This window comes from Labeo rohita, chromosome 8 (genome assembly GCF_022985175.1).
Source record: "Labeo rohita strain BAU-BD-2019 chromosome 8, IGBB_LRoh.1.0, whole genome shotgun sequence".
Lineage (NCBI taxonomy): Eukaryota > Metazoa > Chordata > Actinopteri > Cypriniformes > Cyprinidae > Labeo > Labeo rohita.
The window spans coordinates 37,220,233-37,282,464 of NC_066876.1; the positions used below are offsets into that span (position 1 = coordinate 37,220,233).

Here is a 62,232-nt window from a genome sequence, read left to right on the forward strand (position 1 = left end):
AAATGCATTTTTAGTTTATTTACATTTGTAACTTAAATAAAACTTTTTTTTCTGCATTACAGTAGTAAACAAGATCTTCTTGTAATGAGACCAGGGGAAGAAAATGTGCTTAATTGTTGTTGGGGGAAAAAACTAAACTGCAAAAATGCAAAAAGTCTTCATTTTCATTATGTAAAATATATTTTTTTATTTTGATTTAGAGTGAAATATGACCCACACATGCACTGTAAGAAAATGGAAAAAGTGTGAAAATTTACATGGACAAATCTTTTATTTTATTTTATTTTATTTTATTTATTTTTATTTTTATTTTTATTTTTTTATTGGAATTCACCTAATATCACCTGTACAGGGTTTTATTTAACCCTATTTTTGAGTTGCTCATTGCAGGTGTTTGTCCAGCAGAGGTCAGTAATAACTCACGTCTTTCTGTGTCACTTATGGCACCACATTTCAATAAACTCGTGTCTTTATAAACTTGCCAAGTAGGTTAATTAGTTTGGTCTTGTTAGTAAAACTACAGGGAATGTTATTTAATTGTCAAACGCTCTGCGCCTTCCTGTTGTGTGTGGGTTGTGCGTGCCATTGTTTGTGAAACGGGGCGCTGAATGTGTGTTGTTTTAGTCTGACCACAGTATAACAGCATATTATTGTTATTCCAGCTCTCCTCCTCCTCCTCCTCCTCCCTGCTATAAAATGTGTTTCTGTTTCTTCTGAAATCTCACTTGCCCATATTAACTGTTGTTAGTTTTGGACGGAGCTTCGCGCCCACCCGCAGGCCTGCCCGGGCCGCACTGCATTCTGGGTAGATTTTCTCGATTGTGTGTTTTAATAGTTCACTTGATCCTTCATCAGGGAGCGGGAGTGGCGTTTTTTTTTATCACAGATAGGATATAAAACACTCGGACGGGAAGTGTCCGCTTTGTTCTGAGACGAGATGCCAACTGGGCTGTTTTTATTAGCACTTTGTGGCAGGCCAAAATAATTCTCCAAGTGTGAAAATAATCAGATTCCCAGAGTAACTGAACCATAAATCATAAATGAATCACCGGTAATAAAATTGAGGCCAAGCGGTATAATTAAAACCAAGCAAATGACTTATGACTTTTAATTAATATCTAATTAAGTTATGTTTTTGTTATTGTGATATTTTAATGTCAAATATCATAATATATTTATATATTTATTTATATATTTAAAGTAATATTTTTTATTTCTATCTATCTATCTATCTATCTATCTATCTATCTATCTATCTATCTATTTTAATTATTTATTGTTAATGTGTTAATTATACATATGTTAATGGTAATATTTAAATAATATTTAATATTTTGTTTGAATTAATATTTTAATTAATTTGTAATATAGTTAATTGTTATATATATATATATATATATATATATATATATATATATATATATATATATATATGTTAATATTTAAATTCATATTTAGTTTTAATTATAATTTAATTTTTAATATGTTTTTTATTTTATTATATAAATGACAAAACATTTTCAAATAATAAAATGTAACATCAAATATCATAATATATTTATTTATTTAAAATAATATTATTTTTTAATATTAAGTTGAAATGTTACATTAATACTATACTTGTTAATTACTGTAAATATGTTGTTAATGTGTTTATTATAAATAATTTAATATATGATATATTTAATACATTTTAATATATTTATATTTTTATATTACTTATATATTTAAATATATGTATCATTTATATTTCTATATTAATGAATATAATATTTATTTATATACAAACTTATATTTTGGAATAAAAGTAATATTTATGTAATATTAAAATAAAAATAATAATAATGACTAGTAATAATAATTTAAAATAATATTTTGTTTTAATTAATATTTTAATTCTATTTTTATAAAGTTAATATTTTAATTATTTACTGTAAATCTGTTAATTATACATGTTAATATTTAAATGACGTAATACATATTCAAATAAAAAAAATATTTATTTAAAGAAAAAATTATTTTTTAATTTTCACTTGTAATGTAACGATCATTTTCTTAACTTTAAATATGTTTAAATATATTGTATATGTAATATATTAAAATATATTTTATTTATATTTATATATTTAAATATGCTTTATATGTTTACTAATTTTTAACTAATTTTTATATTTATGAATATAATATTTCTTTAGTTATATAAACATTTTAGAATAAAAGTTATATTTATGTCATATTAATGTTGATAATAATAATAATAATAATAATAATACTGTTATAATAAAATAATATTTTAATTTAATATGTTGCTGTTTATTTATATATAATATTTTATATTTATTTATATATATATATATATATATATAATATTATATATAAATAAACAGCAACATATTAAATATATTTATATATATATATATATATGCAGTTAAAATAATATTTAGATGAATTTTATTTTTATTCGAAAGGTTGTTCTTCATTTGGTCTATGTAGCATTGCTCAAACAGGAGAAACAGCATTAACGTAAAGGACAGAAGTATTAAATGTCTTATAAGTGTGGTTTTCAACCTTGAAGGGCCGAATAAAGGAAGTTGTGATTATTTCTTCACCCCGTTTGAATGTTGCGGTGCTCCTCAGCCATGAAGAATCTGCAGAGTTTGTTGTTCTTCATGGGTGAAAGTCTGCACGACGTCAGCACTCTTTCTTCTCCAAAACCTTGAATGAACAAAAGGAGGATTGTGGTCAGTCGTCTACCGAACCCTTCACGCAGCCCCTGACAAAAAGACGTCACAGACTACAGGAGACTCGCCAGATGCTCTCTTACATTACATGTGCACTTCTTCATTTGTAAGCACTAAAACAAAAGCATCTCCTAAATGTAAAATAAGAACTAAGCAGAGCAGACCCACTGTCCTACTGACTCGTTCGTGTCTGGCGTGGCATTCGGCCTTTGATGTATGAAACCGTGTTTTGTCTTTTTTCGTGCAGTGATGCTGAAAGCTGCTTCCTGTCCCTGCGGCGGCTCTTTGAAACAGCGGGCAGGAGCGCTGGGTCAGAACCGGGCCTGGATTAGGGCTGTGTGGCCTATCCTGTCGCCCCAGCACTGTCATTTCAGTCACTTCCTCCACTTCCTGTTGACGCCACTTGGCACATCTGTACAATAAACACTGCCTTCCTGTCTCCCTCAGCCTACAGTCCTGGAGGTAAAACTCATCTCATTTCCCAAAATCATTGCTTTAAAGTATATGGGTCAAAGATGGGTGTCTGATTCACATTCCATTTACAAAGGGATTTTATATACTGAGCGTGTAGAATTTAATAGGACACTAGTGACATGTGCCTACCAACATCCAGCGATTACTAAATTGTCCCTAGCAATAATTTTGATCAAACAATTAAATATATGTGTGTTGTACACAAATGCATTGAACTGTCACCAACTGAACTGCAGCTCAAAACTATTTCAAATATAGTGAGTTAAGCTACAAACTGTCCTGTAAACATGACTGAAAACGAGAAAAGAAGAACCGACGAATCGAATCAATGGAGTGAGTCATTTACACTGGAACCGCTCCGACTGATTCAAACTAGTGACTTTGATCATTCAGTTCAAGCGATTCACTAGCAAACACCTAGTTAGAGCCATTCGTTTTCAAATTTCGACATCGCTAATTACTTTAAAAAGCACGTACACTGTTTTGAAGCGCTCCAGTCGGATTCGGATCAAAAGATTCACGATAAGTACTAATCTGAATCAAATGATTAGTGAGCCACGCTGCGAAGTTCCGGAGTCCGAAACTTCGGATCGCGAATCATTTGGTTCAGATCGGAAACTTTAAAGCGCGGATCGCGAATCATTTAATTCAGATTGAAATCGTTTAGCATACTGAATAATTTGCGATCCGCGCTCCGAACTCCGGAACTTCGACCACAAATTATTTGATTCAGATCGGAGCGCGGATCACGAATCATTTGATTTCGATTGAAACTTCGGAATCGCGAATCATTTAGCGAACTGAATAATTCGCGATCCTCACTCTGAACTCCGGAACTTCAGATCACGAATCATTTGATTCAGACCGCGACTTCGGAGCGCGAATCGTGAATCTTTTGATCTGAATCAAAAGACCTGAATTCGCGATCTGACTCGATCCCAATCTGAAATGATGATTTGCGAATCATTTTCGCGAATCATTTGATTTAGTCTGAAATCATTTAATTCAGATCGGAACTTTGGAGCGGGTTCTGAATGATTTGCGATCCGCGCTCCGAACTCCGGAACTTCAGATCACGAATCATTTGGTTCTGAATCTGAATCTTTTGATCTGAATCAAAAGATTTGCGATCCCCCGATCTGAAATGATGACTTGAGAATCATTGTTCAGGCAGGGACTACGTGAGCGCGGATCGCGAATCATTTGATTTAGATCGGACCTTTAAAGCGTGGATCGCGAATCATTTAAATCGGAACTTCCGTAAACTCCGGAACTTCGGATCGCGAATCATTTGATTCAGAATGGAAATGAATCTTTTCATCTGAATCCAAAGATTCGCCATCCGACTTGATCCCGATCTGAAATGATGATTTGCGAATCATTGCTCAGGTAGGGACCGGAACGGAATTTCGCTGCGGGTTGATTCAAATCGGAACTTTAAAGCGCGGTTCGTGAATCATTTGATTCAGATCGCTCCGAACTTCGGATCGCGAATCATTTGATTCAGATCGCGACTGAATCTTTTCATCTGAATCAAAACTTCGATTCGACTCTGTCCCTATCTGAAATGATGATTTGCGAATCATTGTTCAGGTAGGGACTACGTGAGCGCGGATCGCGAATCATTTGATTTAGTTCGGAAATTCGGAGCGCATATCGTGCTCATTTGATTTAGATTGGAACTTCAAAACGGGTTCGCGAATCATTTGATTCAGATCGAAACTTTGGAGCGGGTTTGCGAATCACTTTGTGAATTGAATGATTCGTGATTCGCGATCCGCGCTCCGAACTCCGAAACCTCGGATCGCGAATCATTTGATTCAGATCGCGACTTCGGATCGAGAATCCTGAATCTTTTGATCTGAATCAAAACTTCGATCCGACTCTGTCCCTATCTGAAATGATGATTTGAGAATCATTGTTCAGGTAGGGACTACGTGAGCGCGGATCGCGAATCATAGTTAGGAACTTCGCAGCGGTTCACGAATCATTTGATTCAAATCGGAACTTTAAAGCGCGGATCGCGAATCATTTAGCGAATTGAATGATTTGCGATTCGCGCTCCGAACTCCGGATCTTCGGATCGCGAATCATTTTATTCAGATCGCGACTTCGGATCGCGAATCCTGAATCTTTTTATCTGAATCAAAAGATTACGATCCGACTCGGTCCCGATCTGAAATGATGATTTGCGAATCATTGTTCAGGCAGGGACTACGTGAGCGCGGATCGCGAATCATTTGATTCAGATCGGACCTTTAAAGCGCGGTTCCCGAATCATTTAGCGAATTGAATGATTTGCGATCCGTATTCCGAACTCCGGAACTTCGGATCGCGAATCATTTGATTCAGATCGCGACTTCGGAGCGCAAATCCTGAATCTTTTCATCTGAATCCAAAGATTCGCCATCCGGCTCGATCCTGATCTGAAATGATGATTTGCGAATCATTGCTCAGGTAGGGACTACGTGAGCGCGGATCGCGAATCATTTGATTTAGTTCGGAATTTCGCTGCGGGTTGATTCAAATCGGAACTTTAAAGCGCGGTTCGTGAATCATTTAGCGAATGGAATGAATCATTTGATTCAGATCGGAACTTGAAGCGTGGATCGCGAATCGTTTGATTCAGATCGGAAACTTTAAAGCGCGGATCGCGAATCATTTAATTTAGATTGAAACTTCTGAGCGGAATCACGAATCGTTTAGCATACTGAATAATTCGCGATCCGCGCTCCGAACTCCGGAACTTCGACCAAAAATTATTTGATTCAGATCGGAGCGCGGATCACGAATCATTTGATTTCAATTGAAACTTCGGAGCGAGATCGCGAATCATTTAGCGAATTGAATAATTCGCGATCCACGCTCTGAACTCCGGAACTTCGGATCACGAATCATTTGATTCAGACCGCGACTTCGGAGCGCGAATCGTGAATCTTTTGACCTGAATCAAAAGACCTGAATTCGCGATCCGACTTAATCCCAATCTGAAATGATGATTTGCGAATCATTGTTCAGGTAGGGACTATATATATATATTCAGAAATATGCTAAAGAATTATTTTTTTATTATTATCAATGTTTAAATAAAGAGCAGCCTAATATTTATATACTATTTATATTAGGAAATATGCTCAAGAATCGTTTATTATTATTATTATTATTATTATTATTATTATTATTATCAATGTTCAAAAAAGTGCAGTGTAATATTTTATTGTCACAACTGATATCTGTTGTTTTTTATTTTTTATGATTAAATATGAAATATAATAGTATAGTTAATTATAAATATAGTTAATTATAGTTAAAACATTTTAATTTGAGCTTTTAAACAGATGAATGATCTGTTTATGGCTGGACAGACAGACATAGATAGATAGACAACTTACTTTATTTATCACTTTATTAATCCCACATAAAAATGATGCTTAAACAAAACATTTATTTAATCTAAACACATTTTCTAATATTACAAATCGTTAATTACTTGCTGACAATAATCAATAAATCAGTAAAGGAGGGCAGATGTGGTGTTTTTAGCTGATGTGTATAATGTGTAACCCACATCGGGATGAAGGAATGAAGGGAGGTGTATGTCAGGAGAGCTTCTGTGGCTTTTGTTGGTCTCACTGATCTTTGTCCCTCTGCCAGATTCAACATCAGCTCTCTCTAGAGCTGTGCCCGCTGTCTAAACACTGCGCAGAGTCATCTGGAGAAAGCCTGTGAAATTCAACAAGCCCAGAGGAATATGCGAGCGCTTTATAGTCATCCTGACTGGTTATTTTTGCATCGCCCAGCCTTCCTGTCACACACACTTTAGATAAGAGTGCTGAGAACGGACGCCTCAATCTCAGCTGTCACGCTAAACTCTTCAAAACAGAGGACGTATTGTGAAATGTTTCTTCAGAGCAAATTACTTTCTAGTTTTTTTCCTAAGCAGTATAAAATATCACAGTTGATGATGATGTTTAATTCAGGCATTTTAAGCATGCACATGTTTAATAATAAATGTTTCTTAAGCAGCAAATCAACATGTCAAAATGATTTCTGAAGGATCATGTGACACTGAAGACTGGAGTAATGATGCTGAAAATTCAGCTGTGCATCACAGAAATAAATTACATTTTAAAATATATTCAGATAGAAAACAGTTATTTGAAACTATAATAATATTTCACAATATTACTGTTTTTATTGTATTTTTTGATCAAATAAATGCAACTTTATTGTCAAAAACATAACATACCCTTCAACAACAACAAAAAATTTGTCTTCAATTACAAATTCTTAAATAATGTTATATTTTCTTGAGAAACAACCTAAGATATTAAGTCTTGCTTTCTGAAATATATATATATATATATGCCAGTAAGAGGAAAACTAGGCTTTTTTTTACCCCACTGAAAGATTTTTTTTTTATTGTTTTGTGCATAAACTCACTTAATTTAGATTTTTTCCCCCCAGAAAACAAGACCTAATATTTTAAGTAATTTTCCTTTTCAAATAAATGTATCTTGATTTAACAAATTTTTAGATGTTTGTACTGAAAAAGACAGAAATCATGTTTTGCAGCACAGTTTTAGCAGTCTTAGAGTGTTCATGTAAGTGTAAGTGCTCTGTAAACTCAATCTTTTGCTCTTCACCGTTAAAGATGAAGCGTGTCAACGGAACTGCGATAATGAAAAAGACATCCTGTATCCAGATTCTCCAATAAACAAAGCAATGTTTCACATTCAAACATAGATTTTGTGTGTATTTCAACATACAAAAAAAAGGTAACATTTTTTAGGCCTGTCTGAATTCAGAGAGTAGCCTCGTACAGAACAGCCCAACTTTGACTGATGTAACAAATTCATTCTTTATACTAAATAAATACAAAATGCGGGTCAACAGTATAATATATACCCCACGCTTACAGTCTTTTGAGCACTTGATATCATTCCGTTGAGAATCCCGTTTAGGTAGGGAAACAGATGGAGCAGCATTCCAAACAGATCTCAAGACAGTCTGAAGACTGGCAACAGTCCTCCAGTATCCCACAGTCTAGCAGGGCAGAGCAGGTGTCCTCAGTGCAGCACGCCAGACCGCCGGTGGCCGCTTCCCCGCAGCAGCAGAGAGCGTCACACTCCAGACCGCAGGCCAGACACTGAGCCACGGCCGAACACCACGACTGCATCTCACAGAACAGACAGGCTAGTATGCAGTGTGCACAGCAGTCTGAAACAACCACAAACACAGTGTTTATGACAGTATTTGAAACAATTTGTGCCCTTATGACATGTAATGATACAATTAATGAACCTGGAGCACAAAACCAGTCTTATGTTGCTGGGGTGTATTTGTAGCAATAGCCAAAAATACATTGTATGGGTCAAAATGATCGATTTTTCTTTTATGCCAAAAATCGTTAGGATATTAAGATCATGCTCCATGAAGATATTTTGTAAATTTCCTACCATAAATATATCAAAACTTAATTTTTGATTAGTAATATGCATTGCTAAGAGCTTCAATTGGACACTTTAAAGGTGATTTTCTCAATATTTAGATTTTTTTGCACCCTCAGATTCCAGATTTTCAAATAGTTGAATCTCGGTTAAATATAAAATATAAAAGCCTATCTATTCAGCTTTCAAATTATGTATAAATCTTGACCTATGACTGGTTTTGTGATCCATGGTCACGTATTATTTGCAAGATTTAAACCCTGACTTACAAGTAATGCAAAGGATTTTAAAATGCTTTTGAAAGAAGACTCTTCTGCTCCCCAAGGGTGCATTTATTTGATAAAAAATGCAGTAAAATCAGTTATATTATGAAATATTATTACAATTTCAAATAACTTTTCTCTATTTGAATATGTTTTAAAATTTAATTTATTTCTGTGATCAAAGCTGAATTTTCAGCATCATTACTCCAGTCTTCAGTGTCACATGATCTTTCAGAAATCATTCTAATATGCTGATTTGCTGCTCAAGAAACATTTCTTAATCATTATTAATGTTGAAAACAGTTGTGCTACTTAATATTTTTGTGGAAACAGTGATACCGTTTTTCATGATTCTTAATTAGACAAAAACAGCATTTATTTGAAATAAAATTATTTTTGTAACATTAAAAATGTCTTTACTGTCACTTTTGATCAATTTAATGTGAGAAACATTTACTTTTTAAGCACAAAAGCTTGTGTAGCACAGGCTCTGGGATGCGCGTTCACGGGTTCATTTTGAACGAATCTTTAATTTGACTCGGGAAGAACGAGTCGTCTCAGGGAGTGATTCGTTCAGTCGCGCATGCGCAACATCCTATTAGGTTCTGCACTGGAATTAGTTCACCTGTTTCAAGTCTTCGGCTTTTTCGAGTCATTCATTCATCTTATGGGGCGTCACGTGACACTGATTTGCTAAAATGAACGAAATTACACAAAAAAAGATTCGTTCATTTTGTTGAACGAGACTCAAAGGTCCAAGTTGGTAAAATGATCCAAACTTCCCATCACTACTACGAATCACGTGTAAGTTCATCGTCTGTGTACTGAGTATGGAGAAAAACTCCATCTTATTTTCTCCTACAACTTCAGAATCGTCCGACATCGTTGTAGCTTTTTGTTTGACTTACTTGCACTTTCTTAGTCTTTGTGAGTTCGCTTTGTAAACAGTCTGTAGATCCGCCTACATTCGTTGTGACCTTTCGATGAGATTCAATAGTACATTGTGAACGCGCATCCCAGAGCCTGTGCTACACCAGCTTTTGTGCTTAAAAAGTATACACATTTTTATTTTTAGAAAAAAATGACTAATCGTTTCGAGACTAAACGTTTCTAGATAAGACTCTTCTTCCTCAGCTGGGATCGTTCAGAGCCTTTGAAGCTGCATTTAAACTACATTTTGGAAGTTCAAACTCACCAATGAAGTCCATTATATGGAGAAAAATCCTGAAATGTTTTCCTCAAAAACCATAATTTCTTTACAACTGAAGACAGAAAGACATGAACATCTTGGATGACAAGGGGGTGACTACATTATTTGTGAATTGTTGTTCTGGAAGTGGACTTCTCCTTTAAAAGTATAAAATAATAGCTTTATTTTAGAATACAATAAAAATTTTTTTATTACAATTACAATATCCACTGTGTTATCTCGTTCTGAAATGTTTTACACACAGAAAAATATTGGTTAAAAATTTAACCTTTTGGGGTACCATAGTTTGTCACTGCAGTACCTTTAAAAGGACATCTTTGTACCATGTTTACCTCTTATAGGCACATATTAGTACCTTAGAGTAGTAATACATACTTTTAAGGTACTAATATGTACTGTAACTATTAGGGGTTAAAAAAAAAAAAAGGTACAAATATGTCTTTTTAAGGGTCCTGCTCCAGCGACAAGGTACAATTTTAAACCCTTATTTTTCTGTGTGTATGCATTTTCTGAGAAAATACTAATTTTGTATTAATCTCTGCACTTTATTATTTTTTCTTTTTTTGTGATAGTTTTAACTTGTTTTTTTAATAATATTACATTATTATTTTTATCACAGTATTCAAACTTAAGTCTCTACTGGCCTTTATTAGCATTTAGTTATGTTTACACTTATATTACATTTTATTAAAACTCACAGCAATTCTCTGTTTTCTACATTCAAAAACATTGACTATAAATAATGTGGTAAATAAGGTCATTTTTATTAGTCATTTTTCTTTTAAGCACACAAAACATGGTGATAACACCAGAATGTGCTTATTTTATTTATTTAAATCATGTGAATTCCTTCACAACATGTCAAAAACTCACGATATTATCAAAACATCAAGCCCTGTGGGTATTTAAAGTCACTGATATCTAATGCAGAAGGATGTTTATCGGCTAATGTGAGTTAGTCATCAAACAGAGATGTTTGACCTAATGGAAAGAATTATCAAGCGCTGACGCGAAGAGCCCATTAAACACACGAAGATAAAACCACAGGCCCGTCCTAGTGTTGCTGAAAGATAAGACCAGACCCTGTATTTACGAACAGTCCTGTGGGTGGAGGCCTCTTTTCAAACAAGCCCCACGTGCTCTAAAAATACATAAAAATATTGACACTAAATGGCTGATAGTTTCACTATGGGTTGAAACAATAGATATATAGTTTTCTTACCGTCTCCAGCTACTCTCTGTATCTGCGAGGCATCGCCTTTGAAGCTCTGCTGGCTCTTGGAGGTGGAGGTGGAGGGTGTGTGTTTTTTGTGAGGGTGTTTGTGTCCGTTGCACTTTGCATGTCCGTTGCATTTCTGTTGTGCTGCCGGGCGAGGAGCCGATCCTCCTAACGAAGAAGCTGGAGGTGTACGGATGATAGCTGAGCCGTTGACCGGTGGAGAGGAGCCATTGGGAATACTGGGCTTCACTGAAATGTGTAAAATTCAGACAATAACGCATTACAGTTCATAAAATATATATTCATACAAATACATACGGTATAATGCAGTTGCAATCACTTTGTACACTGTATGGGTCAAAATTATTGTTTTTTATGCCAAAAATTATTAGGATTTTTAAGTGATCATGTTCCATGAAGATATTTTGTAAATTTCCTAACGTAAATATATCAATTTTTGGTTAGTAATATGCATTGCTAAGAACTTGATTTGGACACTTCAAAGGCGATTTTCTCAATTTTTAGATTTTTTGCACCCTCAGATTTCAGATCTTGGCCAAATATTGTCCTATCCTAACAAACCATACGTCAATGGAAGAAAACTGACCCTTACAACTGGTTTTGTGGTCCAGGGTCACATTTTGTAGAATTATGTGATGCATAAAAATGTAAATACCGTTGCCTTTCTCTATTTTGCGTGAAATTGTAGGTATGTGGTCAGGAAGCAGTAAAGCATCATCATTGGTTGTGACACCGTCTGTCAGGGACTCGTTGCTTCCGCTGTCAGCAATCTCAGCTGAGACAGGACCTGTCAGTCACAAACAATTGTGAACAGCAATTCACATATAATGTACTCACCCCCTTGTCATCCAAGATGTTCATGTCTTTCTGTCTTCAGTCGTAAAGAAATTATGGTTTTTGAGGAAAACATTTCAGGATTTTTCTTCATATAATGGACTTCATTGGTGCCCTGAATTTAAACTTCCAAAATGTAGTTTAAATGCAGCTTCAAAGGCTCTAAACGATCCCAGCCGAGGAAGAAGGGTCTTATCTAGCGAAACGATCGCTCAGTTTTTTCAAAAAATAAAAATTTGTTTACTAAGTACAAAAGCTGGTGTAGCACAGGCTCTGGGATGCGCATCCACGATGCTACGAATTAGTGATGGGTCGTTCTTGAACGATTCTTTCATTTTGAACGAATCTTTAATGTGACTCAGCAAGAACGAGTCGTCTCGGGGAGTGATTCGTTCAGTCGCACATGCGCAACATCCTATTAGGTTCTGTACTGGAATGAGTTCACCTGTTTCAAGTCTTCGGGTTTTTGGAGTGGTTCGTTCATCTTATGGGGCGTCACGTGATGAACGAACGACTCAAACCCGAAAACTTGTCAGATGAGAGGTGAGGTGAGCTAATCATAGACTAAAGACCCAGGTAAACAATGAATGAATCTTTTCTGTTTCTTATAGCATTATAGTTTTGTCTTGTTTGTAGTGTGATCAACGTTTGTGTAAGCAGTAGATGTGTTAGGGAAGTAACATGTAACATTTTAATTATATTTTGTTAAAATGAACAAAATGACTCAAAAAGATTCGTTCATTTTGCTGAACGAGACTCAAAGGTCCGAGTCGGTAAAATGATACAAACTTAACATCACTACTATGAATCACGTGTAAGTTGATCGTCTGTGTACTGAGTATGGAGAAAAACTCCATCTTATTTTCTTGAGAGGAGGACATCGTTGTACCTTTTTGTTTGTAAACAGTGTTTGACTTGCACTTTCTTAGTCTTTACACGTTTGCTTTGTAAACACTGAGTCTGTAGTTCCACGTGACCTTTTGACGTGATTCAATAGGACGTAGTGTCATGAACGTGCATCCCAGAACCTGTGCTACACCAGCTTTTGTAATTAAAAAGTACACAAATTTTTATTTTCCAAAAAAAGATGAGTGATGGTTTCGCTAGATAAGACCCTTCTTCCTCGGCTGGGATCGTTTAGAGCCTTTGAAGCTGCATTTAAAATACATTTTGGAAGTTCAAAATCGGGCACCAATGAAGTCCATTATACGCAGAAAAATCCTGAAATGTTTTCCTCAGAAACCATAATTTCTTCACGACTGAAGACCCCAAAATTAAAATTTGCTTAAATGTACTTACTCTAAGGCCATCCAAGATGTAAATTGGTTTGTTTCTTCATCAGAACAGATCTGGAGATTTGGAGAAGTCCTCTGCAGTGAATGGGTGCCGTCAGAGTCCAAACAGCTGATAAAAACATCACAATAATCCATAAGTTATCCACACCACTCCAGTCCATCAGTTACCATCTTGTGTAATCGAAAGAGGTTAATCATTAAGAGGATTAGATGAGACGACTTTTTGATTGGAGAAAGCAATATTATGGACAGACTTTAACTGATGGACTGGAGTGGTGTGGATTACTTATGGATTATAGTGATGTTTTTATCAGCTGTTTGGACTCTCATTCTGACGGCACCCATTCGCTGCAGTGGATCCGTTGGTGAGACAGTGATGGAATGAGACATTTCTACAAATCTGATAAAGAAACAAACTCATTTACATTTCGGATGGCCTGAAGCACCTTTTTTAGCTCATTTTATTTTCTGGGTAAAAAAAATGTTTCAGACACCAGATATAATCCAGATATAATTAATCTTAAAAGTTACACATGTTCAAAAATTCGCTTCGTAAACATCCCTCTCACCTATGACGTCAGGTTTGCCGGTGGCCTGTGGTTGTGTCGTGTGGACATGATTCTCCAGGGGCCCGACCCTGTCCGGTGCGCCGCCCTGCCCTGCGTCCTGCTGTTGGACATCCATGGCTTCTGTCTCCATTTGAGACGCTTGTCTCTAACTCTGAGAAAACATCCAGAACAGAAGCATCTAGCATAGATGGACGGTCTGGAGTCAGTCTGGGTGTTTGTGGGGAAGGGGAACGTTAATGGAAACCTCTAATATGATGATTTTATCCCCTAAGACAGCTCGAGAAACATTTCAAAATGTGACTTGAGTGCATGAAAGACATCTGCTGCTCTGAAATGAGCTGAAGTGATTTGGGAAGGTGACTAATCTGAACATCCTGCTGAGTCAGACAAATGACAATATCATCAAAGCCCAAAGTAAACGTGCAGGAGACATAATAAACATTTTGATGGTTGTTTGCTGTTTTAAAAATCTGCCTGCTTTTGCGTACAAAGCATTTATTGTAGCAGATCTCTTTAGTTTAACGCTTGTCCTCGTCTGACCCAGAGCCGAACTATGTTTAAACTACCACTGCTACTATTTTTTAATATTATTTCATACTTAATAGCACGTGTTTATAAATTAATCTATTTTATATGTACGTATTTGTCTTAAGTATAATAAAAGAACATCTGCTGTCTTGCAGATCACTTTAAAACATTGACTATTACTCGATTTTATTAACTTTTGTAAATGTTGCTTAAAATAATAAAACGTGAACTGATAACACACATGATTCATGTATATTTTAGATGTTAGACGTGACATAATTTACACTGTTTTACTTATTCCAAATAAAGAACTGAACAGAAGCAATGGCTAATAATAATTAGTTGTAGGCTGTAGCACAACAAACTGTCTTAAATGCAAAAATATTCATTTTATGTGGTGTAGATAGATAAAAAGATCAGACTTTGAATTTAAAATATTAAAAATTCAAAATATTTTTAGTTTAAATTAACCACGCGTTATTTTAAAAATGAATAAGTTTGTATATATATTTGCACTTGAAAGAAGTAAACAGAAGTAGACTTCAAGATGACGTGACTTTTCATTTATCATTGTCCAGAATGAAGCGAAATGACCAAAGCAGATGCAGATACAAGGTTGAAATGAAGTTTTACCTTAACTCGAATAACTCCAGTCTTGTACCGAGGACGTTTTAATTCACTTTAATTCAGAATGAATGCGCGCAGTTCGTCCGTGAACGCGAGCTGCATCTGCTCCGACGAGCGCGTGTGGAGATCTCGAGCGTGTGCGCGTGCACGACATCCTTCCTGCACTGCAGGGAATCGACAGCTTTACTAACTATTTATTTCATTTAGATGTGGTTTATATCACATGATTTTCCTGCCACCCAAAAAAAAAAAAAAAAAAAAAAAAAAAAAAATCCATACTAATCCATATCTCTCTGAATTCTCTGTGAATTATCAGCAATTAATTAATTCATAATGGTGTGATACTCTATAATACAAGTTTTTATATACTACTTCTAATAGTGAAAATCTAACTATACGTTTTAACAATTAAATCCCTTAAAACGTTAAATGAATCAAAATTGACATTTTGTTTGTTAAAAAATTAAAGATTTATTTTAGTGCTGTCAAACGATTAATCGCGATTAATCAGCTCAAAATAAAAGTTTTTGTTTACATAATATATGTGTGTATACTGTGTATATTTATTATGTTAAATACACACACTTACAGTATATATTTTGAAAACATTTATATATTTATATTCATATAATTAATATTATATATAAATATTTTAATAAATAAAATTAATAAAATATTTTTCTTAAATATACACATGCATGTGTGAATTTACATATGCATAATAAATATACACAGTACACACATATATTATGTAAACAAACACTTTTATTTCGTATGCGATTAATCGCATGACAGCGCTTATTTATTTATTTATTTATTTATTTATTTATTTATAAAGAAAAACAAAAAGGAAATGTTTGGTCTCCGTTTGCAGCTAGCAAAGTTTATTTTATATCATTAAGATACTATTATAGTTTTTTAAATAATATATTTTATTAATATTTTCCTTTTTATTTTAGATTTAGTTATAGTTTTAGCAATTTAGTAATTTTTAACAGGTCTGTATGGTTTGTAATCAAGTTTTATTTCCGTTTTAATTGTTTTAGTATCAGGTTAAACTAATTGAAACTGAAAACGTTGTCTTCGGAACTAGCATAGCTAAATTTTAATATATATTTTATTGTATTTTATTTAACATTTATTTATTTTGTTTATAAGACAAAAAGGACATTTTTGGTCTCTGTTTGCAACTAGCAAAGTTTATTTTATATCATTAAGATACTATTATAGTTTTTTAATAATATATTTTATTAATATTGTCTTCTTGTCTTTTAGATTTAGTTATAGTAACTTAGTACCTTTTTAACATGTCTATGTTTTTTTTTCTTTTTATCAAGTTTTATTTCCATTTTAATTGTTCTAGTATCAAGTTAAACTAACTGAAACTGAAAATGTTGCCTTTAGAACTAGCATAGCTAAATTTTTAATATATATTTTATTGTATTTAACATTTATTTATTTTGTTTATAAGACAAAGAGGAAATGTTTGGTCTCTGTTTGCAGCTAGCAAAGTTTATTTTATATCATTAAGATACTATTATAGTTTTTTAATAATATATTTTATTAATATTTTCCTTTTTATTTTAGATTTAGTTACAGTTTTAGCAATTTAGTAATTTTTAAACAGGTCTGTATGGTTTAAAATAAAATTTTATTTCCGTTTTAATTGTTTTAGTATCAGGTTAAACTAATTAAAACTGATAATGTTTATTTTATATCATTAAGGTACTATTATAATTTTTTAATAATATCTTATTAATATTTTCCTTTTTATTTTAGATTTATAGTTTTAGTAATTTAGTAACTTTTTAACATGTCTATGCTTTTTTATATATTGTTTTAGTATCAAGTTAAACTAATTTAAATTCAATTTTAAATTTAAACTCAATTTTAATATATATTTTATTTAACATTTATTTATTTCAAGTAACGAATATGTTTTTATGATTTTAAAAACATTAACCGTGGATGTCTGTTGTCTGTCGGTGCGCGTCGCTTACACACGCGTCCAGTAGGTGGCAGCGGATCATTCCGTCATCTAAACCGTAGAAGAAGAAGAAGAAGCAGTGGAAGCGGAAGTAAATGTTGTTGTTCGGTGTTCCGCTGTGTAAACAAAAGAAGTGAAATATAAAATCAATGCGCTGCACATCTGTTTAGTTCACCTTGGTTATGACAGTCTGTTAGTTTCTGTGTTTCACATGTTTTGAAGGACTGTGGTCGCGCTCCTTCCTTTTGAACACTAACCGGACAAATCTGTGATGGTGAGTGAAAAATACTTCTCGATTCTGGTTGTTTTGTCATTGTAACAACAACTGGGCGGTGCTTGATATAGTTTACCACAGCTGTTATATTTTGACAGAGACAATGTAATGTTTTATTATCCAAATGCCCATGACTGCTCAGAATATCTGTTACACAAATGCCATCGTTCAAATGAAGGTTTGCCATCACAAAGTATCATAGGAGACATGGAATGTAGCATATAGCAGCATGTTAAAGTGTGTGTGACGTTCTGCAAAATATGAACTGCACAGAAAACAGTAATAGAAGTTGGCAGTTTTGTTTTAAAGTTATACTGAAGTATGTTAATGTTTATTGACTCTGTGAACGATATGTTGCATCTCAGCAATTATTCCTAAATTGACAATTTTATCCATAGCAGTTTCATGACACTTATTACAGAGAAACTTAGTCTGGACCGGAGTGAGTCTGGGTTATTATAATTAACTAAAACTAAAACCATAAAAGCATTTACATTTTTTTTACATTTCTTTTATTCCAGCTAGCTGCCAAGGTAAATTTTACATTTTTATTTAGTTGAACTTGATGTATTAAAATAACTAAACTGAAATAAAAAATAATAAATAACTATATATATATATATATATATATATATATATATATATATATATATATATATATAATATTAGTAGTAGTATTATTATTTATTTATTTATTTATGTATTTATGTATTTTTAAATGACAAAGACACAATAAAATGACTAAAACTTTAACAAAAAAAAAAAAAAATCAAAATTGAGAATCTAAAAATATAAACTAATTTAAAAATAAAAATATAAACTAATATCATTTAATGGTACTTTGGTATAGTATACCACAGTACTAAATGAAGGTCCAAATGCCCATGACAGCTCAGAATAGCTGTTACATACATTTCTTTTATTCCACCCAGCTGCCAAGGTAAATTTTACATTTTTATTTAGTTGAACTTGATGTATTAAAATAACTAAACTGAAATAAAAATAAATAAATAACTATATATATACAGAGGTTGGACAATGAAACTGAAACACTGGCCAATATAGTGTTGGAGGTTTCATGGCTATATTTATGCAGCCTGGTGGCCAGTCTTTACTGATCGCACATTCCACCAATAAGAGCAGAGTGTGAAGGTTGACTTTGTGCACCCAATAGCTCAAACATTGTACCCTGAAGGTGGTGCCGTGTATTAGGATGATAATGCACCAATACACACAGCAAGACTGGTGACAAGAGTGATTTGATGAACATGAAAGTAAAGTTAAACATCTCCCATGGCCTGCACAGTCACCAGATCTGAATATTATTGAGCCACTTTGGGGTGTTTTGGAGGAGCGAGTCAGGAAATGTTTTCATACACCAACATCACATAGTGACCTGGCCACTGTTCTGCGAAAGGAATGGCTCAAAATCCTTCTGGCTACTGTGCAGGACTTGTATTTGTCATTCCCAAGATGAAATAATGCTGTATTGGCTGCAAAAGGAGGCCAAACGGCATACTAATTGTGGTCTAAACCCAGGTGTTTCAGTTTCACTGTCCAACCCCTGTATATATTTATTATTATTATTATTATTATTTATTTATTTATTTATAAATCACAAAGACACAATAAAATGACTAAAACTTTAACAAAAAAACAAAAATTAAATTAAAATTGAGAATCTACAATTATAAACTAATTTAAAAATAAAAATATAAACTAATATAATTTAATGGTGCATTGATATAGTATACCACAGTACTAAATGAAGGTGTCTGAAAGAATATGTAGTATATAGCAGCATGTTAAAGTGTGTGTGACGTTCTGCAAAATATGAACTGCACAGAAAACAGTAATAGAAGTTGGCAGTTTTGTTTTAAAGTTATTCTGAAGTATGTTAATGTTTATTGACTCTGTGAACGATATGTTGCATCTCAGCAATTATTCCTAAATTGATAATTCTATCTATAGCAGTTTCATGACACTTAGTACAGAGAAAATTAGTCTGCACCAGAGTGAGTCTAGGTTATTATAATTAAGTAAAACTAAAACCATAAAAGCATTTTTTACTTGAAATAAAATAAACAATAACTAAAATATAAAGTATTAAGAAAAAAACGTACATTTCTTTTATTCCAGCTAGCTGCCAAGGTAAATTTTACATTTTTATTTAGTTGAACTTGATGTACTAAAATAACTAAAACTGAAATAAAAATAAATAAACTACTATTTGTCATTTAACAAACACACAATAAAATGACTAAAACTTTAACAAAAATTAAAAATAAATAAATAAATAAATTAATTAATTAAATTGAGAATCTAAAAATATAAACTAATTTAAAACTAAAAACATAAACTAATATAATTTAATGATGCGTTGATGTAGTATACCACAGTACTAAATGAAGGTGTCTGGAAGAAAAAGCCATGGTTCATTTAAAAAATATGGTGCGTTTTTGTTAAGAACTTGAAAAAGCCATATCAAGCTGTTATATTTAGACCGAGAGAATGTAATGTTTTATTATTCAAATGCCCATGACCGCTCAGAATAGCTGTTACGTACATTTCTTTTATTCCAGCTAGCTGCCGAGGTAAATTTTACATTTTTATTTAGTTGAACTTGATGTACTAAAATAACTAAAACTGAAATAAAAATTAATAAATAACTATATAGATATATATTTAAAAACCAAAAGAAAAAGACACAATAAAATGACTAAAACTTTAACAAAAAAAAAAATAATAATAATAATTAAAATTAAAATTGAGAATCTAAAAATATAAACTAATTTAAAAATAAAAATATAAACTAATATCATTTAATGGTACTTTGATAAAGTATACCACAGTACTAAATGAAGGTGTCTGGAAGAATATTTAAAAATATGGTGCGTTTTTGTTAAGAACATGAAAAAGCCATATCAAGCTGTTATATTTAGACTGAAAGAATGTAATGTTTTATTATCCAAATGACCATGACAGCTCAGAATATCTGTTACACAAATGCCATCGTTCAAATGAAGGTTTGCCATCATAAAGTATCATAGGAGACATAAAATCTAGCATATAGCAGCATATGAAAGTGTGTGTGACGTTCTGCAAAATATGAACTGCACAGAAAACAGTAATGGAAGTTGCCAGTTTTGTTTTAAAGTTATACTGACGTATAAGAGTAAAGTTGTTGATATGTAGATGTCTGGACTGAGGATGTTACAGAACATACAGAAAATGCAAAACTGGATCCACGTTCTGGTTCTTCCCTGATTCTACAGGACAGCGAAGTGTCAGACTTGGAGCAGCCTCCCAGACCGGGGATGAGTCTGAACCGGAGCAATGCACCTGTTTATTGCGTTTGTCGCAAACCAGACATCAACTGCTTTATGATGTAAGATGTGTTTCTTTTTAAGGATGCTTTTTCTTCGTCAAACCAAATATGTTAAATACATGTTTTAAAGTATTTTCATGTACACAGTGGTTGTGACAACTGCAGTGAGTGGTTTCATGGGGATTGCATTAATATATCAGAGAAGACGGCCAAAACCATCCGTGTTTGGTACTGTGAAAAGTGTCGAAGTAAGGAAGTTTGACGTATTTATTTTATTTCATAGAAATATTTTTCTTCGTTTTGTAAAAAAAAAAAAAATACAAAATCATTATATTTGACTTATTTCATGTGTAAATTATTGATATTTTATTATATCATTATTTATTTTTTAATCAAAACTATATGATGTAGGTAAAAATGATTCCTTGGAGATCAAATTCCGCCCCAAGAAAAGCCGAGAGAAAGATGTGGAGACGGACGGGACTGATAACCAGCACGACACGCCGGATTTCAAGTCGGATGGACGCCGTGGGTCACGGGTGAGAAATACTAAAATTCATAAAGCTGCTGTCTTATCTTTGCGAAGACCGTGAGTGAAAAAATACAAAAAGTGTTTGTTGACCTTTGGACTGGCTGTGGGGAATTTTTGGGTTTTGTCCTCAGATTAAGCGCTCGGCTCGCATGTGTGGAGAATGTGAAGCCTGCATGCGCACGGAGGACTGTGGACTGTGCGACTTTTGTAAAGACATGAAGAAGTTCGGCGGCCCGAATAAGATCAGGCAGAAGTGTCGGCTGAGACAGTGTGAAGTGCGCGCTAGGGTGAGTTTCACATCCCAGTCATATTACCAATGATGATCATATGGCTTTATGGTGTATTTTAAAGTATGACAATGTTTATTGACTTTGTTAACGATATGTGGCATCTTATTATTCCTAAATTGACAATTTTATCTAATCTATAGTAGTTTCAGTACACTTATTACAGAGGAAATTAGTCTGCACCAGAGTGAGTCTGGGTTATTATAATTAACCAAAACTAAAACCATAAACGCATTTTTTGGTACTTGAAAATAAAATAAGCAATAACTGAAATATAAAGTATTAAGAAAAAACGTACATTTCTTTTATTCCAGCTAGCTGCCAAGGTAAACTTTACATTTTTATTTAGTTGAACTTGATGTACTAAAATAACTAAAACTGAAATAAAAATTAATAAATAACTATGTAGATACATTATTTTAAAAAATGACTAAAACTTAAAAAAAAAATTAAATTGAAAATCTAAAAATATAAACTAATTAAAAAATAAAAATATAAACTAATATAATTTACTGAAAACTATAATGTTTCTCAATGATACTAAAATAACACTGGAAGTAACCTGAGATTAAGGATCATCCCTTCTTTAACCACTATGCACTTTTTATTTTTCAGAAAATGTTGCGAGTGAAGGATGAGGAGTACTCCATGTCTAAGGGCAGAGACTATCAAGACGGCCCGATGTCTGAAGACTACAGTGAGAATGAGATGGAGCTGTATCAGCAGTACTGTGCCGGGAAATATGGAGAACACAGCACGGTACCTGCTTCCCCTCACACTCACATCACAGCTATAAAAAAAAATACCTTTTTAAAGGAAGTTAGCCCACTTGAATATCTTGGCAACACTTCTGGACAGATATTTCCAGCAATGCAAGAAGAGCTCCTATGTTCTTAAATGGGAAACAATAAAAATATACTGTTCTTTTGAAAATCTATCAAATCACCATTAAAAAGGTGAGGCAAAAGTTGTTTTTTTCAGGTTGCTGCATGTGCAATAAGTACATTTCTTCATAATGTCTGTAGGATGTGATTGACGATATTTCTCTTGGCAAAAATGGTTGTGCCTAAACTTTTTGTGTTTGTTTTTTGTAACCAGGGCTGGAACAGTGATGACGATGACGGTTCATTTGCCGATTCAGGTATGAGAAAGAGAGCTGTTAAAGTCAAGCACGTGAAAAGAAGAGAAAAGCGTTCTGAAAAAAAGGTAAAGACCTTTTAAAAAGGTAAAGAAAAAAAAAGGTAAAAATATGTGACACTGGACCATAAAACCAGTTGTAAGAGTCCATTTTGATATGAAAGCTAAACAAATAAGTTTTCTATTGATGTATGGTTTGTTAGAAAAGGACAATATTTGGCTGAGATACAACAAAAAAAATCTAAATATTGAGAAAATCGCCTTTAAAGTTGTCCAAATGAAGGTCTTAGCAATGCATATTACTAATGAAAATCAAAGTTTTGATATATTTACGGTAGGAAATTGACAAAATATCCTCATGGAACATGATCACTTAAATATCCTAATGATTTTTGGCATAAAAGAAAAATCTGCGTCGACTGCGGCTACTTACGACTGGTTTTCAGGGTCATGTGTATAAAATACCTGAACATTTAGACAAATATAATAAAAAATGTATTTAAAAAACTTTGCATGTGTGATTTTTGCTGAGTATCATATTTATTAATCAGGCTTTTGTGGGTCGTATGATGTAGGAGAATATGGAGCTCATACTCGAGCGGGAAAAAACATTTTATTCAGAGTGAAAATAAACAGAATATATGCAGTTGTAGATATTCATATGGCCAAAAAGTAAGATGAAATTCTTAAAGCTTGTATACAATAAACATTATAATCAGTCATATTTTGACAGTACATAAGATTACTTACATTGAGTGCATATAAATGTCAGTTGCCACTTTATATTCCTTAATAATATGTCTTAGTAAGATGATATTTAAATTATTTTTTATGATCTAAGCTCTGTAGTTTTAATTGTGAGGGGCAAAACATACAATGCTATGCAATACAATGGTGATTGAGAGATGAACAAATAAACATTCCTCAAAAGCCTGAAGTGTTATATTTGATACTCGCATTCAAGCATGATTTATCCAGAAAAATGATGTATGGATACTGTAAGTAAAGTTGTGTTGCTTTAATCCAGTAAGTAATAACCTTAAAATATTACTAACAATGTGCGTCTTTCATAGGTTTACTTTATTAAATCAGTAAAACTTTCACAGCAAAAAAGAATTGAAACACAACCTGAAAATGGATGTTTTTATAATGATACTAAAAGGGCTTTTACTTGCTAGAAAAAGCTTGAACTATCAATCAGATGGCAGAAAGCATGTAGAACAAACTACAACATCATTTAGAGGCCTCAGACGTTCGACTTTATATCATTCCTTAGCCATTTTTGGTTTGAAGTAGATCGTGCTTAAAATGGAACATAATTATGACTTTGTTTTCACTCATAAGAAAGAGGAGAATAAATCTCGGAAACACAAGCCCAAACAGAAGCACCGCGACCGGGTGAGACACAGCGAGCGGGCAGAGGTTCGGGACAGCGGAGGAGCCAGACAGTGCCTCGGACCCGGATGCGTCGAAGCTGCCCGCGCCAACTCCAAATACTGCTCTGATGACTGCGGCATGAAGCTCGCTGCCAAGTAAACCTGCAGATACTTTACAGTGGCACAGAGGAGTATGTGGGAGATCAGACAGACTCTCATTTCTGTCTTTTTGTCTTGCAGTCGAATCTATGAGATCCTGCCGCAGCGCATCCAGCAGTGGCAGCAGAGCCCGTGCATCGCTGAAGAACAGGGCAAGAAACTTCTCGAGCGAATCCGTCGTGAGCAACAGTCGGCTCGCATGCGACTCACTGACATGGAGAAACGGTTCCACGAGCTGGAGGGCATCATCGCTAAAGCCAAACAGCAGGTCGTGCAGCACGACGAAGAGGTGAGAGCCATCGTAAACGCTGATGTGATAAATTGTTGCATTGTAAACCCTGCAAACACATTACAGTATAATTGTTTAAAGGAGAAGTCCACTTCCGTAACAAAAATTTACCGATAATGTACTCACCCCCTTGTCATTCAGAATGTTCATGTCTTTCTTCAGTCGTAAAACATTTCAGCATTTTTCTCCATATAATGGACTGATATGGTGCCCCGATTTTGAACTTCCAAAATGTAGTTTAAATGCAGCTTCAAACGATCACAGATGCGGTTGTAAACGATCCCAGCTGAGAAATAAGGGTCTTATCTAGCAAAACGATCAGTTATTTTCATTAAAAAAATACAATTTATATGCTTTTTAATGTCAACGCTCGTCTTGTCTTTCTCTGACTGGACTGTTTTTGTTCCGGTTCATGTCAGTTAGTGAATGTGGAAAAACTCCCATCTCTTGTTCTCCCTCAACTTCAAAATCGTCCTATATCACTGTTTTACCTTTTTTGTTAAGGGTGTTTGATCTTCTTTGCATGAACACTGTGTCTGTTCTTCTGCAGCGATGTAGGATGATTTTGAAATGATTTTTGAAGTTGAGGGAGAAAATACGATTGGAGTTTTTCAACAAACCCGAACTGTCTTGAGCCAGAATACACAGAGTTCAGGGAGAGAAAGACAAGACGAGCGTTTGACATTAAAAAGTATTTAAATTGTTTTTTTGTTTTTGTTTTTTTAATGAAAATAACCGATGGTTTCGCTCGATAAGACCCTTCTTCCTCGGCTGGGATCGTTTACAACCGCATTTGGGATCGTTTGAAGCCCATAGTTTTGGAAGTGGACTTCTCCTTTAAGTGTTTCTTTTATAGCACTTTATCTATTTGTGTCAATAGATTTGAATTACAGTCCAAATTTTTTTTAAAAGCCGTTTTCTCAACATGAGTGTTTTCTCCTACACTGAGCCATAAATCTCCACTTCAGTAGCACTTACACACCAAACTTTACATTTTTACTTTTTTCTATATCCTTAAGGTTTTTACAGAGGGATTTGTTCATATATCATTTGCTTGACAACATTTTATCCCCCCAAAAATTGTGAAAATATATTGTTTTCTGTCTATTCCAAGTATTTTCTGAATTATGGAGTGACAAAAATTAGATACCCAAAATTCCCTCTGTAAAAAAAATCTGACTCTAACGTGTTAAAAACTTTTTTGAAACTGACTTCATCCAGTATTTAAATTTTTGTACTAGAAATTAGCACATATTTAATTAAATAATGCATTATTTGTATATTTAGAAAACTTGTAATACAAAAAATGTTTGCAATTATCAGTGTAATCAATCAATCAATCAAGGCGGTAACTATTAATTTTTTTTTTACCCTATTCACCTGCAGTGTTTTGCCTTAATCTTGTTTTAAATTAATAAAATGCAATTAAATAAAGTGTAATTTATTCCTGTGATGCAAAGCTGAATTTTTTTAGCAGCCATTACTCCAGTCTTCAGTATCACATGATCCTTCAAGACACCTTACAGTGTTCTAAACATTGCTTTTCTTTTCCCCGAAGGTCAATGAGGGCGATGACGACACAGATTTGCAAATCTTCTGTGTGTCTTGCAGTCACCCAGTTAACCCCAAGGTGGCGCTGCGTCACATGGAAAGGTGCTACGCCAAGGTGTGTTGTATTTAAAGTGTCTGCTTTTACTAATCGTGATGCACAGACCTTTAAACAGTGCTCATCTGTTTTAGTGTTGTGTTTTTAAAATCACGTGATGTTATGTCTGGTCTTTTCCTTATTACCAGTATGAGAGTCAGACGTCTTTTGGCTCCATGTACCCCACTCGCATAGAAGGGTAAGTAAAAAATTTTTAAACACATATTTATTAATAGAGGGTTTGCATTTACATCACAATTTGATCAGTTATATTGGTGATACTCTGATGTAAACAGCAGCATTGATTGCGTGGTTTGTGTACTACTGAATATGTTGTTTTGCTAGTTTATGCTGTCTAAACCATGGAAAAAAACATGTGGAAGCTGCTAAATCATATAGAGAAGGACTTAGTAAGCAGAAAAGGGCACAATATTTTGACAAACTTAAGTTAATAGGTGGATATGTACGAGGGTATTAATTCAGATATTAGCCTAAAATTTCACCTACCTGACTGGAAATGATGAGAACAAACCTGAAGATTCTTGCCTGGTTCAGTTTGGCCAACCACAAATGCCTTTTGTTCCTCAGACAGTTTTTTGCACTCTTCTCCTTGATTTGTTATAACTTTTGGCAGTCTGTAGTTCTTCAAATGTTTTTCCTGGTCTGACCAATTAAGTACAGCCCAAAACATGACAATAATTGCCCGTTTTCAGCAGCTATAATCAGCAAAAACCTGAACGAGTTTTGTTCAGTTCAGTAGCATTGTTTGCGTTTAGTGCCGCCAGTATGGCGTATGTTGTGAAAACACTCTATATTACATGTATTTAGATGTATTTAGATTTCTTCTGCTCACCAAGGCTGCATTTATTTGATCAAAACTGCAGTAAAAACTAATATTGTGTGATATTGTAACAATAATTAAAATAAGCATTTTCTATCTGAATATATTTTAAAATGTAATTTATTCCTGTGATGCAAACCTGAATTTTCAGCATCATTACTCCAGTCTTCAGTGTCACATGATCCTTCAGAAATTATTCTAATATGCTGATTTGCTTAAAGGAGAAGTCCACCTCCAGAACAAAAATTTACAGATAATGTACTCACCCCCTTGTCATCCAAGATGTTTGTGTCTTTCTTTCTTCAGTCGTTTCATGAGGAAAAACATTCAGGAATGTTCTCCATATAGTGGATTTCTATGGTGCCTGTGAGTTTGAACTTCCAAAATGTAGTTTAAATGCAGCTTCAAAGGCTCTAAACGATCCCAGCCGAGGAAGAAGGGTCTTATCTAGCAAAACGATCGGTCATTTTCAAAACAAATTGACAATGTATATACACTGCCCTCCAAAAGTTTGGAAACGCCCTAGAAAAGTGTGGTTTTGGACAATATTGGCATGAATTCTTTTTAATTTGTGATAATTTTGCACTGATAAGGGACAACACAAACTACGAAAACATATTTTATTACATAAACAGTTTATACATTTTCGATTCATCAAAATATCCAGCATTAGCAGCTATTACAGCTCTGCATAATCTGGGCCTAAATTCATTGATTCTAAACTTAATTGGCAATCAATTGTTGAAGCTATCAAGGTGTGCTGACCCAAAAATCTTTTAAAACCGGGGCCAAGTTAAAACCAGTAACCAGGCATCACAGCTGGCAAAGGGGCTTGTCAGACTTTGACATGTATATATTGACATTATTATGTCATCAAAATGAAAATTATTATTGCTGCTTACTTACTTTACTTTAATGTATTTGCAGCAAAAAATGATAAGGATTTATGCTGATATCGTCCAAAACCACACTTTGCCACGGGTGTTTGCAAATTCTAACAATCTAAATTGTCAATTTGTTTCGAAAATTACCGATCGTTTCGCTAGATAAGACCCTTCATCCTCGGCTGGGATCGTTTAGAGCCATTTGAAGCTTTTGTAAGTGCAAACTTGGGAGCACCATTGAAGTCCACTATATGGAGATAATTCCTGAACTGTTTTCTCAAGAAACATAATTTCTTATCTATTGAAGAAAGAAAGACATGAACATCTTGGATGACAAGGGGGCAAGTTCATTATCTGTAAATTTTTGTTCTGGAAGTGAACGTCTCCTTTAAGAAACATTTCTCATTATCTGTTGAATGGTTGTTATTTTTATGGAATCAGTGATATGTTTTTTTCAGGATTCTTTGATAAATAGGAAGTCCAAAAGAACAATTTTTATTTAAAATAGAAGTTTTTTTTGTAACATTATAAATGTCATTACTGTAACTTTAAGTCTCATATTATTTCTGTTTTCTTACAGTGCTACACGGCTTTTCTGTGATGTTTACAATCCACAAAGCAAAACCTACTGTAAGAGACTGCAAGTTCTCTGTCCAGAACACTCCAGAGACCCCAAGGTTACTTTTACATGTGCATTTAATACATAAACACCCAATCTGCATAGATATTAAAGGAGAAGTCCACTTCCGGAATAACTTACAAATAATTTACTCACCCCCTTGTCATCCAAGATGTTCATGTCTTTCTGTCTTCAGTCGTGAAGAAATTATGGTTTTTAAGGAAAACATTTCAGGATTTTTCATTGGTGCCCCAAATTTGGACTTCCAAAATGTAGTTTAAATGCAGCTTCAAAGGCTTTAAATGATCCCAGCCGAGGAAGAAGAGTCTTATCTAGCCAAACGATCGCTCATTTTTTTCGGGAAAGAAAAGTTTGTATATTTTTTAAGCACAAAAGCTAGTGTAGCACAGGCTCTGGGATGCGCGTCCACGACACTACGCACTATTAAATCACTTCAAAAGGTCACACGGAACTACAGACCCAGTGTTTACAAAGCGAACGCGCAAACACTAAGAAAGTGCAAGTAAGTCAAACACTGTTTACAAACAAAAAGGTACAACGATGTCGGACGATTCTGAAGTTGTAGGAGAAAATAAGATAAGAGTTTTTCGACATACTCAGTACACAGACAATGAACTTGTGGTGATTCGAAGATGTGATGCGTAGTAGTGATTGGAAGTTCGGATCATTTTACCGACTCGGACCTTTGAGTCTCGTTCAGCAAAATGAACGAATCTTTTTGTTAATCTTTTCGAACGAGTCATTTAGTTAATTTTAGCATCAGCATCACGTGACAGCCCCATAAGATGAACGAACGACTTGAAAAACCTGAAGACTTGAAACAGGTGAACTAATTCCAGTACAGAACCTAATAGGATGTTGTGCATGCGCGACTGAACGAATCACTCCCTGAGATGACTCGTTCTTCCTGAGTCACATTAAAGATTCGTTCAAATTGAAAGAATCGTTCAAAACCGACCCATCACTAATTCGTAGCATCGTGGATGCGCATCCCAGAGCCTGTGCTACACCAGCTTTTGTGCTTAAAAAGTATACACATTTTTATTTTTCGAAAACGATGACGGATCGTTTCGCTAGATAAGACCCTTCTTCCTCGGCTGGGATCATTTAGAGTCTTTGAAGCTGCATTTAAACTACATTTTGGAAGTTCAAAATTGGGGCACCATATCAGTCCATTATATGGAGAAAAAGGCTGAAATGTTTTCCTCAAAAACCATAATTTCTTCACGACTGAAGACAGAAAGACATGAACATCTTGGATGACAAGGGGGTGAGTAAATTATTTGCAAATTGTTGTTCTGGAAGTGCAGTTCTCCTTTAAGGACGTTATTTATAATTGTAAATGCATGCAGGTCCCTGCGGATGAAGTCTGTGGGTGTCCATTGGTTCGTGATGTATTTGAACCCACCGGAGAATACTGCAGGGTGTCCAAACGCAAATGCAACAAACACTACTGCTGGGAGAAACTCCGCAGGGCTGAGGTGGACCTGGAACGAGTCAGAGTGGTCAGTGCATTTGCAAAGGAATCATTTATTTGAAGGAAAGACATTAAAAAAGACACATAAGATTGCATTATCCTTTATCAGTCTTACAGTTAATCTTTCATTCACTCACTCACTCCTTCCCATTATCTCTTCTCTTTCCCCAGTGGTACAAGTTGGATGAATTGTTTGAGCAGGAGCGCAATGTCAGGACAGCCATGACGAATCGTGCGGGTCTCATGGCCCTCATGCTGCACCAGACAATCCAACACGACCCAATTACCACAGACCTGAGAACTAACAAGGAGAGATAAGGTTACTGCCATTGGCTTTTATCATCCTTTTATCTTTTTATCCATTCCGTTTGCACATAATGTTCAACCGTGAAGCAACTCTCCTGACAGTCTGAGGTTTTGTCTTTGATCTTGCAGAGAAAACGAACCATTGCTGCTGAAGTCGCCTCACATTCATGAAGAATCTGTGTTTTAGTAGTTGTCTGTTGAAACTGTAATTCACGTACAACACTCATCATGTTTCTGTATTGTATATGCGTTTGTGTAACACTTGGCTTCACTCTTAAAATGGTGCTGTAACAACAACAGTTGTTCTGGTTGAATTTTTTAGATTTTTAATTAATCTTCTAACCATGTATTATGCATTAAAAAAGTAAACTGGAGAAAGATTGAAATAGTACTATGTTGCTGGTGAAATGTCTGTTATTTGTCTGCATTTATTGTGCCTCTGCTCTATTATTTTTTTTGGGATCAATTTTTTATTGGTTTTGCATAGAAAGGGTCATATACAATTGTATATAATTGCTTCTTTACAAAAAAAAAAAAAACAGCTCAATCTGACGCTCTGAACCCCTCCAAACACCCACCCGCCCCCCCACACCTCTGCTCTATTATTTTAACATTTTTAAGACTTCTTACAATACAAAGTTTAGATTCATATACACTACCAATCAAAAGATTTTTTGTTTTTTAAAGAAGCCATTTCTGCTCACCAAGCCTGCATTTATTTGATCCAAAGTACAGCAAAAACATTACAATTTAGAAATATCTGTACTATTTAAAATAACAGTTTTCTATTTAAATGTTATAAAATGTAATTTATTCCTGTGATTTCAAAGCAGTGTTACTCCAGTCACATGACCTTTCAGAAATCATTCTAATATTCTGATTTGCTGGTCAAAAAAACATTTATTATTAAGTTTTAAACCATTTAAAGCATCCTTGCTAAATAAATGTATTAATTTCTATAATTTCTTTCCCCCCAAAAAAGCTTTTGAATAGTATAATGTTCAAAAGGGTGTTTATTTCAGATAAAAAAATGTGCTCAGCTGTTTTCAATATTGAAAATAATAATAAAAATGTTTCTTGAACAGCAACTCAGCATATTAGAATGATTTCTGAAAAATCACCTGACACTTAAGACTAGAATAATGATGCTGAAAATGCAGCTTTGATCAAAGGAATAAATTACTTTTTCAAATATATTCAAATAGAAAGCAGCTATTTTAAAAAGTAAAAATATTTCACTGTATTTTGGATCAAATAAATGCAGGCTTGGTAAGCAGAAGAGACTAAAAAACATTTAAAATCTTAGTGTTCAAAAACTTTTGACTGGTAGTGTATATTTAAACGGTACATTTATTCTTATAGGTTTGCGTGATTTATTCAAAATTTTTATGTAATAAATATTATTTTTTTTAAATTTTATATTACTTTATTATGTAAAATGTCAAAATCATATGGTTTTGCTGATCAGTGACGGTTACCTTTGACTGGAATGGCGCGAATCTGAGGTAAGGCATTTCACGGCAAGATATTCGGTTCATAAATGATAAACAAATTAAAATAGCGATTACCAATATTTGAAAAAACACACTATTAGAGAGTAAATGTTAAAAGTACCTCTTTTTTAATAACACATCTTACTTTAAGCCTAACGTTACTTAATCGTGAGTGAAACTAGTAAGAGCTTTTCAGTTATAATGTGGCAAAGGTGGTTTATTTGACCTGTTATCATTTTAAACGTTTAAATTTTAAAAGTTAAACGTTAAATCGTACGTGATTCAAATAAATAAACGCCTAAACGTATGTAAAGCGCCAGATATTAACGTATTTATGTAAACTACTATCTCAGATATATGACTAATGCTTATAATAATTTTTAAAGTCTGGTGTTATTAATCTATGATAACGGACGATGGTATGTCGCGTCGATAAAATGATTTTTTTCTCATTTTTTCGCGCGACTCGTCGATGTTCGTTTATATTTCATTTATATTCGTACACGCTTATCAAAAAGACCAGTAAACACACTCCGAGGACCTGCGGTTATTGTTAATGTAGCTTTATTATTGTTTTACACAAAAGGGGGGACTATTTTTCAGGGACTCTGAACGCTGAGCGACTGTTCTACCGCTAAATTTAATGGTTCGAAACCTCAGTGAGGATCGACTTCCCACGATGCTTGTGTCAGCACATGCGCAGTAGAGCACCGAAAGTATCGCTGATCGGAGAGAACGAGGCGCAGATGAACGGCTCGATCGACTGCATGAGACGCGATGAGGTAAGAATATCTAAATGCTGCGAGTGCGTTGTTTGTGTTTGTGCACGGCCAAAACGCGTGCTTATAAAGCGCAGGCAGCGTCATAATTTGGGGATATCGCTGCAGTGAAAGAATCGAAAGATCGGCGTGGTTCCGTGCAGCAGAAAGCGTTCGGAAAGTCGTTTGCGAGGCTGCATCGCTGAAAGCAATGGGGAGTGTGGAAGGGGAGGGTCAACGGTGAAGGGGGGGCTGCTGGAGCTCATTCAGCACAGCGAAATGGACGGTGCAGAGTCGTGCAAAATAAACTTATCGTGCATTTCAAATCTCTTACTATTAATAAGGGATGTTGTCAGTGGAATACTCTTGCAAAACGCGCTGCGTTTGATACTAGTGTGGTTAAATGTCACGTTAAATCGGGCGTGTTTGTGATCGCACGTCGGGACAGCATTCCTCACTCCAGCGATCTGTAATGGAGGCGAAACTCGTGTCGATTTATTACGATGTGTTTATTTGCTCAGCGGTTATTTTTATCACGTTATCACACTGTTAAGAATTGCACAAACTATATAATAAGTTAAAGTTTTAAGTTAGTTAAGTTAATTTGCGGTGAAACGTGCATCGCGCTATTTAGCTGCATTTCAGCGAATTGTTCACGCGTTTTTTTTGCGCGAGCACGAGTCCAAACAAATCAACTTTCAATTAGTGTCACGTAATTAAAAAAATATGTAACATCAATCAAAGCTTCCCGACGTCAATCAGATCACATTACACAAATTGTATAATAAAATACTTTATTTTCAACTTATTAAAAAAGTCTAAATATTAAATATAACGTCGCAGTTTTTGTGACATAGTAAAATGCTTATTGTATAAATGGGTTAAAACGTAAACAACGACTGTTTTATCTCGCGCTGCAGTTTTCATAAACGCTGCCAGAGCAACAACACAATAATAATAAGCATAAACATCATAAACACTGTAAACACTGATCTGATGATCACATCAAAATGCAAACGTGCATTTTGCTTCTCTTGCATCACGTCAAAAGGAAAACAGCTAGTGTTGTTTAAAGTACCTTTGTGGGAATTGTTTTTTATAATGCTTTTTAACATTTAAGTTTTTAAGTATGTCCTCTCCAGTGCAGTTTTATACTGATTTTAGATTGACTAGAGTTCATTTAGTCAGACTAATTAGTCAGACTATTTTGCAGCAATATTTATAGAGAAATGTGCTGTTTGCAAGTGTTTGCAGGCGGTAGCGGCTCACTACAAATACTGCGTTTCTGACTACATTGATTGGAGCTTATCTGTAAGAGTTTACATGTTGGTCATTTTTGGTGAAACATTTGGAAACTTGGAAAATTCTTTTTATCTGTTTCACAAAAGAATGGGTAATGTTTTGGTTTTAGGACAACTTTGAAGAAAGGTTTTGATCCACTTCAAATGTTGACTACTGTAGTTAAAAAAGATGGGAAATCTAAAGTTGTACTTTTTGGCTAAATGAGTTGACTAAATTACTAATTCAGTATCATTTATTGTTACTAGTTAAAAAAGATGAGGAAACTAAAGTTGTGTTAATAATAAGCAACTGATTTGTTACTTTTTTGGCAATATGAGAGACGACTAAATTACTAGTTTAGTATACTTTCTTGTTAGTAGTTAGAAAAGGTGAAAAAACTGAAGTTCTGTTGATAATGTGCTGCTGTATTTGTTACTTTCTGGCTGTGAGATTGATGACTAAATTACTAGTTTAGTATACTTTTTTAGTAGTTATAAAAAAAAAGAAACGAAAAAAAAAAGAGTTGTGTTGATAATGAGGTGTTTGTGATATTTTGGCTATGTGAGAGATGACTGAAAATTGCTAGTTTACTATATTTTCTTGTTAGTAGTTAGAAACGATGAAAAACTAAAGTTGTGTTGATAATGAGCTTCTGTATTTGTTACCTTTTGGCTATATGAGAGATGACTAAATTACTAGTTTAGTATGTTTTCTTCTTACTAGTTAAAAAAAGATGAGTAAACTAAAGTTGTGTTGATAATAATAAGCAACTGATTTGTTACTTTTTGGCTATGTGAGAGTTGACTAAATTATTAGATCAGTATAATTTCTTAGTTAGAGAAAAAGAAACTAAAGATGTTGATAATGAACCACTGTATTTGTTATTTTTTGGCTATGTGAGAGATCACTTAAAATTGTTAGTTTAGTATGTATACTTACTAGTTAGGAAAGATGAGGAAACTAAAGTTTATAGTGAGCGACTGTATTTGTTACTTTTTGACTAGAGATGACTAAATTACTAATTTGGTATTATTTATTGTTACTAGTTAAAAAAGATGAGGAAACTAAAGTTGTGTTGATAATGAGCGACTGTATTTGTTACTTTTTGGCTTTATGAGAGATGACAAAATTACTAGTTTAGTATACTTAGTAGTTAGACAAGCTGAAGAAACTAGTTGTGTCGATAATGAGCCGCTGTGTTTGTGATATTTTGGCTATGTGAGAGATGACTGAAAATCGCCAGTTTAGTATATTTTTTTCTTACTAGTTAAAAAAGATCAGGAAACTAAAGTTGTGTTAATAATGAGCAGCTGTATTTGTTACTTTTTGGCTATATGAGAGATAGGGCTGGGCGATACGACGATATTATCGTATATCGACGATGTCTCCTAAGAATCACAATGTCGATCTCTATAGTCAGTACCATACGATAATCGACAGTGTCGGCAAATGATAAGCTAAAAATAGGAAGTCGCCAAATATATTTTAAATAGCCAAGTAGTTACCATACACTTACGTTTTGTGTGTTTTTAATGCATGCATACACCTTAAAGCACATCATTAAAGGTATTACGGATAAGACGCTGCCTGTATCTGTTTTCATTGTGAGAAGCGTCTTAAACAACAAATGCGGTAGCCTTTGACTACAAGTTTAAAATATCTTTAGAAATATTACACATTTATATATAACAGAACAGAAATAATAGACATACTATAATTAAGCGAACGAAACAAAGAAAAGTTAATCAAGTGTTTAACGCCTAAAAGAAAATAACTTGACTGCGGAGTGTGGACCGCATGGCACAAAAAAAAATAAAAAAAAATTTTATTCAGGACTCAATGAATCACATTTTAGATATTCAGTTTATTGACAAACTGCCTTGAACAGTAACCCATGTAGGTTATTGAACAAATTTCTTTTGAAAACAAATTATGTTGCGACCAAAAAAAATAAAAAAATAAAAATAAATAAAGATCAACTGCATATGGAAATCACTGTCAAAATTAAAACAAATATGATTTTGATTTTTAGACCCAATATAATGCTTAAAAATATATATATAAGGATAACCTAAAATTTATTCAACATTTGTGAAGCGTGAAGTTAAAATCTAACGCAGATTTTTAGACAGGAGAACCTGCATATTCACCTTCTCCGGGGTTAAAGCATTTCGTAAAGGGGTGACAATTTGACCTGCTGTGCTGAAAACCCTCTCAGACGGACTGCTTGCTGCAGGCACACATAAGAATTGTCAGGTTGCAAAAGACATGAGGGGAAAGCGACGTTCGTTAATTACATCCTCCAAAAGATAGGCCGTAAGCTCAGCCGCTGCCCGATCTGCCTCGCTTGTGGGTTTTTATTGGGGCTTTAAAAGCAGACCACTCAATGTGATTTTTTTTCTTTTTTCTTTTTCAGAGGCGTTTCTTGAGCGCTCGTGCTTGGTTGTTCTTCGTCAGTATTCTCATGGTTTTTCTCTCGAAGGCAGTCATTTATGGCATCAGGCAGTTCATTCTTAGTTTGCTCCAATTCGTTCAAATTAAAGTCACCTCTGTAGCGAGGATCAAGAATAGTGCTGATTCGGAGTAGGCGTGGCAGGGCGAGATAGGGCGGGGTAGACGATATTATCGAATATCACAATATTTTAAAGGCGATAATCGCTAAATTATTTTTGCCATATCGCCCAGCCCTAATGAGAGATGACTAAATTACTAGTTTAGTATACTTTCTTGTTAGTAGTTAGAAAAGCTGAAGAAACCAAAGTTGTGTTAATAAGGAGCGACTGTATTTGTTACTTTTTGACTAGAGATGACTAAATTGCTAGTTTAGTATAGTTTATTGTTACTAGTTAAAAAAGATGAGGAAACTAAAGTTGTGTTGATAATGGGTGGCTGTAATTGTTTTTAGCTATATGACGGGTGAAAGAATCTGCTATATTTGTGACTTTTTGGCTATATGAGAGATTGCAAAACTACTAGTTTAGTATACTTTCTTGATAGTAGTTAGAAAAGCTGAAGAAACTAAAGTTGTGTTGATAATGAGCCATATTTGTTATTTTTTGGCTATGTGAGAGATGACTGAAACTTGCTAGTTTCATTTTCTTACTAGTTAAAAAAGATGAGGAAACTAGAGTTGTGTTGATAATGGGCCGCTGTAATTGTTTTTAGCTATATGACAGGTGAAAGAAAATTACTAGTTTAGTATATTTTCTTTCTTAGTTGCTAGAAAAGCAGAGGAAACTAAAGTTGTGTTGATAATGAGCCTTATTTTTTGGCTATGTAAGTGATGACTGAAAATGACATTTAAAATCTTGATGTTACTGAACCAATTCACTGAGTTTCTTAATGACTTATCAATAAATGATCTTACTCCAGTCATATTTTTAACTAAACAAATCATCCTGTGACCCGGATTTGAGCTGAAACACACATTGAGGTTTAATTATTACTCATTCCTTTTTTTGGCTATGTGAGACATGACTGAAAATTGGTAGTTTAATACGTTTTCTTCTTACTAGTTAAAAAGATAAGGAAAGTGTTGATAATGAGTGACTGTATTTGTTACTTTTTATCTCTATGAGAAACGACTGAAAATTGCCAATTCATCATTTGAGATTTTAATGTTGCTGAACCGATTCGGTGAGTTTCTTGCTAAACTGTTAATCTTATCAAGAAATCATCTTACTCAAGACGTATTTTTAACTAGGCAAATCACCCTGTGACCCAGATTTGAGCTGAAACCCACATCGAGGTTTAATTATTACTGAGCTGTTAGTGCATCTGTTTTGTCAGGTTTGTATTGTTGTTATAATTGTGAAAGTGCTTATTGCATTGGTCAACCTTTCTCAAACAGCAGTTGTTTAACAGTTTCTCTTAATTGCATATAGTTAGGGTTTCAGGAAATTAAGTATTTTCATTAAACAAACTAAACAAGCGCTGGCTGCTTGCTGCACTGTAGCGCATTTCTTTGCCATAGTAATTGCGCTGCATTGCAGATATCGAATGTTGTCAGCCCATTTGTATCGACCTCCCTGCCGTCGCTGCTGGGCTCGCTGCAATTCTGTCACCATGGCAACCGCTCGTTTCAGCCCCGTTCTATAAATATTCTCCTTCACGCTAGTCTAACGTGTTTCTGCTAGCTTGAGTCCTTGCAGTAGCCTACTTCAACAGAGGGGTTTTATTTACATTGGTTGCACTGCATTGGGAAACACTTTCTTAGAAGCTGTCGCTTAAATGTTTTATTAAAAGTGTGCCATCCAGATCATGTTACAAGTACATGAACATGTAAAAAATAATATTTTATGCTAAGCTGTATGTGTGTGTGATTGGTTTACAGTGTAGAAATCCATTCAAAGCAGGAGAAATGAGCACATGTTGGCAGAAATGTAAAAACAGGCTGTGCTGTATTTTTATTGCATCTGTAATTTAATAGTTAGTTTATTTCTCCCCTCTAATATCTGCTTTTTCTTTACAGACATGGATGAAGCATTGGATTTTTGATGCAACCCAAGCTTCATGAGATGAAATTTACATGTCTAATTTCTATGGACTACAAAGTCATTTTTTCTTTTTAAAAATGTGAGCCGGCGGTTCAACATTTGAACTCTTCCTGGCATGAATCAAAAGCTTTGGTCTCACAAATCTACTAGTAATACAGAGGCCTTAAGGCCAGTGAACGGGATTAGACATGACGGATGAGCTGAACAGGGCGTCAGCTGAACCGGAGACGACGAAACCGGAAGAGACTGTGCCGGCTGAGGCAGACGTTGTGACTGTCGTTTTGGATAATGTAGGGGGGAACAGCGCGCCTGGAAAGGTGACGGTCGAGTCGCCGCCTGATTGGCTGAAGCCAATGGAGGAGGATGAGGATGATGGTGGTGAGGGTGTCAAGAGTAGTGAACGGATTGCCAGGAAGACCATGGATGATGTGTATGTGCTTATACCTGATTTTTGTTTGCTGTTAGTGGGATTTTTTTTTTAAATATGTGTTAGAGGTGTAACAATATATGAAGAGTTTGGTTCCAACAAAACTGAGTTCCTGCCAAAATCAGTATTGTATCTGGTCGGTATTGAAAAGGCAGTTTTTAATTTTACGCAAAATGCGATATTCTCCCTACTGGAATGCGATACATCCGCTCAGCCAATCACAGTGCACCATTTCACGCACTGTAACCAGTAAAGGCGGCGCTTTGAATAAACCCCACATCCTAGTTTTCAACATTGAGTAATGAATCACACACGTATCTGACCAATCCTTTCATAAACAAAGTGTAGAGAGAGTGTAAATAAGAGATTGTGCAGTGTAGAGCTTCGTTGATTATAATTTTGTGAAATCGCAATGAACTATGAGTGACAGATTTTAATGATTTTTACAGGAGTTTGTAAATGAGATATTGATTTAATACAACACTTAAATAAACAAGAAGTTAATATTAAATGACTAACATTGTCTGACTATAACACTATTGCCTGATTTTGCTCTATTTCGTCGAAACAAAGTCACAGCTGAGCTACTGCACATCTCTATTCAAACACAGCGCTGTTTCCTTTATGAATGAACGTGCGTTTTTAAACGAATCTAGTGAGTCAATTAATCAATTTCCCATTCATAAAGACAGTCACTTGCTTTATTCCTGAATGAATCAGCCGTTTGAACGAATCAAATGAATGAATGATTCAGTAATTAAAACCGCCACCTACTGGCAGTTTTAGTTTGATTTTTCAGGTATTTCTTTTTCTATATTCAAAATGTTATACTTAAAACATTAATCTCAACATGAATTTATGAATTTGATTGCACTCATGCCCCTCTGAGCCTCATTAAACATGAAAATACACCTACAAGACACTTGTGTTCTTCTGTGCACCTCTGTACAAATTATTTTTTTTAATACTGATTTAATTTGATTGGAAACTTATTCTTATTCTGTTGTTTTAATCAGAAATTTAAAAAAGCTTATAAAATAATTAAAAAAAGAATTGACATGAAAGATGACATACTTTTAATAAAGTTACAAAAATGCCATTACAAAGGTAAAAACAAAGTCCCCCTCTAATTCACTTTAAGGAGTCAAATATCACCTTGTAATGGGAAGACGAATTTTTGATCAGATTTTTTGATTATTGATTAGAAGGTGCTCCTGAAATTTTGACTGTGCTCCTAAATTCTAAAAAGAAAAGTAAGCGTAGAGCCCTGATGGATTTATTGCATTTTGTTGCAAAAAATAATCAGTTTTTATAATAAGTCTCTGAAAATCTAAATCTGGATTTGAATTTTTAAACTTATTACAACCTAAAGATGCTATGTGAAAGTTTGAAACAGAAAATATGGATTTTCATCTAGCCACGTTCTTGATAAAGAAAACATTTTTACTCAAATTAATCAAAATGGATTTATAGCGTTTTGGAACCGAACTCTTCATATCATGACACAATGTCTTGCAATATTGAAATGCAACTGTAGCATGTATAGTTCACACAACGTAAAAGTTTAGACATTTAATTTTGCATCAAATAGGCTAAACCCAGAAGATCACACATTTGAGCTTCTGTGTTGATTATATATTAATACATTTTAAAAAAATGCATTGTTTAGTAAAATGCAATATTTAAAAAATGAAGACATTCAGAAATGCATTTACATGTTTCAGTTGACTCAAACTGCTGTTCTGAATATTTGCAATTAAATGATTTATTGAATTAAAAAAAAAATGCTAAATGTGAGCATTTTCACTAGTGGTCTTGGACTTTTGGATCCAATTTTGATACGTTTATATATACAGTGACCAAAATTATAAACGCAACACTTTTGTTTTTGCCCCCATTTTTCGTGAGCTGAACTCAAAGATCTAAGACTTTTTCTATGTACACAAAATTTCTCTCAAATATTGTTCACAAATCTGTCTAAATCTGTGTTAGTGAGCACTTCTCCTTTGCTGAGATAATCCATCCACCTCACAGGTGTGACATATCAAGATGCTGATTAGACAGTATGATTATTGCACAGGTGTGCCTTAGGCTGGCCACAATAAAAGGCCACTCTAAAATGTGCAGTTTTATCTCAGTTTTGTGTATTGTTTTGGTTTTAGGACAACTTTAATATATATATACTTATATATAGTTCCTGTATATATATGCGTGTGTGTGTGTGTGACCCTGGACCACAAAACTAGTCATTAGCAGGACTGGTATTGTAGCAATAGCCAAAAATACATTGTATGGGTCAAAATTATTGATTTTTTTTTTTCCTTTTATGCCAGAAATCATTAGGATATTAAGTAAACATCATGTTGCATGAAGATATTTTGTAAATTTCCTACTGTAAATATATCAAAACTTAATTTTAGATTGGTAATATACATTGCTAAGAACTTAGTTTGGACAACTTTAAAGGCGATTTAGATTTTTTTTTTTTTTTTTTTTTTTTTTTTTTTTTTACACCCTCAAATTCCAGATTTTTAAATAGTTGTATTTCGACCAAATATTGTCCTATCATAACAGCTTATTTATTCAGCTTTCCGATGATGTATAAATCTCAGTTTGTGGTCCAGAGTCACATATGGATATAAAACATGGCATTTGTATCACACCTGTTGATCATGTTCAGTTGATAAACTGACTTTCGTACTTTTCATATTCTCACAGTCCGAAAGTAAAACGACGCAGAGGTCGGCCTCCGATTGCCAGAAATGTTAGACATGGACTTACTCGTGTAGATTTCAAGAGAGGATTGCATGCAGATCGCCCTAAACCTAAGGTTTGTGTCTTGATTTGGTGTTTGTTTGCATTACTAGAGAGAATAATATGTATGTACTGTGGGTCAGAAGTTTGGAATAAAGTTTTTAAATGTTTTTGAAAGAAGTCTCTTATGCTCATTAAGGCTGTTTTTATTTGATTAAAAATACTGTAAAAACAATAATATTGTGAAATATTATTTCAATTTAAAATAACTATTTTCTGTTGCAATATGTTTTAAAATGTAATTTATTCCTGTGATGCAAAGCTGAATTTTCAGCATCATTACTCCAGTCTTCAGTGTCACACGATCCTTCAGAATTCATTCTAATATGCTTTGATTTGCTGCTTAATTGTTATTAGTTCTCAGTTATTACTTTTAACGTATTTTTAACATATGTTTGTATGTTTACTGTATGTTTTGTGAATTTAATAATTTTATATAAATGGTTTATGTAAGTTGTCCTTACTAAAACTACTACTTTTCCAAATAACCAGGAGTAAAATTTCCAGAAGTTTAGGATTAGATTAATTTGATCTATTTCAGTCATTTAATTTAATCATATAATATTATTACAATATTTTTAAAGCACTTTCTTTTTTTCTGTGCATTTGCTTGCCATATGTAGACTGTTCGTTCTATACTGGAAAGAACGCGTTCAAGTGTCATGCCAGGAACTGCCACTCCCGTCCCAGAACCAACCCGCACACCTGAGGTTTTACCCCGAACAACTCAGAGCATCTTTCGCAACCTGACATCGACATCCCAAAGACCCCGACTCATCCCCATCTCATCTGGAGGGGGCAGCAGCCTCTCCAGGACCCACAGCAACGAATTTCACAGCCCTCCGCGCGTCACGAGGGTCTCGCCGCTCAGTATCGACACATCCGTGACACGGAATTTTGTTCACTCTCCGGTTGTGAAAGTAGGTAATGTTTCTGAGCAGGCCGTTTCCGCTACTGGATCTGGGAAAAATGGCAGTGAGCCGCCTCTTCGACTCTGGCTTTGTCCGTCTCTGGAGCCCATTAGCCCTACAAAAACTCAGGATACGTTCTCAGATCAGACTGTAAGTTCACCGAATTATTCGGAGACGGCGCTTAATGGAACAGTAACCCCAAAGGAAAGTCTTCCTCTGCTCAGGTGAACAAATATTACTCATTTTATACTACCTAGAAAGTATTTAAAATGCTCTAGTTTTAACTTGGGTCTTCACAAATTCTGTAACATCACATCCAGTTCAGGGTTTCTGCAGGTCTTAAAAGGACCAGGAGAGGTGTCAGTGAATAAATGTGAAAACAAAGTAACTGGCTTTACTTATTCGAAAAACCCCCCCCCAAAAAAATGTAAAAGTATTGTGGATTACTTTACTAGTTACTTGAAAAAGTAATCTAATTACATAACTTGTTACTTGTAATGTGTTTATCTTCAACACTAGTAGTGTTTTCATAGTTTTTCAGATATTTACGTTTAGAAAACTTTGATGTAGTGTGCTTCCTTTAAGTTACAGTTGAAGTCAAAAGTTTACATCCCCTTTTCAGAATCTGCAAAATGTTCATTATTTCGCCAAACTAAGGTGGATCATACAAAATGCATGTCATTGTTTATTTAGTACTGACCTGAATAAGATATTTCACATAAAATGTTTACATATAGTCCAAAAGAAACAAAAACAGAAAGAAAAAAGAAACAAAAGAAAATAATAGTTGAATTTATAAAAATGACCCCATTCAAAAGTTTGCTTATGCTTGATTCTTAATACTGTGTTGTTCCTGAATGATCCACAGCTGTGTTTTTGTTTAGTGATAGTTGTTCATGAGTCCCTTGTTTGTCCTGAACAGTTAAAATGCTGCTGTTCTTCAGAAAAATCTTTGGTTTTTCAGGATTTTTGTGTATTTGAACCCTTTCCAACAATGACTGTATGATTTTGTGATCCAACTTTTCACACTGAGGACAACTGAGAGATTCATATGCAACTATTACAGAAGATTCAAACACTCACTGATGCTCCAGAAGGAAACACAATGATGCATTAAGAGTCGGGGGGTGAAACTTTACTAATATAACTTTAACCTGTTGAATTCTGTCTGTTAAAAGAGAAGTCCACTTCCAAAACAAAGATTCACATATAATTTACTCACCCCCTTGTCATCCAAGATGTTCATGTCTTTCTTTCTTCAGACGTAAAGAAATTATGTTTTTTGAGGAAAACATTTCAGCATTTTTCTCCGTATAATGGACTGATATGGTGCCCTGATTTTGAACTTCCAAAATGTAGTTTAAATGCAGCTTCAAACGATCACAAATGCGGTTGTAAACGATCTCAGCCGAGGAAGAAGGGTCTTATCTAGGTTGGTTATTTTCATTAAAAAAATACAATTTAAATACTTTTTAATCTCAAATGCTTATTTTGTCTTTCTCTCCCTGAACTCTGTGTATTCTGACTCAAGACAGTTAGTGTATGTCGAAAAACTCCAATCGAATTTTCTCCCTCAACTGCAAAAATCATTTCAAAATCATCCTACATCACTGCAGAAGTACAGACACAGTGTTTACAAAGTGAACAAGCAAAGAAGATCAAACACCCTTAACAAAAAAGGTAAAACAGTGATATAGGATGATTTTGAAGTTGAAGGAGAACATGAGATGGGAGTTTTTCCACATTCACTAACTGACATGAACCGGAACAAAAACAGTCCAGGCAGAGTAAGACAAGATGAGCATTTGACATTAAAAAGTATATAAATTATATTCTTTTTATTAAAATATCCCATTGTTACACTAAATCCCATCGTTACATAAATTATCTGTAATTTGTTGTTCTGGAAGTGGACTTCTCCTTTAAGAAAGAAAAAATCCACTTTATAATATAAAGATTTACATTTATACGTTTCATGCGTTTTAATTTCTCCAATATAAATATGGTTGCACAGTGTTAAATGCTGAGCTAAAATCAATAAAAAGGCGGCGTGTGTATATATATATGCCTTTGAGTCCTCCAAATGTTTAGACATTAAATGGATAATACTTGCAGCTGCATCCTCTGCACTCCGGTCCTGTTTATAGGCAAACTGCTGTGGATCTAATTTCAAGGATACTTCACTTTTCATTATGGATACAGTGTATTTCTCAAAGCATTTCATTACGATTGAAGTTAGTGCTATGGGTCTAAATCGTTGTTCTCAGTTGGATGGGATTTTTTTGGGATTGGAACAAAGTGCAGGAATTTTATGTGAGTCCAGTGAATGCTGAAAAAGCGTACTCCACACCAGACTGAGTCATGCAGAAATCCCATCAGGTCCTCGAGATTTTTTAACACATAACTGTTGGAACAGTGATTGCACCTTAAAACAATCTAGTGCCCATATCATCCATCAGAGAACCCATAACAAATTCACATTTGTCAGAGAAATCATGAGTTTGGAACCGAAGATAGAAATCATTCAATTCATTAGCTTTCCGTAAATCATCAATTGTATCTATTTGCAATCTCTTTGATTCCATATTCGTAACAACCTTCATTATATTCCATAATTTCTTCGAGTTTGAAGCGGAGAACTGATGTTCAATAATATCCTTCTGTCGTCCTCTTGCTTCCTTCAGTTAGTGGTCACATTTTTTTTTTATTTAGTACTGCCCTTCAGAGCCTACAGAAGATAGTTACATGTTTCCCAGAAGACAAAATAAGTTACATTTACCCTGATCTTCAAATTCAAAAGTTTTCACCCCGCAATTATAATGCATTGTGTTTTCTTCTGGAGCATCAGTGAGTGTTTGAATCTTCTGTAATAGCTGCATATGAGTCCCTCAGTTGTCCTCAGTGTGAGAAGATGGATCTCAAAATCATACAGTCATTGTTGGAAAGGGTTCAAATACACAAAAATGCTGGAAAACCAAAAAATTTGTGGGACCTGAAGTTTTTTTTCTGAAGAACAGCAGCAGTTTAACTGTTCACGACAAACAAGGGACTCAACTATAAATTCAACTATTATTTTCTCTTGTGGACTATATGTAAACATAATTTATGTGAAATGTCATATTCAGGTCAGTATTTTGTATGATCCCTCTTATTTTGGTAATATAAACATTTTGCAAATTCTGGAAGAGGGATGTAAATGTTTGACCTCAACTGTATGTTTAAATTTCCTTAACTCTGACTTAAAAAAGGTCTTAACAAGTCTTACATTTACCTTCAGAAAACCTGCAGAAGCCATGAGTTGTTTGTCTTTCTCCAGTGAATGTGGAAGTTGTGGCTGCCCATTTCCTGCTCAGAAGATTGGAGACACAATGTGCTACAGATGTAGGCCTAAACGTATGTGATTTTGTAATTACGCCCTTCATTTCAGCAAACAGCAGAGGATAAGTATGATATATGTGTGGTTTGTGTTGTCTAATGTATTTATTTCTTATTTCTGCAGCAGAGAAGAAGCACTCTCCTCCTAATATTGTGTTTAGGAAGGTATGTACTATTAGACGGTCATCGCAAGAGCTGTCAGGCCTGCTTTTCCTTATTTTCTGTCACTGATTCTTGAGATTGGGATAAAACAAGTGTATGTAGCAGAAGTGGTTTTGGATTAAAGAGAGAGTTTACCTAAAAATGAGAATTCTGTCATTAATTATTCACCCTCATGTCGTTCCAAACCCATAAGACCTTTGTTCATCTTCTGAACACAAATGAAGATTTTCTTCTGATGAAATCCAAGAGCTCCATAGACAGCAATGCAACTACCACTTTCAAGGCCCGGAAAGATCGTAAAGGCATTGTTAAAATAGTCCATGTGTCTTAATTTGTGTTCAGAAGATGAAAGGTGTTACGGGTTTGCAACAACATGAGGGTGAGTAATTAATGACAGCATTTTAATTTATGGGTGAGCTATGTATGCATGTTGTGGTCCTGTTCCCTCTGTTTTAAATGTGTTTTTCCATATCTGAATCTTTTGGAAAATTTGTCTTTGTATATTGACACTTTGACTTCGATAGACTTCGACAGTTTCAAACTGATTTTCGGGTACATCTATTGGGGAAATTCAACATCTGACACCTGTTGACAGTGTTTACAAAATCGTTTTGTGTATCACACAAGTACACTGCCCTCCAAAAGTTTGGAAACGCCCTAGAAAAGTGTGGTTTTGGACAATATTGGCATGAATCCTTTTTAATTTGTGATAATTTTGCACTGATAAAGGACAACACAAACTACAAAAACATATTTTATTACATAAACAGTTTATACATAGAAAAAAACGTACATTTTCGATTCATCAAAATATCCAGCATTAGCAGCTATTACAGCTCTGCATAATCTGGGCTTAAATTCATTGATTCTAAACTTAATTGGCAATCAATTGTTGAAGCTATTAAGGTGTTGCTGGGCCAGAAATCTTTTAAACCCTGGGCCAAGTTTAAACCAGTATCCAGGCATCACAGCTGGCAAAGGGGCTTGTCTGACTTTGACATGTATATATTGACATTATTATGTCATCAAAATGACATTATTATTGCTGCTCTTCAATGATAATGTCAACTTACTTTAATGTATTTGCACCAAAAAATGGTAAGGATTTATGCAGATATCGTCCAAAACCACACTTTGCCAGGGGTGTTTCCATACTTTTGGAGGGCAGTGTAAATTCAGCAGACATCTTCTGTTTTTGCAGGCTAGTGCCAGGATATATTAGTAATATTTCCTAATTATATCCTAATTTTTTAAATACGTTTCGTATTTATGGATATATTTTATATACGCATATGATAAATTAAAATGTTATATTTAAATAATTTAAATTATGTAAAAATATTTAAATATAATATTAAATAATTTTATTAAATAATTTTATGCGGTTTGAAGGTGTTTTTTGCAGTAGTGAGGAGTAATGTTGTAAAGGTTCTAAAATACAGAAAGAAATAAAATAAAATTAAGTGGTGAATATTTGTGGCCCTGGACCACAAAACCAGTCATAAGGGTCAATTTGTTTAATTGAGATTTATATATAATCTGAATGCTGAATAAATAAGTTTCCATTGATGTATGGTTTGTTGTAGGACAATATTTGGCTGAGATACGATTATTTAAAAATCTAAAGGTGCAAAAAATCTAAATATTAAAAAAGTCGCCTTTAAAGTTGTCCAAATTAAGTTATTAGCAATGCATATTACTAATCAGAAATTAAGTTTCATATTTACGGTTGGAAATTTACAAAATGTCTTCATATGACATGATCTTTACTTAATATCCTAATGGTTTTTGGCGTAAAAGAAACATCGATAATTTTGACCCATACAATGTATTGTTGGCTATTACTACAAAATACCCCTGTTACTTAAGACTGGTTTTGTGCTCTAGAGTCACATTTAGTTAAAATACTCTAGTGATCTATCCTGATTCATTTCACAGTGGAAATGTTCCCATTTTCAAAACTAGGGGCAGGTCATATTTTGACGCATACTTTTTCAGTGCTTTATTATTTTTCTGTTAATGCTAGACTGCACTTGGGGGATTAAGTGTTTATTTATTAATTTATTTTTAAATAAATTGTGCTTTCCCAGAAAGTCATTCATGGCTTTTATCACTCATCTGTGCTGTATTGTTGATCTTGTGAAGTGGAAGTGAAACAGTATTGCTTTGTCTATGTTATTGTTAGTCATATGAGAGGTACTTTGGCGACACTTTTGCGTCTTAAAGGAGAAGTCCACTTCCAGAACAAAGATTCACATATAATGTACTCACCCTCTTGTCATCCAAGATGTTCATGTCTGTCTGTCTTCAGCCATAAAGAAACATTTCAGCATTTTTCTTCATATAATGGACTGATATGGTGCCCTGATTTTGAACTTCCAAAATGCAGTTTAAATGCAGCTTCAAATGATCCCAGCCGAGGAAGAAGGGTCTTATCTGGTGAAACAATCGGTTATTTTCATTTTAAAAAATACAATTTAAATACTTTTTAATGTCAAACGCTCGTCTTGTCTTTCTCTCCCTGAACTCTGTGTATTCTGGCTCAAGACAGTTCGGGTTTGTCGAAAAACTCCAATCATATTTTCTTCCTCAACATCAAAAATCATTTCAAAATCATCCTACATCACTGCAGAAGTACAGACACAGTGTTTACAAAGTGAACATGCAAAGAAGATCAAACACCCTTAACAAAAAAGGTAAAACAGTGATATAGGACGATTTTGAAGTTGAGGGAGAACATGAGATGGGACAAAAACAGTCCAAGCAGAGTAAGACAAGATGAGCGTTTGGCATCAAAAAGTATATAAATTGTATTATTTCTATTAAAATAACCAATTGTTTCTTTAGATAAGACCCTTCTTCCTCGGCTGGGATCATTTACAACCGCATTTGTGATCATTTGAAGCTGCATTTAAACTGCATTTTGGAAATTTAAACTCGGGGCACCATATCAGTCCATTATATGGAGAAAAATGCTGAAATGTTTCTTTATGGCTGAAGAAAGAAAGACATGAACATCTTGGATGACAAGAGGGTGAGTAAGTTATTTGTTCTGGAAGTGAACGTCTCCTTTAATATCTGAACTAACATGACGTATAGTTTTCCTTTTGTTCTGCTCTTGATCCACAAGTAAACATAGTTGTTTGCTCACCATAAGTTGCTGAACAAAGTTTATTTTTTTTATTTTTATTCTCTGGTAGCATTCTTTACTTCATTCCTTTATTTTCTTGATTATTCTTTCTAGTGACTTACTTTCCATTTATTTCTGATTTTGTTGAATGTAACTCCTTTGTTTACTGTATTTCCTTTGCTTCATTTTGTATTATGTTTTTGCATGCTTTTTTTTATTATTCTTCTTTTCAAGGTGGGACAGGATCAGTGGGAGGTTGGGAAAATAAAACATCCAAGAAAACAAATACTGGTAATAATAATCACATAATCACACATTCATTTTTGGGTTACACTGTGTGAAACTGCAGCATACACAAAAGCATTGCCAAAGATCATCAAATAAACTGAACTACTGCACACATAACCATAATGTCACTCCGTCTCCTGCAGAAACAACATCCCAAATACAAGAAAATCCTAAAAGAGGTAAGTGTACATGCTTTATGTAGCTAATTTGTTTTCTTAGCTATTGCATACTGCAAGTGTAAATCAGTTCAGTATATGGTTGTTCATTCATAACAGATTCATTTTTTGTGCTGCTTATAGTGCAGAAATGACACACTTTGTCACTGCTGCAGTATATTCAAGAAAAAGTGCTGTGCTTAAAATACTGTTCTGGGTTTTTATTGTTTGTGCTTTTTAGGATTTTGTCCCTGATGGTGATGACGATGAGGATGATTGGGTGAGTGATTCATCATCACAATCTCAACCCAACAGACGCTAGTCTTTTGTAGGGTTTTGTCTCTAATGATGCTAATGTTGGTGGCATGGGATGTTTTTGTCCATATAAAGCCTAATCATATTTGATACACAAAATTCAAAAATGATCAACATAATCAAAACTTAGTCGGCTACTACCTTCTGGCGTCTGATTATTTATACTTTTTCAGCAAGTGTGTCTTTTTGATAGAAACATTGACAGATTGTTATTAACTAAACATAAGAATAATTTCACATTGTTAGTAATATTTCAAGTGGACTGAAGTAACATGCATCATTATTTAGAAACAATCAGACTAACCATCAGGCTTTTGAGGAATATTTATTTGTCTGTCAGTCATCTATTGCATTGCATGATTCCCCCACAGAGCTTTGATCATAAAACTAAGCATTAAAATATCATCTTGCTATGACATATTATTGCGAGATATAGAATGACAGCTGATAATTATATGGGTCATTGACAAAAGGATTTTCGACAGGCCAATTTTAAAATACAAAAAATAATATCTGTTGTAATTGTTAAAACATTAAGAATGTTGTGTACACATAAATTCATAAAAAACTACTGAATTAAGTGTTTTTTCATCTTGATGAATTGGCCATAGCCTTAAAAAATGTCATGTGGTACGACCGTGATTTATATTAAAATTAATTCCCTTAACATGCTTAACATTTTTTAGATGTTCTCAGTAATTAAAGTGTTTAGAAACAAAGTGTTTGCATTTATTTTGAGTTTTTGTAAATAATAATCTCATTTTTGTTTTATAAAATCAGAGGTACCTTCTTAAATGTAGTTATCAGACTTATTTTTCCTGTAAATTGCATAAAACTGATAAAAATATTTTTAAAATACCGTTCACATAAGCGTGGGGTAGCAGTGATTCATATTTCAACCACAGAAATTATATATTTTCTTTTTATTTTAATACAGTTATTCCTATTGTTGGTCGCACCACATCATGAGTGGTCGCTCCAAATGACGCAAAGGCCTTATATTATTAAAAAATCTATTTAGAGAGACGTGTGTGAGAAGTGCAGCACATGGCATTAACTGCAGGCATTTCTTTAGCCCGTTATTTCGGAACTTTGCCCAATATTTGCTGCTCAATTGACCCTTTGGTGGGAGTTTGATTAACAGGTGATCTGACTAATCATTACGCCAAAAAAACGCTGTTTTGTCCGACAAACAAACCAGACAGGAGAGTAGTTAAAGTCCGTGGACTTGGAAAAATGATGTTTATTGACATCAGGGTGAAACAAGATGCCTTCTGATGTTCATTCATGTTTATTTCGTACTATAACTAGTAAAGATGAACTAGTAAAGAGATGATCGGTTCGTGTACTGCTTGAACTGAGGCACTACAGCGATCTGTCAGGACACATTTAAGAGCCACAAAACAGTATTTGTTGTTTGATTTTTCATTTAAAAAAAAAAAAAAAGACAATTTGAACACGTAGACTTTGTTTCATACCAAAAGTAACCAGCTCTGTCTTGTATCTTGGCCAGTGTTGGGGAAAGTTACTTTTAAAAGTAATGCATTACAATTTTGCATTACTCCCTGAAAAAGTAACTAATTACATTACTTAGTTACTTTTTATGGAAAGTAATGCGTTACGTCACTTTTGCGTTACTTTTTAAATCTGGGCAGGACTTGCTTGTTTGTTTTCAATATAAAACAATTCTAATGTAAAATGAATTCACCTCAGGCTGAAAGAAAAGTACATTTATGCAGGAGATCACTCTTCAGCTATAAAACAACATGAAGCACATATGTTAGTTTATCTAAAGTAATTTTTGCTTATTAGTATGGCTGAACTGTATCATAGAAAGGTTGACAGCAAAGACACTGGTTAATAAAATGGTATTAAATACATAAAGGATATTTGTTTTAACACATTTAATTTTTGCAGTGTTGCGTCATATTCTGAGTTTGCATTTCACTGTTTTTATTCATTTTGAGGAATACTGAATCTGTTTTTCGTGAGTGAGATGAATTAATGCATGTTCACATTTAGTCTAGAATACAGTAACATCATGTTTACTCCCAATTTCCCGACAGGAGACTTGTCAATCAATAAATGGGGAAAAAGTAACTGACGTTACTTATTTGAAAAAATAACTCAGATATTTTCTTAGAAATTCTAAAGTAATGTGTTACTTTACTAGTTATTTGAAAAAGTAATATTATTACATAACTTGCGTTACTTGTAATGCTTTACCCCCAACACTGATCTTGGCGCATTGTCAGTGTCCATAAAAGTGTCATGGTTTTTCGGACACAGCAACAGTAACTAATGGGGGCGGGTCTTTGCGGGGGGTCAATTTAGAGTAGCGGGAGGTTGCTGGCTCAGGTTCTGTGATCACAGCGTGAACATCTTTCTTACCATATAAAATGAAATCTGAAGTTGGTGCTTGACTGCAGGGTCAGAATTAACATGTTGCCTATGGCGAGTATTTATTTTACTTTGCTTTGCAGTGAAATCTGGTAAAATAGATAAAAAGTTATTAATAAATAAAAAAAAATAAATAAATGATTAATAAATGCATAATTACCAAATTAAAATTATATGCTCAAAATTCATTTTTTGCATTTTTTTTTCTCATATTGTACAAAGGTTAAACATAAATCGTCTGAAATGACCCAAACGGCGTAAAAATTTATTCCAAAGCACAAAAACTGCCAATCTGGGAAATATAGCTATAATAGAAAACACTCTGCAGTGGTTGCACCACATGATATTTGTTCGCACCACATGATATTTCAAATTCAGTCAAAATTTACAAGCACACAATTGGCCATCTAAGCAAAACAAGCTAGCTTCCCACAAAAGATCACTATGAAATTTATAACAAAAATAAATACTTTTTATATTTTTATTTTGTTTTTGAGGTCATACCACATGATATCCAAATAACTACATAACAGCCAAAATTGAAAGAGAGTTATTGCATGGGTCATTGGCAAATTGCTATATGATGGAAAGTCCCATCTTTGAATGGATTTCAACTTAGAAGTCCCAAAATAGTAATTTCTTGATGGTCGCACCAAATGATATTTCATACAATGGAAATCATCAAAGTTTGTATATTATGATGGAAATATTCTAAGCTCATAAAAGCACTTAGTTATGTTTTTACTGCATGTCAAAAGATCTGCTCACATCTAACATAATCTTTAGACCTTTATTTAACAGAAAAACAATTTCTCTCTTGACTTCTCTTGAATTTCGACTCTTGATTTCAGGCTGCAAAGAAGCGCAATCGCAGGATGTGCCGGCAGTGTGTCGCGTGTCTTCGTGAAGACGACTGTGGCAAATGCGATTTCTGCATGGACAAGCCCAAGTTTGGTGGCAGTAACAAGAAAAGGCAGAAATGTCGCTTACGGCAGTGCAAGTTCCAGTCAAAGCTTCATGGTCAAAGAACAAATGTACGTATTTGTCAGATTAACATCTAATGGCATCACTCAATACACTCAAATACACACATGCAGTATGTTTCTTGTTTTATCATATCACATGCAGGGAATGCGAAGTCCATCGCTTCCACGAAGAAGAAGAAATGTAAAGCCCAAGCTCAAGAGGCGCGGGAGACCACCGAGAAAACGGAAATTCAGAAGCAACCCCTGGGAGGATGATGACGAAGTGTCTGATAAGGATGCTGATGATGATGAAGATGACTTGAGGCATTATAAGATGAATGGCAGGAAGGGAGGAAAAAGGAAATGGAATTACACTTTCAAGGAAGATGAAGAAGACATGTTTGTCGAGGCCGTGATTGACGACGATGAACCGTCCAACACAGAGGAGGTTTCTGATTTCTAAATGTTGGACAGACAGTCTCTGAAACAGTGTAGTTTTATGCTTCTTTCACGCCAAGAAGGAATTAACAGAATGGCATGCTTGCAGCTCTAGTGGTATCACAGTGGTCAAATGAGAGACATTTGAGCTGCCATTAATTTCCTAACTTGTTTCCAACTTGTGGATATGGGATTAACAATTACGTTAATGGTCTTTCAGTCAGAAAGCTGTTGTTAATTATGGTCATTTCGATATGATGAGATTGCAGCATTAGACTAATAAGTAATTAGACTAAGTAATTGCAGCAGAAAGTCATCATCAACCATGTAATTCATTCTTGAAGTATCGAATTGTTAGGTTATTAAATATTTTTGTGATTGTGTTTGACATTACGTTATCTTGCTTAGTGTTTGTTAACTGTTTTTATAGGATCCTGATATTTTGGGCAGCGAGAGGTCAGTGATGGTGTCTAATGAGATGTACTCAAACACCTCTGGACTCAGTGCTCAGGTAAGATTTTCTACATCATTTTTTGTTTCCAGCCTTGGCTCTGAATTAGTTTCCTAATTTATAGGCATTTAAAAAAGTCTGAAATAAAGAGTCCTTATATGTACACTTTATAATTTTATGTTATATATATTTTAAGTTTTTTATATATATATATGGTACAATGGCGTTTTAGTGCCACGTAAAAAAAAAATCTAAGATTACGAGGTTGAAGTCGAACTACTACAAAATACTATGGGAAGAAAATCGAAATACTACGAGAATAAAATAGAAACTGAGAATAAAATAAAAATATTACGAAAATAAAGTCAAACAACTACAAATTACAAAAACTACAAAATTCTACGGGAAGAGAGTCGAAATACTATGAGAATAAAATCGAAACGCTAAGAATAAAGTAAAAATATTACAAGAATAAAGTCGAATTATGACTGGAATAAAGAATAAAACCAAAATACTATGAGAATAAAGAAAAAATGTCAAAATACTATGAGAATAAAGTTAAAATATTATGAAAATAAAGTCGAAATGCAACGAGAATAAACTGAAAATATTATGAGAATATAATCGAAATATTACGAGAATAAAGAAAAAATGTCAAAATACTACGAGAATAAAGTAAAAATATTATGAGAATAAAGTCGAACTACAATGGAAATAAAGAATAAAGTCGAAATACGAAGAGAATAAAGAAAAAATATTAAATGAAGTCGAAATACTGCGACAACAATAAAGAATGAAGTCAAAACACAAGAATAAAATCAAAACACTGAGAATAAAGTCAAAATTCGATGAGAAAGTCGAAATACTACGGGAAGAAAAAAAAAGTCAAAATACTATGTGAATAAAGTAAAAATATTAAGAGAATAAAGTCGAAATACTACGAGAATAAAGAAAAAAGTCAAAATACTACAAGAATAAAATGAAAATACTACGGGAATAAAGAAAAAAGTCAAAATACTATGAGAATAAAGTCAAAATATGAGAATAAATTCAAAATATTAAGAGAATAAAGTCGAAATACGACGAGAATAAAGAAAAAAGTCAAAATACTACAAGAATAAAGTTGAAATACTACTGGGATAAAGTAAAATTATTATAAGAATGAAGTTGAAATACTGCGAGAATAAAATTGAAACACTTAGAATAAAGTCAAAATGTTCGTCAAACATTAAACCATCAAAATTCTTGTTAGAATTGTAGGAAGCCCCTAAAGCTCCTCTTTTGTTGATTAACGCTCCTCATTATAAGATTGGGGTGATAGTTAGTGCATGTTGCGTTGCCAGATTTAAAGTATTTACAGTGTCTATAGTGTTAAAGCATCCCAAAATGTACATTATTTACATGTGTACTAAACATTACATTGGTATCTTGTGCTCGTCTGCAAATACTCACCGTAGCCTTGCTTATATTGATTCCCATTTTTAATATAACGGTGACTTCTCTGACTGGTGAATTTTGTCAGGATTGTTTGGCAAATTAAATTAATGATTTTTTTTTTTTTCCATAGAAAGTGCAATTTTGCAACATCCAGTCAAGTGTGGTTTGTGTTGGTGGCCATTGAAAGCTGATGTTTTTAACGTGTCCATGTTTCACAGGGATTATACTACAACATGTCAGGCATGCCGGCGGCGCCTCATGTTCTTGGATCAGTACCTCTGTGTAACAGCAATCCGGTGCCGACGGGTGAGCTCGTCGGCTCTCTGCCGATGGGAGATGATGCGACTCAGAACGGTTTTCTTCAGATTGAGATGGTGAGAGTGGGATCACCTCTGTCACATTACACAGAAGAACCTCAGAACACAGAACAACACATGCCAGAACCTCAACAGGAGCCCACACCGGTGGTGAGTCTGTCTTCTCTGCTACTTAGTACAGTTCTCTTCAAAAGTTTTAATGTTTTTTTTTTTGTTGTTGTTGTTTTTTTTTAAAGAATTCTCTTGTACTCACCAAGGATGCATTTATTTGATCAGGAAAATAAAGTAAAATCAGTGCTTTATATAGTAATATTATGAAATATTACTATAATTCAACTGTTTTGTATTAGAATATATTTTATTTATTAGAATAAATTTATTTCTGTGATGCGCAGCTGAATTTTCAGCATCATTACTCCAGTCTTCAGTGTCACATGATCCTTCAGAAATCATTCTGATATGCTGATTTAATATGCTGCTAAAGAAACATTTTTTTTATAATTATCAGTGTTGAAAACAGTTGAGCTACTTAAGATTTTTGTGGAAACCATGATATAATTTTTTTTAGGATTCTTTCAATAAAAAGCTAAAAAGAATTTATTTGAAATATAAATCTTTTGTAACATTATAAAAGTCTTTACTGTAACTTAACTTAATCAGTTTCATGCATACTTGCTGAATAAAAGCATTCGTTTTTAAGTCCTGTAATTATAATTAATTGTTTTTTATTTATTTAATTGGAATAATTGTAACTAGAGGTTGACCGATATTGGATTTTACCGATACCGATAACTAGGTTGGACCACACTGGCCAATACCAGTTAATCGACCGATAGTTTTTAAAATGGATACTGAACGGAAAATAAATAGTGCTCTACTATTTAAAAAAAAAAGTAGCCTACTGAACCATACTTTGTAAATTAATAAAAATTATTATTATTAATTATATATTGATTATTACAGTTCATTGTTCATTAATATTAACAAAAGCCACTACACTTTTTAAAATATATCAGTAAATGCTGAAATTAACACACTCTAACAAGGAATAATACTTCTATTCTACAGCTTTTATCAATCTTAATGTTACAAATGGACTCATATTGTAAAGTGTTACCATTACATCAACAATCAAGCTGAAGATGACCATCTTTAAATATCTACACAAAGGCCACAGTTTTGAAATGACAAACATATGGATGTTGTGTACTTTCAGAAATGTTTTGTTCTAGAACATTTGTGGTTATCTAATCAAAATATACAAATATGTTAGTCACACAACGGGCAAAAGTGCAGCGCCACTGGACGCGTCACGTTCAATTCAACAGCTTTATTTGATCACCAAACGGGCAGAAGTATACTGCTGTCCTTTCTCCACTAATGCAGCATCTAGTCAACAAATTCATCGCTTAGTAATGACATGAAAACATGCACTGCAGTATACTGTACACACCGCTTCATTTGTGCTTGTGCATTTTGATGTACTCCCTCATTGCAGCAATGCACTGTAGTAATTAAAATAACGCCACAGAAACCACATCAAATGAACTATTAAAATAAAAAAAGTTGCATCTGAAAGCTGCCTCGATTTTTAAAATTGGTTAAAAGGAATGGAAAATATCGTATGCTCAGCCATTTCCATCGGTGGCGCTAAATCACTTAATAAGGTCCACAAATCCTTTGTGCAGAAACTACACCACAAAACAAAGAAATAAAATGCTTTCTTAAAAAGGCAAAAGAACACATGGACGTTTTTTTAATATAATAATTAAAAACCAACTGACTGATGAAAATGCGGGACGTTTTCTCAATATGCGATGTGCGGGCCAAGGGGTGAAAATGCTGTGCAGTACAACGCAAAGTGGGACAGGTTGGTCACCCTACGTTGAAGTGTCCCGCTCTGTGCAGCGCAGTGTCATGTGTCTAAACAAACGGCACGTGCTGTCAGTGATTTCCGCCACTAGAGGCCGCTCTCGTGCTGTATAACAAAGACTATAGGGACTTTGCTGTATAATGACGACATTCTCAGCCGCTCCAGCAACGAACCCAACTCAGAAAAAACTATCAACGTGGATTTTTGCCGATAACCAATAGTTCCGCCAATCAGCTATCGGTGCCGATTAATCGGCAAAACCGATACATCGGTCGACCCCTAATTATAATAATATTTTGTCATTTTAATCTTTATAATCATTTTTTTAAATCTTACTGCCTCTAATTTTTTTTTATACAGTGGTATATATTATTTTTTTTATTTCGAATTTTTATATTTTTCTTTGCATTTACAGCCTTTCATTTTCATACAAACTTGATCATTACATAACAAAATATTGAAATGACATTTATTTTAAAGAAAGATAGCACGAGCACACTTTCAAGCAAACCATTTCACCAAAAAGAGGTTTTATTTATTAATTTATTAAAAGGACTAACCTTTTTATTTATCGCTGTGTGTTCATAAATAATGAGTTTTTTGTTAATTTGTTAATGTGTTTTTATTCTTATATGTACATATGAAGAAAACTAACCTCATACATCCAGTAGAAATCACCAAAACACAAAAAATGGCTAAAACAGTGAAGTTGGTTCATATTTTGTTTCCTTATGCCACTTGGTTTGATATTTTAATTTTTTTTTTTGTTATTGTATACAGTAAAATTCAGGTGTTTTGTAAGTGCCCAAAAGTCGTCCGTTGTGTACTTTAAAAGAAATCCTCAAATCCTTATTTTGACTCATTCAAGATGACATGATTAAGATGATTTTAAAGAAATTAAAATTCCTTCATTACCCTCACGTCATTCAAAACCCATAAGACCTTTGTTTATCTTCAGAACTCAATATATTTCGGAGACGAACGAAGGTCTTGCAGGTTTGGAACGACAGGAGGGTGAGTAATTAATAATTTCCACAGCTACCAACCACATCAGACCATGCCAATGTCACGTCTGCTTTCGTAGATCACTCAGATCTTCAGTCTGGCGGGAGGAGAGAACGACTGCGACCGAGACCAAGGTCTGATGGAGCTGTTCACTTCCCTGGGCCAGACGGTGCTGCCCGCTCACTGGGTGGGCGTCATGGCCAAAGGCCCCGTCCTCCAGCTCCTGCAGTGCTCCAAACTCTCCACCATGGCCGACACGGTGGTCCAGATCGAGAAGGGCTTCTTCTACCAGGTCAGCGTTCAGAACCAGCCTCTCCTGCTCATGCACGCCCTCTACTCGCGCCACCCCACCTGCCTCGAGACGGTCGGCGACGTAGTGTCGCTCTTGCTGGACTTGGAGGGGTTGGGCGTGTGTCAGGGATACCAGAACTTCGACGCGGGTTCTCCGTGGGAGCCCAGAATGAGCGTGAGAGCGGCTCTGTGCGATTTACTCGTTCCCAAGGATGAGGAACAGTGTCCGAAGTGCACACAGCCTGTGGAGGGTTGAGCAACCGTGCGAGAATTTACTGTACGTCTATAAGTAGAGAATCTTCCACCAGTTTTTAAGCTTATAGTGCAGTCCTGTTTCCGACCTCACGATGAATTGACATCTAAAATGGTGCTTCTTCTTTTCTTTTCTTATTTTTAAGTTAGTGACACAACCTTCAAAAAAGGACTCACAAAACACTGAGTTTCACCAAAATCCCTTCTTTTCGTTGCTCTCCAGTTGGGATTAGGACATTAAATACTTTCAGTTCTCATTTAAACTACCTCTTCATCATTTTATGGACCAATTTTAACCTTAAACCTCCAATGGTGCCCTTACTGATTCAGACGTTTGGTGAACAAGTTTATTGTAGTACAATAAAGAGCATTAAAGCTTGTTTCCGCCATAGGATAAAAAATACAAAAGGTAATTGTGACTTTTTATCTCACAATTCTAACTCAATTCAATTCTGAATTTACACACAGTTAAAGTCAAAAGTTAACACACACCTTGCAGAATCTGCAAAATGTTAATTATTTAACCAAAATAAGAGGCGTCATACAAAATGCATGTTTTGTATTTAGTACTGACCTGAATATGATATTTCACATAAAAGACATTAAAATATAGTCCACAAGAGAAAATAATAGTTGAATTTATAAAAATGACCCTGTTCAGAAGTTTACATACACTTGATTCTTAATGCTGTGTTGTTCCTGAATGATCCACAGCTGTGTGTTTTTTGTTTAGTGATAGTTGTTCATGAGTCCCTTATTTGTCCTGAACAGTTAAACTGCTGCTGTTCTTCAGAAAAATCCTTCAGGTCCCACAAATTCTTTGGTTTTTCAGCATTTTTGTGTATTTGAACCCTTTCCAACAATGACTGTATGATTTTGAGATCCATCTTTTCACACTGAGGACAACTGAGGGACTCATATGCAACTATTACAGAAGATTCAAACACTCACTGATGCTCCAGAAGGAAAAAACGATGTATTAAGAGCCGGGGGTGAAAACTTTTGAATTTGAAAATCAGGGTAAATTTCACTTTGTCTTCTGGGAAACATGTAAGTATCCCCTGTAGCTTCTGAAAAAAATATGATATTAATGCAAACTAATAAAAATGTACACATTTTCATTCCATTCAAAAGTTTTCACCCCTGGCTCTTAATGCATCGTGTTTCCTTCTGGAGCATCAGTGAGTGTTTGAATCTTCTGTAATAGTTGCATATGAGTCCCTCAGTTGTCCTCAGTGTGAAAAGATGGAGCTCAAAATCATACAGTCATTGTTAGAAAGGGTTCAAATACACAAAAATGCTGAAAAACCAAAGAAACTGTGGGACCTGAAGGATTTTTCTGAAGAACAGCAGCAGTTTAACTGTTCAGGACAAACACATAAACAACTATCACTAAACAAAAACACACAGCTGTGGATCATTCAGGAAACAACATGGTATTAAGAATCAAATACACTTTTAAACATGGTAATTTTTATGAATTCAACTATTATTTTCTCATGTGGACTGTGTGTAAATATTCTTTTTGAGAAATATCTTATTCAGGTCAGTACTAAATAAAAAATAAAACACATTTTGTATGATCCCTCTTATTTTGGTAAAATAATTAACATTTTGCAGATTTTCCAAAGGTGTATGTAAACTTTAGACTTCAACTGTAATACAATTCAGACTTTGCAAGATATAAACTCTGAATTCTCAGAAGTGCAAATTGTGCAATATAAACTACTAATTGCAAGAAAGTCAGAATTGTGAGGTAAAAAGGTTTTTTATTTTGTGGCGGAAACAAAAAAACAGAATTGCGAGATGTGTACTTCGAATTGTGAGAGAACATCAGAATTCTAAGTTTATATCAGTATTCTGAGAAAAAGTTTAAATTGTGAGAAACACTGTAAAAAACAATTTGTTCAGTCAACTTAAAATAATGTATTACCCTGCTGCCTTGAAATTTTAAGTTCAGTCAACTCAAAAGTTTGGTCAACTTGAAATGTTAAGTTATACTAAGTGACAACTTAGATATTTGAGTTGATTCAACTTAAAATTTCAAGGCAGCTTGGTAATATACTCAGCTTTTAAGTTTAACAAACTAAATTTTTAGTTTAGTCAACTCAAATATCTAGTTCTAAAACTTATTTGAGTTGATGGAACTTAAAATCTTTAAGGCAGTTGGGTAACAGATTATTTTAAGTTGACCTAACAAAATGTTTTTTTACAGTGTACTCAGAATTGTGAGGTGAAACTTTTTTGTGGCAGAAACAAAAAACTGAATTATGAGATATACATTGACAATTTTGAGAGAAAAATCTGAATTATGACATGTAAACTTGGAATTGTGTGAAAGAACATCAGAAAAAAAGTCTGAATTGTGAGATAAAGTCACAGTTACCATATTGTTTTTTTTTTTTTTATTCCATGGCGGGCTTCCATAGGAAAGATTATTCTGTACTGCCTTTGTCTTGCTTAATAAAGTTATAATAAAGTTGTTTGAACACAATTTAAACCAAAATCATTCAACCTTTAAAAGCTGTATGTTTTTTATTGATATGTTACACTGTATTTAATTTTTTACCCCAAAGCAAGCACACTATCTTTCACCATGTGCGGTTTTGTTTTGTTTTTTTTGCAGGATTCTCATTACATAAGTGTTTTTATGCAACGGAAGATGCTCTCTGGTCTTTTTTTGTCCTGTTGTTAGTCACACCTGCTTTCATGTGACTGAATTGTGTTATGCATGATAAAGTGCAACTAATAGCACTGCAATCTGCAGTGCATCTGTGTGCATTTTTTACTGTTTGCGTATTATTC

The 62,232-nt window shown here is 34.2% G+C and overlaps 3 protein-coding genes across 7 annotated transcripts; 2 read left to right on the forward strand and 1 right to left on the reverse strand.

The window, feature by feature from the left end:
• Positions 1–6,634: 6,634 nt before the first annotated feature.
• Positions 6,635–15,382, reverse strand: zgc:113363 (uncharacterized protein LOC791449 homolog). 2 transcript variants are annotated; one of them, XM_051117040.1, is made up of 5 exons: positions 15,238–15,382; positions 14,077–14,227; positions 12,034–12,165; positions 11,361–11,606; positions 6,635–8,435 (listed from the first exon to the last, which is right to left on the reverse strand). In XM_051117040.1, exons 2-5 carry the CDS (start codon positions 14,204–14,206, stop codon positions 8,176–8,178), a joined length of 768 nt encoding a protein of 255 aa, XP_050972997.1. In that variant the 5' UTR covers positions 14,207–14,227; positions 15,238–15,382; the 3' UTR covers positions 6,635–8,175. The 2 variants fall into 2 exon arrangements, with proteins under 2 accessions (XP_050972997.1, XP_050972998.1); XM_051117041.1 differs by having other exon boundaries at positions 14,077–14,283.
• Positions 15,383–17,278: 1,896 nt separating this feature from the next.
• Positions 17,279–30,784, forward strand: cxxc1a (CXXC finger protein 1a). Its single transcript, XM_051117032.1, has 15 exons — positions 17,279–17,492; positions 20,768–20,880; positions 20,968–21,068; positions 21,232–21,359; positions 21,484–21,639; positions 22,255–22,398; positions 22,738–22,845; positions 24,121–24,308; positions 24,393–24,600; positions 26,159–26,266; positions 26,395–26,444; positions 28,551–28,647; positions 29,963–30,115; positions 30,259–30,406; positions 30,523–30,784. Exons 1-14 carry the CDS (start codon positions 17,490–17,492, stop codon positions 30,403–30,405), a joined length of 1,704 nt encoding a protein of 567 aa, XP_050972989.1. The 5' UTR covers positions 17,279–17,489; the 3' UTR covers position 30,406; positions 30,523–30,784.
• A 1,784-nt stretch (positions 30,785–32,568) lies between these two features.
• mbd1a (methyl-CpG binding domain protein 1a) lies at positions 32,569–60,054 on the forward strand. Of its 4 annotated transcripts, XM_051117026.1 has the most exons (15): positions 32,569–32,668; positions 38,397–38,851; positions 41,567–41,678; positions 42,286–42,797; positions 45,851–45,966; positions 46,073–46,113; positions 49,475–49,531; positions 49,672–49,707; positions 49,925–49,963; positions 53,250–53,432; positions 53,527–53,811; positions 54,232–54,312; positions 55,908–56,156; positions 58,838–58,893; positions 58,964–59,157. In XM_051117026.1, exons 2-15 carry the CDS (start codon positions 38,610–38,612, stop codon positions 59,022–59,024), a joined length of 2,070 nt encoding a protein of 689 aa, XP_050972983.1. In that variant the 5' UTR covers positions 32,569–32,668; positions 38,397–38,609; the 3' UTR covers positions 59,025–59,157. The 4 variants fall into 4 exon arrangements, with proteins under 4 accessions (XP_050972983.1, XP_050972980.1, XP_050972981.1 ...); XM_051117023.1 differs by lacking the exon at positions 58,838–58,893 and having other exon boundaries at positions 58,964–60,054; XM_051117024.1 differs by lacking the exon at positions 58,838–58,893 and having other exon boundaries at positions 45,890–45,966; positions 58,964–60,054.
• The last annotated feature ends 2,178 nt before the right edge of the window (positions 60,055–62,232 follow it).

Coding starts and splice junctions, on each gene's coding strand:
- zgc:113363 (XM_051117040.1), bottom strand. CDS start 14,206: ATGGAGACAGAAGCCATGGATGTCCAACAGCAGGACGCAGGGCAGGGC. Junction 11,607..12,033: donor CAAAATAGAGAAAGGCAACG/GTATTTACATTT, acceptor TACACATTTCAG/TGAAGCCCAGTATTCCCAAT. Junction 8,436..11,360: donor ACAGAGAGTAGCTGGAGACG/GTAAGAAAACTA, acceptor TGGTTGTTTCAG/ACTGCTGTGCACACTGCATA.
- cxxc1a (XM_051117032.1), top strand. Junction 20,881..20,967: donor GACATCAACTGCTTTATGAT/GTAAGATGTGTT, acceptor TCATGTACACAG/TGGTTGTGACAACTGCAGTG. Junction 21,640..22,254: donor AGTGTGAAGTGCGCGCTAGG/GTGAGTTTCACA, acceptor TTTATTTTTCAG/AAAATGTTGCGAGTGAAGGA.
- mbd1a (XM_051117023.1), top strand. CDS start 38,610: ATGACGGATGAGCTGAACAGGGCGTCAGCTGAACCGGAGACGACGAAA. Junction 45,967..46,072: donor CTACAGATGTAGGCCTAAAC/GTATGTGATTTT, acceptor TTATTTCTGCAG/CAGAGAAGAAGCACTCTCCT. Junction 49,708..49,924: donor ACAAGAAAATCCTAAAAGAG/GTAAGTGTACAT, acceptor TGTGCTTTTTAG/GATTTTGTCCCTGATGGTGA.